The sequence below is a fragment of the Anoplolepis gracilipes genome, chromosome 6, assembly GCF_047496725.1.
Source record: "Anoplolepis gracilipes chromosome 6, ASM4749672v1, whole genome shotgun sequence".
In the NCBI taxonomy this organism is placed as follows: domain Eukaryota; kingdom Metazoa; phylum Arthropoda; class Insecta; order Hymenoptera; family Formicidae; genus Anoplolepis; species Anoplolepis gracilipes.
The window spans coordinates 4,668,204-4,740,292 of record NC_132975.1 but is presented as its reverse complement, the minus strand read 5'-3'; the positions used below and the strand labels follow the sequence as shown (position 1 = coordinate 4,740,292).

The following is a 72,089-nucleotide window of genomic DNA, read 5'->3' as shown; positions in this document are numbered from 1 at the left end:
TTAATGATATTTTATCTATATAATAAATTAAATATTTTCATTAACATTTCAATGTAAATCCCTCTCCCTTTCTCTCATCATCTTCCCTCCATGTATAAGTATATATGTACGTATTTGTATGTATATATATGTGTGTGTGTGTGTATATATATATATATATATATATATATATATATACACACACACACACATATATATACATATATATATGTGGCTTTTGACAAATTTATCGCTTATCATTATGAATATACATGTATGTAAACAGAAGAATAAAAATATCCGACCTTTATACAAGAGTATTTTTCTGATAAAAATGAAAACTAGATCAATGTCCATATTTCAATGCAGCTATCCCTAGATAATTCAAGCTGGACGTTTGTTGGACGGAAGCAGTCTAAACTAATATCTTGATATAACTATCCTTTATGTTTACAAAATATATTGCATATAAATAACTTTGTTCAAATAGACATAACAACAATCAAATATATGGTATGTTACTTTTAAATTGAGATAGAGAGAGATATAAAAAAAATCGCAATCAGTCGTGAGTAGTAAAAGTTCGAAAATTTCTTGAAATCGAAACCAAGAATGCTTACGCTTGTATCGTTTATGATAAACTTTGTCCATATGCAAACGTTTTTTTTGCATATATTACTGTATACGTTCATCTGGACTACCATGGGTTCTATCGACCCACTGTATCGGATTTACTCTTCACAGATTCGAAGAAATCATTGAAAAGACACAAATGTATAATTAGAAATTTCTGTATTTTTCATGTAATTTTATACTTGTTCTAAATGACAAATTCCAGAAATTATAATCTACATATTTATTCAGACCTAATTGAGAGGAGTTAATGCAAATATTGTGACAGATTTACGCAAACTAGAAGTCACAACTCTCTCCAAAGTTGAAAACATGAATTATCATTATTCCTATCATTATCCCTTTTTATATCTGCGAATCTTGCTACATTTTAAAATAATCATAAGGATGCAACTTTTCCAAGCACAATTGTCCCTGTCTGAATCATAACTTGAAGTTCTCGATCAGTTTACTATGAACCATACAGATTCATATCGACAAAGAATGGTTTATTTTCATACAGGTTTATTAAATTAATTATAATTAATTAGAGAATTATCAAAAGAATATAAATATATAAGAAAATTTTTTCTTCTTTCTTAAAAAAACAAGATCAAGCTTGCCAAACTGTTAAAAGAAATTAACTTTTTTATCTTTAAAGGTTCTAATTAAAAGTTATTTTATTAGAATATATCATTATCTCTTTATTATGTATATACATATAAATTATTGTCTCTCTAGAGTGTCACATACAAAATAAATTTCAATAAAAGATATAAGCGTGTAGAATAAAGATATTTACTCATGACCCTTATTAAGTTGGACCTTCTATCAATGCCTATCATTGCCAAAAAAGATCGCACCTATCAATTTAGTGCTAATTATGTGCTAATTTGTTGCCGCAGTCTAGATTTTGTTGCTCCTACCGTTTAGATATTCATATTCAAAATGGGGACAACCAGCTTGAAATTAAGCTAATCCCTCTTATAATGAAAAAAATATATAGTGCTCGAATAAAAAAATCATTTATTTATACTAGAATTTGTTTCTATTTGGTTGCTTTCAAACAATATATTATTGTTTTGGTACCAATAATATACGAGCAACAAATTTTTTTAATTAACTTATGCTATAATAATATGTTCCGTATAGTTCCACGACAACAAAGTGTCAATTTTCGAAACTTTAAAACGAGCAACAAATTCATTCATACATACATATATATATATATATATATATATATATATCGATAGTATATTGTCCACAGATTATTTTAATACCATGTACATACGAGCAACAAATTTTTTTACCTAACTATAACGATTTTAGTCCGCAGCATACCGACTTCGTGACGACAAAATATCGAGTTTTCATATTTTTTTCAAATTTATTCAAAATTTTCTATTATTATATTATTAATGTAGAGATTATATATTATTATATTATTAACATAGAATTATCAAATTTGTTCAAAATTTTTTCACGCTGTCTTAGAACAACAAAATAGAAACAAATTCTAATATAAATGATTTTTTTATTCGAGTACTCTATATATTTTTTTTATTATAAGGGAGCAAGCTTAATGTCAAGTTTCCTCCCCTCCCACTTTATACGCGATTCCTGCTAAACCGTAAGAGCAACAAAATCCAGCAATAAATTAGCACATAATTAGCACTAAATTAATTGATGGATGCGATCTTATTTGACGATAGTGAAAAATTTAATAGAGGTTTATTCGTGAATTGAAACAAATTCAAAGCTTGCTGAAAACCATCTGATTTTATGAGTTGTACAAAATATATAATTTATAAAAGATAAGTAATTCATATTCGTCACTGGCAAATTGCTGTTAAAATGAATATTATAGACAATGTAAACATGAAGACAACGTACACGTCAAGAATAAGAGAGAATTGATTAAAATTACATTCCATGTTTATATACACACATATAAATATATATATACACATTGTAAACACGATTCTCTATATAAAACCGGAAATAAACTTCCATGACTGATGTATGCACAAGACCAACATGTTATGATCGACAACACAACAAAAGTACACACTTACCTTTTCGAGACACTCTTGGCCGATGGCTTTTGGATCGACCTGCACCTCGAGGATGACGGAATTGGCTTGACTGACGAGACACCACATCTTCGCGATCACTCTTTTCCCGATGACCCTTTGAATTCTTGTACTAATCCCTTGCCGGCAACTCCTTATCAAGAGAACAAAGAAACTAAACACTTTACACGCGACGCGCACAATACTTAAAACAGCAACGACCAAGACAACGGTGACGATGACAACAATCTTTCGGCCGGATACGCGGTTGGTCGGCGACCGGTCGTGCCCGGTGATACCTTCTTTGTCATAACAAAAGCTTCAAAAAACAATTACGTAAACAGCTGTCACTGCGACGGACTCATGCGCGATTACATGTAATATCGGCAACGTGCTCACTCTTATATCGGAGGCCAAACACGTCTCGTCAACTTCCATTTCTCGGCGCGGAATGACACACGCACTGATACTGCTCTTCGCTGTCGCGGCTTAGTTCACGAAATCGAATCGCAATTCTGGCCGCTCTCTATCGGGTGGCGCTAGCGCCGAGTGGTTAACACATACAAGACACACGAAACGAAATGCGTACTATCGCACTGTCGTTCGGGAGCGTGGCGCGCCGAGTGATAAGTGAGAGCAGGTTAGGTGTGCACAGCTGATTGCAATGTCGACGGTGGCGACGACGCGTAGCACGTAGTTCACAGCGCGCCGGCTTCGCCAGTAACGTACGCGCACATGATTGGATGCAGTTTAAAGGCCTTTGCACGTAAAAAGTTTTAGGGTGATTCCACAATAGCTGTCGTAAGTCGGATATCGGAAGAATTGACCAATCATATTCGATTATTCTTCTCTAAAGTCAACCGTGATTGATCAACTCTTCCGACATCTGACTTACGACAGCTATTATAGAACCGGCCTTAGGGTGATTCCACAATAGCTGTCGTAAGTCGGATGTCAGAAGAATTGACCAATCACAGTTGACTTTAGAGAAGAATAATCGAATATAATTGGTCAACTCTTCCGACATCCGACTTACGACAGCTATTGTGGAATCACCCTAAAGGCTGTGGCACATAAAAAAATTTAAGCAGTAAGATGTAAAGCAGTAGAGTTCTATATAAACAGAAGCGACATCGGAGTCGTGATTTCTGATTGATAATACCCCCACCTAATTGAAGCAGCCATATTGAGCCCCAAAGTGGAGATAAACATATGCAGCATGCAGCATGTGTTTAGCTATAATGTTTAGGTTAGATTATAATATTGTAAAAAAATTAATATAATAATAATATAAAAAGAGATGGTACGAGTGTGCGAAGTTTTTGGCTGTCCTGTTCGGAAAGATCAAGGATTACGATTATTTTGTTTTCTAAAAAATCAAGAACATTTAGCTTGGTTATCTTACATAAGAATTAATCGACCCAAATGGATTTTAATGGATTTGTTATTTTTTATATATATATATTTTATTATTGTAAAACTGTAACACGTTTATAACCTCATATAAATGAAGTATGGCGGTGCTAGAAGTGGTGATGGGGGATCGATGTCGCTTCTCTGTTTATACAGAGTGTCCCCGAATTGGCGGATCAACTCTCGTCGGTAGATAGAGCGTGTTAAACTAAAGAAAAAAATCTCATCATTTTGCTAAATTCGCAATAATTAATAAGATATAAATTAATAAAGATCGGCCAATCTGTGCCAGTATAAGCGTGCGGCGCGAAGAAACCTCCCAGTTGTTACTTGATACTAGGCGCGCGGCAAGACGTAAACGCAGAACGCACTGTACGTGTCTCTTTAAGTACACCCTTTGTACTTCCTTTGTATGTCCTTTGTAGAGCGCTCCGCTTACTATCTCGCCGCGCGCCTAGTATCAAGTAACAAGTAGGAGGCTTCTTCGTGCCGCGCGCTTATCCTGGCACGTATTGGCCGATCTTTATTAATTTATATCTCATTAATTATTGCGAATTTAGCAAAATGATATAAGATTTTTCTCTTCAGTTTAACACGTTCTATCTACCCACGAGAGTTGATCCGCCAATTCGGGGACACCCTGTATAGGACTCTAATGTTTACTAGAGTTCTGGAGCGGGCACAATATAGCGGAACTGGAGCGGGCACAATATGGCGGTGCTGGTGGTGGTGGGGGATTGATGTCGCTTCTCTGTTATATAGGACTCTAGTAAGCAGTAGCTAAATCACAGACTTCTATATAATACTAGACTACTAATTCTCTAGATTTTGCTTATATAAAGTGTCCTTGAATTTTATGTACTAAGAGCGCGGTCGGGGAAATACTATTAGTGCTAATAGTGTCGTTCTGTTTTTGTTACTCATTAAAAGTTGAACAAAGATAGAACAATGCTGTTAGCACTAATAGCGTCTCCCCGAACGCGCCCTAAGGTGACTCTTTTTGCGCATGCGCTGACATGTGCCGACGCCATTATGATCAATACATGTACTTCTAACCTGCTTTCGGTCTCTAATTCTTGTCAGAACACATGTCGTGTTAGTAAAAAAAGTAAGAAATATAAATATTAAATTATGGGATACAAATGTGCAGTTATTTTATATAAGCTTGTCTATCATACTTAAGGTGCGTTCCATATGAACGCTCACGCGCTGTAAGCGCTCACGCTTATAAGCGCTATTTTCAATCGTTCCGTTTGCTGCTTAAACGCTTAAAACTGCAAACGGAAAGTTGTTCCTTTTGGGTGCATGAGCATCGTGAGCATGTCAAAATGGCGGAAAAACAGACTGTTCTTTTGTGTTCGCTAATTGTAATAATGTTCAAAATATTATTTGATGACGATGGAGATTCTTTAAAACTTAATACAGAAGTAGAAAACATTCTTTTAATTTTTAATAAGTATCGCGAGAAAACTGCAATATTACCCTTAAAGAATTATGTAGAAAAGATTTTACCATCATATACCGATGTACAATTTAAATCACATTTCAATTATTAATCATATATTAATCACATTACAATTTAAATCCATTTTTCTATTCATCATGCGATACTACAGGTGTGTTCCATATGAACGCTCACGCGCTGTAAGTGCTCACGCTTTTGCTGCCCTACCTCGATGAAATAAGTATTTGTGAGCACAAGTTATGACATCACAGTGACGTCATTAATGCGTTTATAAGCGCTTATAACTCCAAATGGAACAGTGTAAGTAATGCTTATAAGCGCTTTAAGCGTGTAAGCGTCCAAAAGGAACGCACCCTTAGTATGTATATACATGCGTGCAACACGCGCCTTCACAACGCATGCGCAGAAAGGGATGTCATACATACTTGTTTGTACATAAAATTAGAGCTGCCTTATACATAAGGAGTTAGCAGTCTATTATATAGGGCGCGTTCGGGGGGATACTATTAGCGCTAACAGTGTCGTTCTGTCTTTGTTACTCATTAAAAGTTGAACAAAGATAGAACGACGCTGTTAGCGCTAATAACGTCTCCCTGAACGCGCCCATAGAAGTCTGTAAGCTAAATCGACCAATCATAGTCGAGAATCATAGCAGCCATTTTAAAACGTAAGCAGAGCATAGATATCGGAAGTTAGAGATGGAGCATGAACCCAGTATTTAGACAAGGGGGGGTGAAGCCACTGAGGGAGAGATATACTGACATCTCTATTTTTATAAATAATTGAAAAAAAAAAATAAGATAATACATTTTTTCCGGCATAATGCGTAATAAAGAAAAATTCAGTGATATATATACATTAATATTTAGATAAATATGACAATATTGACAATATTTATAAAATATTTATGATATTTATAATAATTATTTAAATATTTTATAAATATTTATATCAAAATATAACTTTTTTTCTTCCAAAAAGAAAAATCATTAATATTAGTAAATCATACGTAAAATGTGAAATAGTATTTAGTTAGGTTTGAAATTGGTAATATGCTACGCTATTGCTGTTCATAGAGTTTGCTACCGCTATCACGCCATTGGCTCAGCGAACATTTTTGGTAACGTTTGCGTTGGTAGTGTGATAGCGAGTTCCCCGAACGCACCCATAGAGTCGCGTCCATGGTCGCGCCAAGCTCTTGGTCGCTTCTTATTGGTTGAAATCTTTGCTGTAATAATGGCAACATCGCCACTTTCGAGAATCGACCGCCAGATACATAACAACATAACTCCACGTGCTATTAAAGAGAGATCTGCAAAACTTGTAAAAAAATAATTAATAATTTATATATTATAAAAAATGCCGAAGCGGTGTATTGTGCTAAATTGTCCAAATGCAACGAGTGAAAAGAAGAACAAGACACATTTTTTCAAGTAAGTAAGAAAAATAAATATACTAATATATATGTATAATAATAAATATTAATTTTTAAATTAATATATTGCATTAAGATAAATATGATAATTTTAATATAAAAAATTTAGATTTCCACAAAAAAAGAAGCCATTATAGCAAAATGGATCGAAGCAACGGGGAGGAATAATTGGATACCTACTGAAGCTAGTGTAATATGTGATTTACATTTTAGAAAGGAAGATTACACGGCATCTGAAATAAAAAAAAGATTGAAAGCAGATGTTATACCTACGCTATATATACATTCTACGACAGACACGCGTAAGTATAGAAAGTAATGTTACTCAGGGTGGTGATTTTGTTAACATATGTCAAGGTCATTTACCTTTGAAGAAGCCGATGTTATGTAAATATTTACCGAAAGTAATAATAAGTATAATAAACAGTATAATAAATTTTCATTTTAAATTTTGTAAATTCTATTTTATTTTTTGAAAAATTAATTGTGTAATATATTTCTTGAGTATTTATAAATATTTACTTTTATGATTCCTTTCATATATTTTCTTATTTTATTTTTATAATTTAATCCAAAATTCATAAATTAAGTTAGAACGTTTAACTCTGAAGTAATTGTATGTATATGCGTAACAGATAAATCAGTTTATGTAAATGTTAATTATTTTTATACATAAAGAAAATACAAGTGTCTCTATATAAAAATAGCGTTATTAATATAGATTTGTATAATACAGATTTGTATAATACAGATATAATACAGTTTTAAATAAGCATTTATATATATACACAGACTTCTATTTTTTACAGAAAAAGAAAAGTAAGATATTTTTAACAAAGAATATGATCTTATTCAAGAAACTTACAAACACAATTTAGAACAACGATAGATGTCGGTATGTACAGTCAGACCTCTTATCCTACGACCCTCTTATGCTACGAAACGTCTTATCCTCCGACAAAAAATTCTCATTCATGCTATGACTGCAAAAGGGGAATTATACCCCCACTCTCAAATTTTTGTCGTAGGGTCAGAGATTTAAGGGGAAGATTCCGGACCGAAAATGTCATAAGATAACACAGGTCTACAAATTAAAGGGTATTTAATATCACATGAAATTTTATATTGATTTCCGAAGGAATTTGGTGCGCTGAATCCAAATCTGGCCTCAGAATGGCACCATCACGTCAGGATTTTGAGATATTCTAACCTAAAAGTGTAAAAATAGCTGTTTTAGCATTATTGGAGTTCACTCCTGGTTGCAGAGAATTTTACCGACAAAAACTAAACAAAGTACCGTAAAGTACAAGTCTTGCCCTTTAATTTCCATTTTGAACCATCCAAATAGGATTTTTTTTCACCGAGATACAGCAGATTTAAGTTTTTACTGCATACAGAAAATCAAATAAAGCGATGATGTTGGTTCATTTAAAATACCTTAACCCTTTGTAAACCTGTGTAAGAGGTCCGACTGTATATCATTCATCTGTCTTTTAATTTGACTTTTGATTGTACATTGATTGAAAATTATTATTTATGTTACACACACAGAAGAGGCAGGTATTAGTTGCGAACAACAAGGTACTAGTTGCGAACAACAAGGTACTAGTTGCGAACAACAAGGTACTAGTTGCGAACAACATTTAGATATGCAAGAGGATAACAATACTAGTATGCATATATATCTAAATATTCTTTCTTTTGCTTTCTTATTACTTTTACATTTAACAATAACTATATTTTATTTTACAGATGTTTCGACAGAAGATATGAATCGATCAAGAAAGAGAAAAGTTTCAGATCTATTACAAGAAGCACAATTAAAAATTGAGGAATTAGAAAAAGAAAATAATCAATTGAAAGATATAATACGATATTGGGAAAAAAAATATGAAGAAAAATGTAAAATTCGAGGGAATGAATTAAAATGTCTCTTTCAACAACAGCAAAAAGAATCCCAAGAGAAATTGGCGATAAAAAATAAACAATTAAAAGTATTACAAGTTCAAGTTAAAAGGAAAGATAGTAAAATCAAGGAATTGCTAACAAAATCATTATATATGAATTTATTAAGTAATACATCATATGATATTTTGTTGAACAAATTCGGAAATGTAAAAAAAAAACTAAAACTAAAGAAAACTAAAGCTTTAGTTTTTTTATTAGTAAGTTTAAATGGAAAATGGAAATGGACTATCGCCTATTTTTTTAAACATTCAATAACCGCTATTGTGTTAAAAGAATTAATAACAACAGCCTTAATCTTAACTGCAGAAGTACAATTAAATGTACATGCAATAATATGTGATGAAGAAACTGTCAATTGTTCTACATTAAAAGAATTTGGTTGTAATATTTTTGTCGATAAGTTCGAAGATATTGAAAACTCTTTTCCACATCCAGTATTAAATTACAATGTAAGAGTATTATTAGATCTGTGCCACATGTTAAAATTAGTCAGAAATACATTAGCAGAATACAAAGTTTTATGTAGCAATGAGGGAAATATTAAGTGGGAACATATTCTACATTTGCACACAATTCAACAACAGTTAACATTAAAATTAAAAAATAAATTAAGTTCACAATGTGTTAACTGGCAGCAAAATAAGATGAAAGTCAAATTTGCTGCGCATACTTTAAGTGCTTCAGTGGTAAACGCAATGAAGTACTTGAAAGATGCAAATGTAGAAGATTTCCAAGACTGTGAAAGTACTGTAAAATTTATTGAAACAATTGATTATTTATTCGATTTCTTAAATAGTAGGAACCCGTTTTTAAAGGGTTTTAAACAGCCTATCACAAGAAATAGATTACAGTACGTAAAACCAATAATTGTTGAAAAAATGAGTTATTTATATGAGTTAAAAACGATGGACGGCAAATTTTTGAAACATACAGGAAGAAAAACATTTATTGGCGGTTTAGCATTGGCAGTAAAATCCATTATAGAAATATTATTTGCTAAAATCAGAAGTAGACATGGATACAATAATAATCCAAATGTTCTGCAATTTAAATATACAATGAGGCAGATTCTAATGCGTAATAGTATAAAATGTAGTAAGTCTATGAATTGTATTGAAATGGATAATGATCCCGTTGGTGCTATTTTTGATATTGTATGGAAGGATAAAAGTAAAGAAAATATATTATCATGTGTAAATATTGATGAATCCGAAAATGTTGAAGATTTTTCTACAAAATTATTGTTGCCAACAAATTTACAAATAATAAGTGAAAATATACTATATTATATTGCTGGATATATTGTAAAAAACCTAAGAGTTGACTATTTAACTTATTATAATAGTTTATTGCGAGAACAAAATGATCATAATTATAATTATTACGGTCTTTTTTCAAAATTTGTTGATCATGTGTGTAGAGGTGGATTACTTTATGCATCATAAAGTGTTTAAAAAATAGTAACTGCTACAGAGAAAGAAATACAAATTCAAACTTGTGGCTTAACAGAATGGTCACAAAATAATTTAGATTTAAAAATATTATGTGCGATTAGGCGTAAGTTAGCCTTTGATAATACGATCTTTCCTAATTTATCATGTGATAATGTCGAATTTTTAGAGACACCGCATAAAATAAAATTAATTAATGTCGTATCTCATAGATATATAAAAATAAGATTATATTTTTATACAAAATTTTATGTACAGGAGGTTCTGCAACCACAAAGAAAATTTCATCGTTTAACAAAACAAATACTTTTTTATAACGAATAAGGTTTATTATACATATATAAATATTATATGTATAAGTATAAATATTTGCATAAATAATATTTATATATATATTAAAGTTTATTCGTTAAAAACAAAATATAACTTTTCTATTTTTTCTACAGTATTATATATTTTTTCTATTTTTTTGTAACATATTGTAAAATATATATATATATATATACATACATACATATATGTATTTGCATATTTTTGTTCCGCGTATTGTATGTCTCGAAAAAAGTGAATCGAATAACTTCTGCCATGTTGTACAATGCCAAAAAAATAAGTACAAAATAGGAAAAAAATAAAAATGAAATGTTTATATATTTAACATATGTATTATATATTTGTATACCAATCACACTTATTACATTATATTTATTTTAAAATATCTGATTTCAATTTTACACATTACTTCTGGAAAAAGATAAATCTCTGAAATTTGTTTCTGAAATTTTGTGAAAGGATTGAGTAAGTTAACATTTTTTTAACTTAAAGTTTTGTTTAAATTCATAACTGTTAAGAAATAATATATTTAAAAAATATAGTTTCTTATAAATTTTAGGAAATTAATGTAATCTTGGTTTGATCTTCATAACATATCCTGTATGTACTGTTTAAAATAAAGTTTTTTTCAATCTCTTTTGGAAAAATATATATTTCTTTTTGCGATGCGAAAAGGAGAATAAAAGAATACAAAAAAATTACAAAAATTTTAAATACATTGTTATTAGTCACTTGAGCATATTAAACTTATGTATAATAAAATTGATAATTTTTACACACCCGGTATATATCTCAAGTATATAAAACATTGTAGATTGCGCATGCTTGATCTTTCGACTGCGCATGTGCGAGAAATGTACATATTTACTGGCAACAGTTAAAAAAACGAGTTATATTAGCGATCTAGCCTATATAATAGAAGTCTGTGATAATAACCGATTGGAATGCAACCTAACGCAATCTTAACTGATCGGTCTCTTGCAAAACTGATTATTAATATTTAATAATTGATGTTAAGAGCTAATAATAATTGCTAATTAATATTTTTATTGATTTATTTATATTTTATTAGTATTTTTATAATAAAATACATAGCCGTCGTTTATATAATCACTGTACACATAGTTACCCATAGGCGGAGGACATGAAATTTTAAAAAACCCAAATAACATAAATTTTTCTTCTTTTATATTAATTGATGAATACGCCAATACGCTACAATAATGAACTCGGCGGAACGACGGCGTATCAAAAACAGCGGAACGTTCGCGATTGGTTAGATTTTCGATACGCGCAATCCGCGATACGCGTATCGAAAATCTGACCAATCGCGGACGTTCCGCTGTTTTTGACTAATAACAATGTATTTAAAATATGCAAATACATATATGTATATATATTTTTGATACGCCGTCGTTCCGCCGAGTTTATTATTGTAGCGTATTGGCGTATTCATCAGTTAATATAAAAGAAAAATTTATTTCGAAGCAGTTTTTTGTAAAATTAATAATAAACAAAGAAAGTATAAGTCTTGTGAGTATATAGCATTTTGAAATATTATTTTTGTAATATTTAGAATTATTGCTCGCTCCTTGTGTTAAACGTCGTTCAATGGAAAATATTGGTCTGACCCAATATTTCTGTTTTCCTTTATTCATAACTTTTCTCTCGTTGTTCAATGGTAAATAATAATAAAGCGCATAAAATTTTATAATTTTACGATGTATTTCCTGCTTCGTAAAAACATCGTAACTTATCCGCTTTAAACGCTTTATTAATAACAAAATTGAAAGCAATATTGTTTTCGATTTCATTCTGCACTTGGTAAAAGCCAAATGTTTTATTTACTAATATTAAATAAATTAAATAAAACTCACTTTATATACATACTGTGGATATTCTTCGATTTTTCCGCCTGCTCTTTGTTCCTACAGTTCCATGAAGCGGAATTCGCGTAAGCGAATCAGTGGTTCACCAATCACAAGACTGTCTAGATGAAGGAAATAACGAAAATCGTTTTGTGATTGAGCATCCGCTTAATTTACTTACGCGAATTCCTTCATGGGACCGTAGGAACGAAACTTTCACATACCGAAAACAGTGGAACGTCCGCGATTGGTCAGATTTTCGATACGCGCAATCCGCGATACGCGTGATACGCTCCATGGGACTGCATCCTAACACCGCACAGATTACATATACATTATATGACGTCATCACTAAATCAACCGTTTTTGTCACGTGAAAAATTTGAAAAATTGAAGCATTTTATTAATTAATTTTAATAATTTACCAATGTAAAAAATGTTAACTTTCAGTGTTTATATTATTAAAATAACATATACAGGGTGTCCCAGAACCTTCCGTCCATAAAATGACGTATTTCTGACACAATTCTAAGACAATTTTTCCTTTACCAAAATTTGATTTGAAGCGTAGTTTTTGTGTTATAAGCAAAAATAGTTAGCAAATCACGCGTCGAGTATAGAAGGCAGGCATGTTATTTTAAGGAACACTTATTCCTGACGTAATTATAAGACATTTTCTTCTTTACCAAAATTTTATTTACAGCATAATTTTATGTTATAAGATAAAATAGTTAGCGACTCATGCGGCGGTAATCACTCGTCGAACGGTCAGCTGCGCCCGCGCTCGCGGTGCGTCGCGTGGCTCCTGCCTGCATTCTGTACTTGACGTGTGATTTGCTAACTATTTTTGCTTATAACTCAAAAACTACGCTTTAAATCAAATTTGGGTAAAGGAAAAATTGTCTTAAAATTGTGTCAGGAATACGTCATTTTACGGACGGAAGGTTGTTCTGGGACACCCTGTATATTAATTTAAAAAATATATGCATATAGTCTATCATTTTGTATACTTCCCTATTGCTTTTTTCAGCATATAAGTCCGCTGTCTCACCTTTAATTTTTTATATTATTTGATCTTTATTTACATCTCTAATTTGATATTTTTCAACTTTTATTAATTTTAACTTTCGACCGGCATATTATTATACATATATATTAACAATTTAATTTAATTATTTTGTCTGCATGAAGAGAACAACTGAAGAGGATCCTAAAAGAGAAAGATTGAACCGTCTCGTATTGTAATTATATATTTGTTTTTAATTTTAATTTCAAATATATACTCGCTCTCTTACACCTGCAGGTGTATTTGGTTCTGATTTTGGCTTATGATTATGTATTCCTTTAGATTTAAATGCAAATTATGAAAGAAAGCGACCAAATCATCAAACTTTTACACTTACATGATTATATTTCATCGAGAAAAGAAGAGCGATAACATGATCATAATTAATAACAAAATTTTTAAAATCGATAAATATAAGAATTTTCATTATATTATATGCAAGATTCGTCTTTGCGTACAATATGTATAAAAAGTATTTTAAAATCAATATTTAAATGTCTTATATTTATATATTCTTAAATTTATAAATTTCCCTTTTTTTCGTGTTTATTTGTATTAAATTATATTCAACTATATTAAATTATATAATAAATTATATATTATATTAATATCTTAGCTCCCTAATATACATATATACATACAGGTCTCTATTTAAAAATAGTAATTTTTAAAAGAATGGAAAGAGAATATAAGAATTTTAGAATTTTACTTTTTTCTTTTCTTGTTTTATTTTTTATTTTTGAATATTATATAATACTGTACAGACAATCAAGTTACATAGACAAGGTGTGTGTGTGTATAAAATATATGAAACAAAGTTACTCATTTTATAAACTCAACAGACTTTAAAAGATAAAATAAGTTTAAATATTGCTACAACATTACGTGGTTTACTATCGACTGGGAGCGCGTCTGTAAACCGCGGAAAGATGTAGAGAAAAATCTTGTCGTTTCCTCGATGTCCAAGTGTCCTCAATGCAACAGAAATTATGGAATGACACCTAATAATATATATTTATAATATCATAGAATTCTTTACCATCACCCTAGATCACTTTAGTCTATCTATCTTAATGACAATATATCTTTCCGATGTGTCTAGGCCATGGCACATCGGATGATACTCTACATTTTATATATATATATATATATATATATATATATATATATCTATATATACATATAAATGTATGTATGTGTATATATATACATATATATATATTTTTTTTTTAATGCAAATACATTATAGCAATTCTCAAACTACCCAAACATGTGCTGACAAAAAAGCTCAACAATAATAACAATATGGACACATTTATTGTCATATAACAATTGTGAGAAAAAGGATTTTAGTAGTAGTTTGAGTATCACTACATAAAGCTATACTGTATACATTTACTGCAGTAAAATATAATGTTACATCTAATATAACAGTGATAAATACATTATTAAGATTTGATGTAAGTAAACAGTAATATTCAATGTGTACATTTATATATAGTATTAATATATATTATATTATTTATAATTATTAGATGCAATTTCTACAGTTTAGATCTCAATGCGATAATTGCTGTGCAATTCTGGCTTGATATCATAAACCAAGTCCAAAATCTTAAGCATGACCTAAATTAGAAAAGAAGAAAAGGAAATATTATAATTTTTCACTATCAATTACAAATAATTGTCTTTATTAATTATATATTATGGACTCTTACCGCGTTTTTGTGTACAGCAACGGTCTGATTCATTTCTTCTATCTTGATTCGTGTATCTGCCTCAATGCGTGCAGCAACATCTTCTTTTGAACCCATATGCTATAATACAAGTAACATCATGATAAAATTTGTAATTAAATTGATATTATGATATAAATTTAACAACAATATAATTATAGACTAATGAGAAATAATGCTTACTTTGGCTTCAAACTCACGAAATTGTTTCTCACGTTCCTGCCGATATTTCTCAACTTCATCCTGAGCTTCTTCTTTAGCTTGCTTCAGACGGCGTGCTTTACCTATAAAGATACAAAAAAGATTACAATTACAAGTATATTCGGAATTTTTCCCAAAACTATACAAAATACATTCTGACTTATAATAATATTTTAACACTATTTAATTAATATTCCTACATTCAGATCTTAATTTCTAAAGAAATTCAACAATTATTAAAACAAAATCAATGTACAGCAAATAAGTAAAGCAAATGTCTTTGAAAAGAAATTGTAAAACTTCATAAAATAAAGTTGTGTATTCAATAGACTGAAAATTTAAGCAACTTCGCGAAAAAAATTACTCCAATAACACAAACAGATACACAATTAAAATTCAATCTCTATACTTTACAGTATTATCTTGAGTGAATGATCAAAAATTTGTAACGGTTATCACTTTTAAAAAGGTTTAATATCATGACGTAAGGTTACAGATCTGATGATTGAACGATCAAATGTCGCATTCACATTGTGGATATTTTCTCGCACGGATTATTTCGCCGAAGGTGTACTCACGTTTTCTAGCATCCGAGACCTTCTCCGCAGCGCGTTTCTCGGCGGTTAAAAGTTGTTGAATACCCTGTGTCTGGCTAGCCATTTTTGCGAAAAGTAACGAAAAACGAACGACAAGAATTGGCGAGAGCGAGAACTATCTCCTGTCACGACTCGATCATATGACTTTGGATTGGAGATGGAGCCCTCTGCCCCGCCTTATAAAGGGGGAACCTCTGTCTCGTGGTCTTTCACGTGGTTGCTCCAGTTTTCCTAGAGGGCCTCTAGAGGAACGCAAAAATTATTCTGCGCACTGATTGGCTCACACAGTTTGCATACTTTAGGCCCTGCGCACAATAGGAAAAATATTAAATATTAAATATTAAATATTATATTATTTTAAAACGAGAAAATAAATGAACTAACGCACAATGCATTGAGAATTAGGAATAAAGAATTAAAATAATGGAATATAAATATTAAATATTAAACTCGTACTATCATGGCGGCATATTCCAAATCTTACTAAATCCCTCAGAAATACGAAGCCAATCTCTTTCATTAGGTTGTTTTAAATAAATAGGTGAGAATCTATCAATAATAACTGAGCATGTTTCAACAATTAAAGCACGAACAGTTGATTCACCCACACGATGATGTAATATGTAATGCAATGGAAAAAATTGATTCTCCACTAGCTATAAATCTAATAATAAATAAAATAAATATATATTAGTCAAACATGATTTTATTTTTACAAAGTATATGCATTAAGTTTACAAAAAAATAGAACATTCTCAAAAGAAAATTTTAAAATATTAATTTTAAACATCTTAAAAGTGTATCTATTTTTTTTGTAAACTATTATTGTAGTAATACCAAATTTTAAAAAATTAAATAAATATACCTTAGTGTAATTATTAAACACTGTTCTGGAGTTAAAGCTTTCCTTAAACTGGTTTTCTTTAGAAAGGGAGAAATTTTTTACATATTTCTAACGTCATTCTGGTATAACGGAAAAAGTGATCAGTATCATTTTTAAACTCTTCCATGAAAGGGATGAAATTATTTAGATTATCTCTTTGTAAATTAATAGGACGGACTCAGCTTATTTTTCCAAAGTTTATGTTTATTATTTTTTCTTTTTCTAATAGCATAATTCCCATTAATTTAAAAACAAAACGGGAAAATAAAAATATTGCTCTAGGATTAAAAACGACTCCCTGGTTAACAATGTCTAAATCCATATTTAAATTTATAAGCTATGAATTTTTTATTTTGTTATGGTTATGTCTGCATGACACAATTTTTATATTTTATATTTTATTCTTTTTTAATTGTGCGTTACATTTAATCTCTATTCCTAATTCTTATTCTTAATATTTAATATTTAATATTTAATATTTAATAATTAAGGGTCGGCAGGGCCGATTAGAAAATTCCAGCGTCACTGTCACCAACATTGAGAAATGAATTCTTATTTAATGTATTGGTGTATGTCTGTATACGTACATCATTGCATTTCAAGAGAGACGAAGACGACATTATTATTGTCTTTCATTGTCTCTCCTTAGCAAGCTGTGCTGCCAACTCAATTTCTTACAATTAGCTGCACTTGCACTTTAGGTACAGATACAATATTCTATTCGGTAATATTTTGCCTCGAAGAAGTTATATTTCTTTATAAAACTTTTTTTGCTACATTCCTTGCAAAGTTTATTACCCCGCTAAAGAGCCGGATTTTGCATTTTGGCTTTTAAAAAATTTATAATAATTACAATAGGTGCACCTGGTCTATATACTTCATTCACGATCAGTATACCTTATTTATGTCAACTTTATGAAATTTTATTTTAAGCCTTTTTTTCAAAAAATCGCTCTTTAGCGGGCTGCGAGCAATCCTTCTAAATAAGAATATCATTGACTGCGTTTAGCAGAGAAAGCAAATCAGTGAGCGCTTAGTGATTCTTTATTGTGATTGGTTTCTGCACTTAAATCCATCGAAGGTCTAAATGCAAGAACCAATCACAATAAAGAATCACTAAGCGCTTATTTATTTGCTTTCTTTGCTGAACGCAGCCATTGTTAAATATGATTCTTTCTTAATTTATAGCCGAAATATCGTCGAAAAGAATTTGTAGTTCCGAAGTCTCCGCATGAGGTCTCCACCGTGTCGCCTGTCGACCCTTAATATTTTTCAGCTTCGTAAAATTAGCCGAACCACTTTGATTTTTTTATAATTAAAATTAACTAATCGTTTGGTCATCGTTTGTTCATAATTGGTCATCCAATTAAAACGTTTGGTCATTTATCGTTTTCATGTGCGGTAAAATGACGACGAGCGACGTATAATGATATGGACGTGCGCTGCGGTCACGCGCGCATGCGTTTTAGTAACTTATACAAAAATTTAAATAAATCTTTTTTAATTTTAAATAAATCTTTTTTAATTTTAAATAAATTCTTTTTAATAATGTAGCTATGCAAGTTGCAAACCCATGTGGAATTGTATATGCATTGCGAAGTACATGCTTAGACGGGAGTGCATAGGGGGACGGGGCTTCGCCCTATATAAAACCAAAGAGTAAAAAGAAACAGGAGGGAGCATATGGCTCGAGCTAAACGGACGGAAATGCCCACAGACTTCTTTATATAACTAGACTGCTAACTCCGGCAAAATACATAACACCGAAAAGTATGTACAAAACTTATGTGTATGCGTCGTCATTAGTAGGATGACAGTCACGCTGATTGGTTGAATTTAAAGCAATGTCACTCACACACGAGTTTTCTATAGTAACCATATTATATATCTATCCCCTCCTTTTCTCTATTCTATTAAGGGTGCATTCGGGGAGACACTGCTTAGCGCTATTTAATGCTATAACTGTTCGGGGAGTTAGCTAGTAACACTACCAAATACTACCGTGACGTCACTGATGATAGTGTTTTACGTCATCATTTTGCACAACCAACGCTATTCCTTCCGAGGTAGTGTGTCGATAGCGTTTGTGTTGGTAGTGCGATAACGAGTTCTCCGAACGCACCAGTAGTGTTCAGCATAACCAATTATTATAACTGACCGGCATAATGCGTAATAAAGAAAAATTCAGCGATATATATACATCAATATTTAGATAAATATGACAATATTGACAATATTTATAAAATATTTACAAAATATTTATAATAATTATTTAAATATTTTATAAATATTTATATCAAAATATAACTTTTTTTCTTCCAAAAAGAAAAATTATTAATATTAGTAAATTATACCTAAAATGTGAAGCTACCGCTATCACGCTATTGGCTCCGCGAACATTTTTGGTAGCGCTTGCGTTGGTAGTGTGATAGCGAGTTCCCCGAACGCACCCTAATGTTGTAGATATTTTTCGGGGTCACTTTTTAGGTCTAATATATAAGGAAGTTAGCGGTCTAGTTATAGTATAGAAGTCTGTGGAAATGCCTATTATACCAACATAAAAGTGGACACTCAAAATGGCTGCTTATGGGCGTCAAAATTGAATGGCTTTTCGGAGATGCTGGAAGAACAATGTTTTAAATATAAGTATGGAATATACTTTATATTTTTAATAAAATCAACTCAATAAGATTAAATTGAAATATATAATTTTAATATGCAACAAATAAAATAAAATATATTAATAATATTGAAATTTTAACACATTGTTTACTGTCCTTTAAATAGTATATCTAAATAAAATATTAAATTCTTGTTATTATATTGACAATTATTAACCGATGAAATGTTATCCCATAATTTCGCACTGTTGTTATGCCACAGACCTGATAATGCACCATAATTTTATTTCACTATTTTTTTTTAGAATTAATAATTATGCAAAATAATACGCGCATGCGTGTCTCTCTAACAACAGCAGCAGACGATGCTAATAAGCGTCAAAAAAGTGGACACTCAAGATGGCGGCTTCCGTCAGCGATTTGGCTAGCCCCCACCACCGATACATTTCCTCCTGTTTCTTTTTACTCTTTGGTCCTGCCTAGAGACCCTCTAATAAGAGTCTCGCCATAAGGCAATCTGGGCAAAATTCTGCGAGAGAGAAAGATATATATTCACTATTCTTCTCTCTCTTAACTAACCTAATCCTAACCTCTTTTAACGCGCTGACCGCTGATGTTATAATGTTTGTGATAGTAGTTTATGTTTTCTCATTAGATACACAAATATTATATATTTTAGGTTTTTATAATGCTTATGATAACAGTTAGTTTTCTCATGAAAATAAAGCAATTTATTATTTCATGTTTTATGTGTTTATTTTTTTATTTTTATTTTATTTTGTTAATTTTTATGCAATTAATAAGGATTAAATTTAATTAAGGATTTTATTTAATTACTAAAAATTAAATATAAACAGTTTTTTATTATATATATTATTTTGATGTTTAACATAAAAAAATTATAATATTTAGTTCTAAAACGTTTATTTTTTATTTATGTTACTGAAATATAATGTTTATGCTAATAGTAAGATTAATATGATTCAAATATGAGCGGGAATTGCCCAGATATAGAGGACCAATCAAAAGTGGATATCTTATGGCGAGACTCTTATTAGAGGGTCTCTAGTCCTACCGACCCTTAAGGTGTACAAACTTTAGAAAGAGAAAGATGCTGTAAGCTCCTTTTTATCCTCGTTTAACAACGCGTTGATTGGTGATCATAGGTAATAGAAGGGATGAAAGGGAGACAATAAATTATAAGGAGTGGTAAATGGCGAGACTTAAATATATATCTGTCTTTATTCATTTAGAAAGAAAGATAAAGATAGACACATGTTTAAATCTCACTTAAATTCAAAAGAAGCCTATAAGCGCATAATATCACGTGATAATTATTAATATTATATAATATTTAAGGTATATTCTTATATTATATCCTCTAAAAATATACCTTAAATATATCTTAAATATTATATAAAATTATGCGCTTATAGGGAATGTTGGTGCAATCAGACCTAAGTCAACCATTCTGCTAATTGTAAGGATTTCAGCCATTCTGCTAAAACCCTTGTTATTATATGTATGTATTTCAATTTGTAATTATTTTTGGTGTTGCGCTTTAATTGAAAGTATACATATAATGAACAACAAATTTTTAAATAATTCTGACGAAAGATTGGAGGACGAAAATGCATCGGATTTCTTAAAAGTACGAAACATGGATTTATGAATATGTTTTATTACATATTATTATTAATTGCACGTAATCTTTTATTTTATAATTAGTATATATTATGAAGTAAATATACATATATGTTTTAAAATATTTTTATTGAAGTTATTGAAAAATTATATTTTATGTGTGTATATATGGAGCATTCCATACGAAATCGACTACTTTTTTCCGCAAATATTTTTTATTTGCTTCATATTTTTTATGTTTTTGCACTTATTGAAAGTAGTTTGCATGATTTTTTTTAGATTTTTATCTCCATTCATAATCGAGTTATTATAAATTAAGAAAAGAAATTAATAAAAAAAAATTCAAATAGTTATACTTTAAGAAGAATAAAGATATTGGCATTTATCAGGTGGTTATTTTTTTTGCTTTTGAATGTAGTTTTCGAAAAAAAATATTGAAAAAATTTTTAAAAATAATTTGATATCGTTTTAGTCAATTTTAATCAAAATTATTTTTTTTCCTTATGAGACCCCTTCGATTTTTTTCTAAAAAATTGATGACATTTTAGACTTAAATACAAAATTTTTGAGCCATGAGCAAAGAGGGGATTCAAATAACTTTGATTTTTTAAGACCATTTTGTGCAATTTTTTTTTTCGAAAATTACATTTTTTAGTTTTTTACATTACTCTGATAAGAAAAAGAGTTTACAGACATAATAAATACTCATTCTAAAATATTAATAATAGAGAAAAAAATTTTAATACTTTTTAAAACTATTTTTTCGCTGTTTTTCTCAAAAATGTTTATTCATTTCTTAGACGACTCTTATCGAAAAAGAAGCTTTGCAAATAAAAGATTAATTAAATAACATTAATTAAATAAAACATATTTTATTAGAAATTATAACACAATAACATTTATTTTTTAATAATTTAAATAATTTATTAAAATAATTAATTTATTTTTTTTTCCCTTTTTCTTTGTTTTCCTGTGTTTTTAAATATTTCATAAGATTTTACATTAGTAGATTGAGAAAATCTTTTAACATTAATAATTCCATTAATAATAAATAATTAATTATTCAAATTATTAAAAAATAAATGTTATTGTGTTATAATTTCTAATAAAATATGTTTTATTGCGTCCAAAAGGAACGCACCCTTAGTATGTATATACAGGATGGATCATTTTAATCCATCCAGTCGAATATCTCGAAAACCAAGCCCGGGAAAGAAAAATGTTTCAGACAAAAGTTGTATGATTTCGAAGGGGCCATAAGATGGTACCGTTGGTTTGACCTTGAAAAGTCATTTGAAAGTCACGTGAAGGTCACTTCAAGTTTTTTAAATGGAATACCCTATATATTTTTACATATTCTTGTAGCTCATCTCGAGAGCTTTCCAAAACACTCATAACAAAGTAGTTTTCATTAAGTATTTTTTGAGTTATAAGGCTTCAAAGTTGCAGTATTTTGACATAAAATACAAGATATCTCATAAAATATTCATTTTTTGATTATCTTACTCTAATACTTTTATGCACAGAATAACGAGACAAATCAATTGGCATAATTAAAACACATAATTATGTTAAAGTAAAAATGTGTTACTGTTGGTTGCAAATTCAGATTTTTACTTTAACATAATTATGTGTTTTAATTATGCCAATTGATTCGTCTCGTTATTCTGTGCATAAAAGTATTAGAGTAAGATAATCAAAAAATGAATATTTTATGAGATATCTTGTATTTTATGTCAAAATACTACAACTTTGAAGCCTTATAACTCAAAAAATACTTAATAAAAAATACTTTGTCATAAGTGTTTTGGAAAGCTCTCGAGATGAATTACAATATGTAAAAATATATAGAGTGTTCCATTTAAAAAACTTGAAGTGACTTTCACGTGACCTTGAAATAACTTTTTAAGGTCAAACCAATGGTACCATCTTATGGCCCCCTCGAGACCATACAACTTTTGTCTGAAACATTTTTCTTTCCCGGGCTTGGTTTTCGAGATATTCGACTGGATGGATTAAAATTGTTTACCCTGTATATGCGTGCAACACGCGCCTTCACAGCGCATGCGCAGAAAGGAATGTCATACATACTTGTTTGTACATAAAATTAGAGCTGCCTTATACGTAAGGCGTTAAGGCTGTGGCACATAAAAAAATTTAAGCAGTAAGATGTAAGCAAGAGCTAAATCGATCAATCATAGTCGAGAATCATAGAAGCCATTTTAAAACGTAAGCAGAGCTGAAAATTCCGTATGGTTGAAATTGTTACGTCTTAAGTCTTACGACTTAAGTTTTTTTATGTGCCACAGCCTTTAGCAGTCTGTGGAACCCACAGACTTCTATATAATACTAGACTGCTAACTCCTTATGTATAAGGCAGCTCTAATTTTATGTACAAACAAGTATGTATGACATCTCTTTCTGCACATGCACTGTGAAGGCGCGTGTTGCACGCATGTATATACATACTAAGTATGATAAACAAACTTATATAAAAGTATAAAATAACTGCTATACAAAATTTTAAATAAATCTTTTTTAATTTTAAATAAATCCTTTTTAATAATGTAGCTATGTAAGTTGCAAACCCATGTGAAATCGTATATGCATTGCAAAGTACATGCTTAGATGGGACTGCATAGGGAGACGGGGCCTCGCCCCGTCCTCATAAAAAAATATAACAAAACTTGAGAGCGTAGAAACTATCAAGGCTGACAGTACTGTGTGGAAGTTTCAATGTAAAATTTTAATTCAACCTATGTCTGAACTCTTACACTATATTTATAATTTTTTATTCATAATCTTACAAAATAAATACTGAATGCATCGATGCACGATTCATGAGCCATTTGCCTAACAGCGCTTCAGTCAAATAGCATTTGCTTAGGAAAATAGCATTGAAACTTCCGGGTGGGAGTCTATTGACCACGTCGCCAATTGGCCAGTTTAAAATGAGACTCTCTGATTGGTTAATCGTTGCTGATGACCCTAGGCATCGGTCGATATAAGTTGCTGTGGTCAATCGTGACGTGGTCAAACGGGACGCTCCCAAACTTCCATACAGTACTGTCAGCCTTGGTAGTTTCTACGCTCTCAAGTTTTATTATATTTTTTTATGGGGACGGGGCGAAGCTTCATCCCCCTATGCATTCCCATTTAAGCATGTACTTTGCAATGCATATACGATTCCACATGGGTTTGCAACTTGCATAGCAACATAAAAAGTATTTATTAAAATTAAAAAGGATTTATTTAAAATTTTGTGTAAGTTACTAAAACGCATGCGCGCGTGACCGCAGCGCACGTCCATGTCACTATACGTCGCCCGTCGTCATTTTACCGCACATGATTTTTTTCATTTTTCGGATAAACTATGGATGACCAAACGTTGTAAAGAATTTATTCGTGATGACCTAACGATTTTGCATCGAATAAGCTCTTGTTTAACTCGATTGGACGAAAAATAAAAATGTTCGGCTAACTTTAATTCGAAATTTTAATTATTTAATTAAAAAAAAACGATAAATGACCAAACGTTTTAATTGGATGACCAATCATGAACAAACGATGACCAAACAATTAGTTAATTTTTATTATAAAAAAATCAAAGTGGTTCGGCTAACTTTACGGAGCTTTGTTAGATCTATAAATCTAGGTCAATTATGTTGAGAAATTTTTTAACCGTTGTGTTTTCTGAACCAGAGAAGAGGCTTCTCTGTTCTTTGCCTGGACGTCTCCAATAATAATTTGATGGATCAAATGAAATTTTAAATAAGATATGAGAAAGGGCAATGTTTTTAAATTTTTTTTGTTACTGTATAATGTAACAAAATGTCCGCATTATGTATTTGTAAGAAATAACGAACATTAAGTAACGATATTCGATATATCGAATATCGAACGCGCGGCACCAGCCAATTGGTAAAAGATAACAGGGAAACAAAAAATAAAAGAAATTCGGTAAACAGGTAGCTCGAGTAGGCTACGGATGCGAAGACCGAGGGGGATTGAGTCCCGAGAGTCAGTCGCGAGCAGAACCACACTCGGAAAGATATATTCACAGATTAGGGAATTTCTAGATTATTGAACATTGCCGTCGCCGATTAGAAAGAAAACGAGCTCGATCAATCGCGAACTTGTGATTTCGAAATGTACGCGACTTATTACTTTCCTTTGTATTATTCGTAAGAATAAAGTTAGTGAGTGTGTGTTAAATTAAAAACACATTATTAATTAATAAACCTACCTTGTGCTCCAAACTGTTGTCCTTTCCATCCGGTCCAGTATGCGATCCTAAACTGATAAATAAAAAGACGACATGCATAATGATTAATACTTACCGGTCAAAGGGGCTAGCCGTCGGCAGTCGCCCAGTGCTCCGAAATAGTTAACCCAAAATACTCTTAATGTGAAAAAAACCGCTAATTTCTTATGTTAATTTACTGTCTTACATATTAGAATAATTTGTAAAAAAATTAATAAAGAAATAGAAAAATTATAGTTCTATATAATAAAATATTATATATTATATAATACATAGGTTTAAAATTGTTTTAAATGTATTATAAAGCATATATTTCTGTAAAGTTCTATAGCATGCGATTTCTATGAATGTTTTGTCTGTTGTTCAACCTAACTTTTTCTTGACATTTCTTTTCCTCTTTAAATGCCTCAGTGTTTGCTTTTCGTTCTATCCTTCTTTCCTAAAATTATAAACATGTTAAAATTACAAACATTATGTAAATTAAACTTAGATTACTCATTCTCTATATGTTTACATGTCACCTTTAATCAAGTTTAATAACATCAATCTATTGTTCTAAAACTGGTCAATCACTATTCCTCTAAAAAATGGAATAATTGATCAAAACTTGGCTAAACCTTGGTTTAAAACTAAGGATGTTATTAAATCCGATTAAGGGTTACATGTAAAATGTAAACATTAAGAAAATGTTTAACAATATATTACATACTTTTCTATATTCTTTGAGTAATTTTTTTCTTTCTTTTCTTGCGTCAGGAGTTTCTCCTTTAGGTCTTATGCTTAAAATGCTTAAGGTAGATTTTCTACTTTCTGCTATGGATTGTGAACCTTTTAATGTATCATCTGTTACATCAAATTGTGCTAATGCCTCAGCTGTTAATTTTCCAGTGTTGTTTAATACATTTTTTGGAACACCAGTTTTTCGATCAATTTCAATCTTTTTTGAATACTATTAAAACATATAAGCACACAAAAATATATAAAACTTTAAGTTAAAAATTATATACATTTTTATATGCAAATATCTTACAATTAGTAATATAAATATGAGTTTATAGGCATATATATAACAGATGATCATTAAAGTATGTTGAAAGTAAACTGTTATATTTTTCTTCCTCGATTTCAGCAGTCATTTAATCAATTAGAATTCCATACTTGAGACTTGTCACTTTCATTTAATCCTTTGCACAAATCAGTTTACAAGTTTCAGGATGAACATGTTAAGCTAAAGAAAAAATGTTTCTTATCGAGTGTTTCTAAACAATAAAAACTAAGATGTATCATGGATTTCATAGTAGCTATTGATCTAAACAAATTTCAAATAAAACTATATTTAGAAGTACATTTTTGACACTTTCTACTTTTCTTTTCTGAAATCATACCATAATCTCTATACATTATGTTGAATATTTTATTTATTTTTCAAATAAAAAAGTAAAATAAAAATAAATAAAAATAATTTTTTTGTAACAAAAATTTTTTTAATTAAAAATTATTTATTTTTATTTTAGTTTTAAAGTTTTTGCAAACAGTGAGTTTTGTGCAGACACTGATGGATGAATACATGCCTAACATGCAGTTCATGTGCACAAATAAATTTTTGCTCCTTTTTTGTGTATTTAAAAATTATTAAAATTTTATAGATTTTTTTCATAATGACAATAATAAAACTGACAAGTTACCTCTATAAAATGATGTTTTCATTTATTTTGTTTGGTCTATTTTTGAGTGTAATAATTATTTACTTTCAATACAATGTTAATGATCACATTTTATATATATATATATATAATATAAAATAATTTACCTTGGGAGGATCCGGAATTAATTTGGGGTGATTGTAAATGTTACTATATGTGCTAAGAATACTTTCGCAATCCCATTTATCCTTTTCACGAGCATCGACAACGAGTTGTTCTAAATTATCATCTTCTGAACTTGAATATTCTCTTTCCACAATTTTCATTCTGTCTTTCATAAGCTTCGCAATATTTTCCGTCTGTAAATACAAGAAAAGTTAATATATTTTTTACTATATTCTCATATTTTATACTTACATCTTCTTTCTGTTTTTTTTTAAACTCAGCAGCATATTGCAGAATAAGATTTGAATCATGCGCTACATATCCTTCTATTTCATCACAATCTAAAGCACCAATTTCATTTTCATCATATGCAGCATACATCTATATATAAATTATAAATAAAAAAATTAATACATATAATAACATTGTAAAACTAAGAAAGATAAAAATTGAAACCTGTTCAAATTTATCATCCAACAGTGTAAGTTGTTCATTTCTTTTTATTACACTACTACTCATAGAATATTCTGTAAATCTTGATTTTGTTTCTTCTTCTTTGAAAGTATATTGAGGTCCATTTAAGCTATGTACTTCATCTATCTCTTCATCAGCTAAATTCATGTTATCAGAAGAGATATCAGATTTATTATATTCATTTTCTGATTCGTTTAATTCATATTCTAAAAGTATAAGACTGTAAACATCAAATAAGTTCAAAAGACATTCTACTATTCAATTATAAGAAAATTTACCATATTCTCTGTCGGAACTCTCGCTATCACTATTTCCAGCATTAGCCAGTTCTATAAAATTATCTTCTAACTGATTTTCAAGATTATCAAAATCAAAATCATCATCCATGGCAGCAACCACATCTGGATCAAGATCCAATTGTGGTCCGGAGATTGGTGCCGCTTTATTAAGCATACCAACTTTTTCCTCGACATTTGATGCAAAAACAGAGGATGGTAAGTTAATTTTTGGAGCATCTTTGTCAGATTTGATATGATTAGTATTCTCGACGCGTTGCCATTCGACCGACAATCTGTTGACATCTCTTAGATGTTGTAAATAATTGTAGTCATCATCAAAGTAAATTCCGTATTTTTGTTGTTCCTTTTTGCGATTTTCACGGTCTATTGTATTTTTTTCTGTTTTTGTCGTATGTGTTTCATCAACTGGTACGAGAACTCTTTGCGGTGCGGTTTCATCTGCCACCAACGGATCTTTCTGTGATCGATGGACCAGATGGAACGTAACAGAATTCTTCTTGTCGATAAATCTCTTTGTCTTTCCTTTCGGCTGCAAGTACATTATTACCATATAGATCTCTACAGATCTTCTATTCTAACCTACGAGTCTAATAAAAACAAATTTTTAGGTACACATTAAGACTTACCATTTTAATTTAGCTTTACTTGAATATGCTTGAATTAAAATGAGTGTTGTATTTTTATCAATAAATTCAATGAGAGAAAGTTATTTTAGGAATTAAACGTACCGTAGCACACTCTTATGACTACGTTCGAGAACTACGTCAAACCATGGTGTAAGAATACATGCGTCAAACTACGTTCTACCATGGTGTAAAGCCAATTCTACAACAGACGCAAGTTGTATGTCGTATGTCGCAACGTAAGCGATGGTCCAATAAGGAAATTTCGTTTTCGAAAAAGAAATTTTTTCATTGGACTATCGCTTACGTTGTGACATACAACATACGACTTGCGTCTATTGTAGAAGGGCTTAAAGATACAAGGTGTAACATTGCGCATAAAGGTAAATTTTCACGAGCCGCTGAAACCGATTGTTTGAGCGACAAAAAGGATCACGTGATTAACAATGACGAATTGATATCTTTATTTTTAGTCACGTGATTTTTTTTGTTGCTCAAACAATCGGTTTTAGCGACTCATGAAAATTTACCTTAATGGCGGCAGCATAATGGAATTAGCCAATCAAAAGTCGGCTCAAAATGTACTCGCGAAATAGAGCACACGAACGAGATATCCAATCAGCATCGCGGAAAAGAGACTTCAACATTTCAATATACATATTCGTGTTCGAGGTTTCACGGATTTTTAGAAAGGGAAACACCTTCGTAAGTTAGTCGAACCACTTTGATTTTTTTATAATTAAAAAATATAACAAATCTTGAGAACGTAGAAACCACTCTTCTATATACAACTAGACTGCTAACTCCGGCAAAGTACATAACCGAAAAGTATGTATGTACAAACTTATCCGCATGCGTCATTATTAGTAGGATGACAGTCACGCTGATTGGTTGAATTTAAAGCAATGTCACTCATACACGAGTTTTCTATAGTAGCCATATTATATATCTATCCCCTCCTTTTCTCTATCCTACTAATGTTGTACATATTTTTCGGGGTCACTTTTTAGGTCTAATATATAAGGAAGTTAGCGGTCTAGTTATAGTATAGAAGTCTGTGGTAGAAACCAAGGCTGACAGTACTGTGTGGAAGTTTCAATGCTATTTTTCTAAGCAAATGCTATTTGACTGAAGCGCTGCTAGGCAAATGGCTCAATGAATCGTGCATCGATGCATTCAGTATTTATTTTGTAAGATTATGAATAAAAAATTATAAATGTAGTGTAAGAGTTCGGACATAGGTTGAATTAAGATTTTATATTGAAACTTCCACACAGTACTGTCAGCCTTGGTAGTTTCTACGCTCTCAAGTTTTGTTACATTTTTTTATGGGGCGAAGCTCCGTCCCCCTATGCACTCCTATCTAAAGGCACAATTTCACGCAGCGAGTAAAAGCTGGCGTTTTACCCCCACTCCATCAATTTTCGCCAGAATGGCGAATCCAGTGAATGAACGCTCAAAGTTCGACACAGTCCAACTTTCAGCGAATTGAAGCAACGCTGAAGTTTAAATTATTTTAATTAAAAGTGTATAAAAGAAGAAATTATGGCTGAAGGGTTTAATCAATTGACAGCACCGAAAATATGGACGAAGTTAGTATATATTTTATATACATATAGTATATATATTATATACATACAGTATTTTTTAATTTATATACATACAGTAAATTTTAAAAATTTAAAAATTTTTTTAAATCGGAGCTACCCAAAACCTTTTTTTCTTATATTTATTTTTTTTTTTTTTTAATAAACACATCGCAGCAACTGCAGCAGCTATACGCCGTCTTCTAATTTTAGTTATAACCGCTACTGTATGTCTATATTTTACGTACTCGACGTATTGATTATATTCTAATTCCATTTTTGCGGTTATGTCAGCAATTGTCGCTTTTTAAACGCTGCTTTGCGTTGTGATGAAATGGGGGTAAAACGTCAGCTTTTATTCGCTCCATGAAAAGGACAGAGGCAATAGCGAACAGCTTTTTAACGCTGCTTTGCGTGGCGGTGGAGTGGGGGTAAAACGCCAGCTTTTACTCGCTGCGTGAAATTGTGCCTTAAGAAATTCGATTGGTTGAATTCCTTATACATGTGTTTATAGACCAATCAGTTTCCTTATGTATATGCATTATGTGTTATGTAATACCCATATTCATAGTCCGTCCTTATCTCAAGGGTGGAGGAAACCTTAATGAAGAATTCTTTGAATCTCCAAGGCTGTTTTATTTCATAGATGAATCTCGAGTCTTCCTTCCAAAAGGAAAGAATATTTTAGGGATTTACTAGAGACAACATTGTTTTACGCGCCTGCAACTAATTTCACATATAAACTTTCAAGTGATTGAGTTACAAATAAGTTAAGTTAAAAGTATATTTATTTATTATTTTTTGTGCAAGTTGTGATCGCATTGCAAATATAATGGATAATAAAAATGTTCATTATATGGAACGGGAGAGAATGCTTTTGGCGCAGCTTGTTTCAGAAGAAAAAACTATCGAAAATAAAAAGACAGGTGCTTCAGATCTAAAAGATAAGGTGGATGCATGGGAAAGAATCACAAAAAAATTTGCTAGCGAAGAATGTACGCCTCGCTCTAGCAAACAGCTGAAAAAATGCTGGGATAATATGAAACAAAGGTAAAAATAATGATTTTACTAATAATTTTATTAATGATGAGGTTATATAATTATTTTAAGTGCAGTATATAAAAGTGTATACAGGAAGAAGAATATGTCACATATTCTTCTTCCTATATACACTTTTATATACTTGGCTTGTTATATAATATTTTAATAATAATTATATTATTAACTAATTATTTTAGAAAACGAAAATTAAATACGACAATGCGGCACGAACGGCTTATGACAGGTGGAGGTGCTGCATCAGTACAACCGAATGATCCAGTGATGGCATTCATGGATGCAACAAATGCAAATTTAGATGTCGAAATTGATTGCCCATTCGACAGCACAGCAGTATTTGAGAAAGAATGTATAAGCACTACATATAATTCTTATTTTTTTATTATTCTATTATTATACATATATGGTAATAATAATTTATTCTTTATTTTTTGCTTTTCAGATAATGTAAAGATGGATTGTGCGTCTGAAAGAATAGTCATCGAAGATGAAAGTGAGAAAGAGAATGAGAACATTGATGATATCTGTCATGAAGATTATATCCATCAAAATATTTTATCTACATCATTTAGCACACCAAAAGAAAAAATAGCTACTTCAAGGAACACATCAGTAGAAAAAAGGGCCACATCAAGCATAAACAATGCATCAGAAAAAAAAGTCACTGCAAGTGTTAACGCATTAAAAGGAAAAAAAGCTACTTCAAATATTAAAAACATAGAGGTAAATTTTATGAATTAGGTTATATTAATTTTTTAACAGATTATATAAATAATTATTATTATTATTAATATGAATAAGATTTTATTGTCATTTTTTAAAATTAAGGTAGAAAAAAGTACGTAATAATCTTTATTGCAATAAATTAATGATAATGAAATACTAATAATAAAATAATTTCGATTTTCAGAATATCCGTGACGAAAAAGAGTTACAATTAATAAAAATACGCGAAGCAATTAAGCAACAGCGCGAGTTTCATCGTAAAAAAATAAAGATTGCTGAAACAGAGGAGCAGATTGTTCTTGTAAAACTTTTGAAGGAGGAAGAAGAGTAATACATGTAAATAATATATCTATAAATATGATAAAATGACTTTTGTTAATAATATGCTATAGATACAAGTTATGTTTTTTATTATATATTTCTATATGTTTATATGTATTTCAGTTTATACAAAGTTATGTAAAATATTTAATTATTTTTATAAGTGACTAAATAACTATAAGTGTTCTTATAAATAAATGTTATTCTTGATAATTAATATAAAATTCTATGTTTGTTATCAATTTAATGGAAATATATATATTTCTTACAAACAATGAAATATTGTCTGTTTATATTTTTAAACGTCACTTTGAGGACTGTGTTTTGTTGATAATCATTGTCAGTATTGAAAATCTAAAGTGTATGTGACAAATTAAATAGATTTGCAGTACTATCAGTGAATACCAAAATGCGGTTTATATAAAAGAATAGTTTATAGAGAGAAAGAGAGAGAGAGAAAGATTTGTTATAAATAAATATAACATTCTTTAAGTTAAAATTTATACTTAATATATTATATATTTGTTTTATTTACAATTTGATCTTGTATGTACAAATCTAAATTTATTTATACAAATTAATCTTAAATTTACATGATGACAACATTATTGTTAAATCACTCATTGCAGATATAAAATGAATATAAAAATATAATTATAATTCGCTATTATGTTTTACGAAAAATGTGTTAAAATGAAAACATTTCTGTGTGCAAGTCCTACTCCATTTTGTTCTTGATTTATAATGTCTTCAAATTGTATATTCTCATACAACTCCTCTTCGATTACTTCCTCCAGATTATGCTGAATAGATATATTATGTAAAACTGCAGTGGCACAAATAATTGCCACCGATGTGCTCAACTTTGTTCTTAAACCATAATGCAGACATGGAAATCGACGTTTCCAAACTCCAAACAGTTGTTCAACGATAACTCGTATTTGTTTATGTGCAGTATTATACCGAACTTCTGCATCTGTCTCAGGTTTTAAAACAGGCGTCAGTAGATAACTGCGGCATGCATATCCACTATCACCAAGTAAAATTCCGTTTAGGTGTTCCAACTCGAAACGACAACGCAAACCGCTTCTATCAAATATTACAGCATCATGAGTTGAACCTGGATGTCTAACAACTATATCGAGAATTTCTCGTTGAGGACCAGCTACAGCCTATAAAACAAATATATCATAAAAATTAACTTCATATAAACTTCATGATTATTTAGCAAAATAAAACCGTTGAAAAAACCTGTACATACCTGTACATTTAAAGAAAACTATTCTTTTCGATTTCGGAATATCTCTCCATTATTTCCTCCAGGATTCGCAATACGTATATGGGTACAATCGATACATCCTATTATGGATGGAAAGTTGGCCATTTCATAAAATTGATTTTTATTCCTTCGACGTTTTTCTTCGGTGGAAAAATTAATATATACACTTAAGTGTGACGCTAAAATTCTGGAAACTCGTGCAACAATTCTCGATACTGATGCTTGACTGTATCCTCGTAAATCTCCATTAACAATCTGCAATTAAAACAGCATATAAATAAAATAAAAATAAATTATCTATTTTAATTTATATATATATATATATATATCATAGTGTCGGAACAAAATTTACAAACCTGAAAGCTACTTGTTGCATAAAAACGCAGTGTTATTAAGAGCTGTATTAACGGAGAAATCGGCAGGCCTCGATTATTGAACCGTCTTAACTTATCATTCACTAAAGGTAATAGGATCTCGATTATGGCTCCTTTGTTGAATCTATATCTTTTTCGAAAAGAAACATCTTCGAAAAATTCCATGGGATTTTCCCAATCACGAATATATCTTTTCGCAAGTCGCAACAATATCCGATCCTCTACATTTTCATCTTCAAATCCTTCGTCAGAATCGTTAAAAAATTCGTTGTCCATCATGCACTTTTAATGTGAATGCGTAACATTACAAATAATAACAAATTGAAATGTGACAGCTAACTTGAAAAGGTTATGTTTGCGCATCATCCGCTAAAAAAGGTTAAAATCTCCTCCTTAAGGAAGCTCGTGACCTTCCTTAAAATAAGGGAGCTAATAAAGTTCCTTGTTTGGTCAAGAAAGGTTTATGAAACGTCGAATGAGAAATAAGGAATCCTTATTCCTCAAGGAAGGACTATGAATACAGGTATAAGACATGTTTTTAGTCGACTTAAGACTACGTTCAGCCAATCAGATGGCCGAATAGAATTTCAAGACTTTACTTAAGGCTTGAATATAAGAACGGACTATAAATACCGGCCGTAGTGTGATACGGAATGCCGTACCGTCCTACCTTACCGATTAAAACAATTGCTTCATTAGACATCAAAATTATTATTTTAAAAGTTTTGCAATTTGCACGTACAAAATGAGATACGTTTCCGCTTGGAAATGCATGAAAGAATATATGTAAACTCTTAGAAATGAATTCGAAGTCTTAGTAAAGCGTAGTCTATAATGAAACTTTAAGACGTAAGACTTAAAAAGTTAACTAATCATAAACAAATTGATTATGAGCTCCTTAATAATAAATAAAGAGGTAATAGAAAGGCACTAGGAGCAAAAGGATAAGTTTAGATATGTGGGTAAATTCAAATATCTGTTAGTGTGTGAGAAATTTATATATTGATACATGAATGGAAATTAAATTGATACATTAATACAACAACTAATCCCTTGAAATTATTAAATAACTACGCGAACGTTTCGATCTGTGTTCGGATCCTCTTCAGCACAAAGTATGACAGAATGATAAACGTAATTATTAAGTATTACATCTTAAATTGGTCAAAAACGCAAAGTCAAATCATAACGTAATAATAATATGCCGTCGGTTTATAAATAACGGTAGGAACGCATTAGATTGGTCGCTATGATGTGGAATTGAAAAGTAGACGTTTATTACGCGAATGCATGATGTCAATGTTCTAAGTATGGTAATAGTGATGTTTTTAAATTAAATTTTATATATAAAACATGTAGAAATAGAAGTTTATTACGCGAATGCATGATGTCAATGTTCTAAGTATGGTAATAGTGATGTTTTTAAATTAAATTTTATATATGACCTAATGACTCTTTCAAATGCTCTCATTTTTTCTCAAGACTTCTTAGAGGTTTCCAAGCCACGAGGTATGCAATGTGTAGATGAGGTAAAGAGATTCTAGTATGATAAATTTAACTAAATCAGTAACTGACAGCGAGTTAATGCTTTGTTGATAAATATGTAAATTAGTAAAAGAAAAAGAAAGAACTAAATTAAATAAATAGATTAAATAAATGATAATAAGTTAAATAAATAAATTAAATATAAATTAATTGCTAAAATTGCTTACTGAAAGAAGATTCTTTGGCTAACTATCTACTAAACTTGTTCTTAATGTCGTAATAATATTATATGTGTAACTGAGATGAAGGATTGAGTAGTACTGTGACTAAGTGGGAAAACATTTGAAGAAAGGTCGTTTTTTAGTTGGCATCATGTCTTCGGCAGTTTATTTATATTTTCATAAATAGCTGGTAAACATTCTGTGTCTGTTTGTAGATTAATGCTGTTTTTCTGCCGTTTTATATGTAACATTTCCGATATTAGTCTTTTAGCGTAATAGGGCTCATTGTCAAGAATTTGTACTTTGTCCCAGTCAAATTCATGATTTTGCGTCAAGCGATGGTCCGTAACGACAGAATGATTGGTACTAATTTTCTTGATATTGGTCTTATGTTTGTTTATCTGGTTTTAAGTTTTCTGCCCGTTTGACCCACATATGACGCATTACAATTTGAGCAATTAATTTTATAAACTACATTTGTTTTTGTGTAATTTGAGATCGGATCTTTATCGGAGTTTTAATAAATTTGTTATTTTTGTTTAAACTGTAATAGGCTAGTCTAATATCAACTCCTTTAAGAACATTTTTTATTTGTTCCGTTAACGATGGTAAATACGGAATAGTAAAATACGAAGTACTTTTTGTGGACACAGAGTCTCTATGTTTTGATCTTTTTTTAATTAAGTGCTTAATACGTTCGTTCATTATTGTAAAAATCATGTCAGTTGGATAAGAATTCTCCTTTAAGATCTGTACTACATGCTTCAAATTTATGTCATGAAATATGGGGTTTGATAATAAAAAAGCTTTGTCTATTAAGCCTATTACAGTGCCACGCTTATGACTCAACGAATGTTGGGAATGGAAATTCAGGTATCTGCCCGAGAAAGTATTCTTATGGTACCAGTAAAAAATTAAGTAGTTATTTTTTAAAATGAGTGTCAAGTCTAGAAAGTTTATTTTATTTTGGTCACTAATTTCCACTGTGACTTGTATTCTATTGTGGAAGGAATTAAAAATGGTCACTGTCTGGTCAATTGAATTGAAAGGTACTGATATTAATATGTCGTCAACATATCTAACATATATGGGGGGGGGGGATAAAATTCAATAAAGCTAAAGCTTGTTCTTCTATGTCTTGGAGAACTATATTAGCGATAATTGGAGAAAGTGGGGAGCCCATTGGGGTACCATACGTTTGCCATAATTATTAACTAATTATATTCATTATTCTTTTCTAAACTCAATTGTGGTTGATTAATTTCTTAAGTCTTACTTCTTAAAGTCTCATTGTAGACTACGCTTAAAAGAGACTTCGGTGCACAACACTTATGTACAACCAAAATAATAATTTTGATGTCTAAGGGTGCAGTCCCATGAAGCGTATCACGCATATCGCGAATTACGCGTATCGAAAATCTGACCAATTGCGGACGTTCCGCTGTTTTCGATACGTGAAAATTTCGTTCCTATAGTCCCATAAAGCGGAATTCGTGTAAGGCCGGTTCTACAATAGCTGTTGTAAGTCGGATGTCAGAAGAGTTGACCAATCACAGTTGACTTTAGAGAAGAATAATCGAATATGATTGGGCAACTTTTACGACATCCGGCTTATGACAGCTATTGTAGAACCGGCCTAAGCGAATCAAGCGGATGCTCAATCACGAAACGATTTTCATTATCTCCTTCATCTAAACAGTCTTGTGATTGGTGAACCACTGATCCGCTTACACGAATACCGCTTCATGGAACCGTAGAAACAAAGAGCAGACGGAAAAATCGAAGAATATCCACAGTATATATATAAAGTGAGTTTTATTTAATTTATTAATTTATTTAATATTAGTAAATAAAACATTTGGCTTTTACCAGGTGCAGAATGAAATCGATAACAATTTTGCTTTCAATTTTGTTATTAATAAAGCTTTTAAAGCGAATAAGATACGATGTTTTTACGAGGCAGAAAATTATTATTATTAATTATATCAATGCAAATAATTACAAATATTACAAAAATAATAAGACAGTAATAGCGTGACATTAAAAAGCAGCGCCATGGCCCGTCATCTAATTAATGATATTATCGTCGGACAATTTAACATTGATTCAACCGGCATGAAAATCAAGTCACGATCACAGTATAAGGGTGATTCCACAATAGCTGTCGTAAGTCGGATGTTGGAAGAGTTGACCAATCACAGTTGACTTTAAAGAAGAATAATCGAATATGATTGGTCAACTCTTGCCAATAATATCCTGCTAGTTCTAAAAAAGCAGTATGTAAATGATTGGTCGCCGGGCCGACTTCTGTCACACATACTGCGCCGACGCGCTCTCTGTGAAGCGTTAAATACATTTCGCGCATGCGCAGTAAAATTATAGAAAAAAACTTATTTTGCAAAAAACGAAGAAATTCTTTGATTCACAAACGTAACATTGGTATATTCGTAAATCACAAACAATTTCCTATCAAATACAATTGTTAGTTATCACAAAATTTGTTTATTACAAAAAGTGTCGGCTGACATTATGACAAAAATAAAATTGTTAATTACAAAAAAACTAATTTGTCACAAACGTTAAAATAGACTCATAATTAATCACAAACAATTTACAAACAAAATACGCTAGAGAAAATTAAAAATAATTAAGTTTAATCATTTCTTCCGGCTAGCTTCATAGTAATACATTTACGTGAATATTGTAGCTTCGTAAAGTTAGCCGAACTATTTTGATTTTTTTATAATTAAAATTAATTAATCGTTTAGTGGTGATTGGTAGTCCAATTAAAACGTTTGATGGTTAATTATTAGCATGTACATAAAGTACATCTTGGAAAAGAACGCTTAAATAGGAGTGCATAGGGGGACGGGGCTTCGTCCCGTCCCCATAAAAAAATATAACAAAACTTGAGAGCGTAGAAACTACTAAGGCTGACAGTACTGTGTGGAAGTTTCAATGTAAAATCTTTATTCAACCTATGTCCGAACTCTTACACTATTTATAATTTTTTTATTCATAATTTTACAAAATAAATACTGAATGCATTGATGCACGATTCGTTGAGCCATTTGCCTAACAGCGCTTCAGTCAAATAGCATTTGCTTAGAAAAATAGCATTGAAACTTCCACACAGTACTGTCAGCCTTGATAGTTTCTACACTCTCAAGTTTTGTTATATTTTTTTATGGAATTTGCAGACGGATGCGAGTACGGTAGGAATAGACGCGGTCTTAGCCCAAGAAATAGACGGAGTAGAATATGTCATTGCGTTCACGAGCAGGGCGAAGCCCCGTCTCCTTATGCACTTCCATTTAAGCATGTACTTTGCAATGCATATACGATTCCACATGGGTTTGCAACTTGCATAGCAACATAAAAAAGATTTATTAAAATTAAAAAGGATTTATTTAAAATTTTGTGTAGATTTAATATTTAATATTAATATTTAATAAAATGTAAATTTAATGAAATTAATTTTATATAAATTATTTAAAAACAAAACAAGGATATTTTAATAATATATAAAAGTATATTTAACATAAAATATATAATACATAATATATTAAATTAAACAAATGTATATATATATAAAATATTGCACATATTCCAAAGAAAGATTAAGATTTTTTAATCAAACATGGTATTCTAGCAAACACAATTACGTGTGATAAGTGTGGAAGTGATTTAAATATTGATAAAGAAACATTAACATATCGTTGTCGAAATCGATATTTTATAAAAAATGTGCATAAAAAACGTGTCTTTAAGCAGTGCTTGTACTCGGTATTGGTTCGTCACAGGATGAATCTGGCTGGTCTTGAAAAGTCTGTCCTGAAGGGTACATCTCAGCAATGATATCAAAGAAGGCTTCAATGCGTTCCAGACGGCTATAGGCGCATTTGAAAAGAAATTCGGACAAATATCCAAGAACATGGTCAGATTTTCGACCATATCTTGAAATATTTCCCTGAACCTCTTTCCAACGCGCTCTATATTTTGTGTATGTGCGCCTGTAAATTTTAAAAATATATTTAAACATATAATAAAACGTATAAAATTGTTTAGAAAATGTTAAACATTTCTTACCTGTTTGAGAATCGACGAAGTTGTACGAATGGTTTACTGTCAGATGTTGGAAATCTTCATTGTCTAGACAATTATACGATTTCCAACAATCTGACATAATAGTCGTTCTTGGCATGATCCATTCTTTGATGCATGCCAGGAGCGTTTTTTCCATACGATCCTCAACTGGAATGATGACCTTCTTAGAATTTGGCTCGTACTCTCCAAAAATCCACTGACCTTTTAGCAGACGACCACGATTATATTTTCGGTAGCCAATTTTTGCCTCGTCTATTTCTACTATACGTCCTGGGCCACCAAGTTTCTCACTATGCCTGTCGGCCCAGAATACACAGACTTGTAATTAGAAACATTGATATTTTAATTATATTACTCTGTAATATTCAAAGTATTTTCAGATATTTATTATAAAATATTAAAATAATTACCTCCCGGCAAAAATTGAACCAGTCAACAATCGTGGTCTGTGATGCACCAGTTTCATCTTGCGTGTCATTTTGACGTGGATGTCGTAGCATTAAAAAGCATGCTATGATTTTGCAAATGACATCCACGTCAAGATGACTTTTATTGAACCAAGTACCTTTCTTGGCACTTTTATAAAAGTTACATTGTTTCGAGACACGTTTTTTATTCACATTTATTAAAAATATCGATTTCGACAACGATATGTTAATGTTTTTTTATCAATATTTAAATCACTTCCACACTTATCACACGTAATTGTGTTTGCTAGAATACCATGTTCGATTAAAAAATCTATTAACTTTTCTTTGGAATATGTTATGTGCACAAAGTCGAACAGTCGAAGCATTGTTATAACGTACTGTCATACATTGTTATAACATGTAGTTATGTTTGTGCACTTTATTTCTTTGAATTTTGTACGCAGTGCTGCTAAGTTACTAAAATGTATGCGCGCGTGACCGCAGTGCATGTTCATATCGGTAGATTCAGTCAATATGACAGATTTCCTAACCGTGAAATCTGTCATTTTTAACAATTAATATCTCGGTTCGCGAGGCAGAGTGACGATTATCTCTGCCAGATTCGTTCGTTTCGAGCCAAAAAATGCGTCGAACAAGCCTATTTTCATCAAAATCTGAGGTGAGGCAGCTCTTCTGGATAATTACCGAAAAAAATATACAAATAATGTACATATACATATACAATCGGACCTCTTATCTACGACATTTTCGATCCGGAATCTTTCCCTTAAACCTCTGATTATACGACAAAAATTTGAGATTGGAGGTATAATTCCCCTTTCGCGGTCGTAGCATGAGAGGATTTTTTGTTGTAGGATAAGAGGTTTTGTAGCATAAGAGGGTCGTAAGATAAGAGGTCCGACTGTAACTCGTACATATCACTTATTGTATCTTTTTGTATTTATTATTGCACTAATGTCAAATATCACAAATTTTTACGTGTTGCGCTCACTGAGCGCACTTGAAAATCGTTCAGAAAAATGGCGTCCGCTCATCAAACATGTTAAGTGACGTCCATTGATCAAAGTGCGTTCAAAGAACATTCACTCAACGGTTGTGCAACGGTTGTGTCTCCTGAACGCACCCATATTTGAGAGGGCACTTTTATCGGGGTAAACATTTTTAGATTGAATTTATTGTATCTAGGTATTTATATATATTACGGTGTTCATCATGTATGACATAAATTGACGTATTTGTATACATAGATACGTATTTATGTATAACTGATTTATTTATAAATAAGTTTATATGTCACATATTTACAACAGAAATTTATTCATTTTTCTGACAAAATAATGTAACAAAGTATTGAATATACAGAAATAAATTTTTTTATAACGTAAACTGTATGCGTTATAACTTATGTATGTCATATATCTTTTTCGAAAATGATTTTAAATGTATTAAGTATAATTGTGTGCGCTTCAAGTTTTGTGTATACTTGTTATATTTTATGTAATCTAACCTATTTCTTATCAAGTCATAGTAATAAAGATGAAAATCTTCATATTGTATCAGGTAAAATCTTGTTTTTTAAGATCTTATATGTATTTTTATGATTTGTTTTTTTTATTGTTGATATATAAATAAAATTACTGTAAACTAAAAACAACTGAAAAATATTCTATTATATATTATAAATACACATGTTATTTTTAGAATTACACTTTTTGCTATTGATAATTTTTGCAAAATTAAATATATATGATTATAATTTTATTTCTTTTCTAGATAATAATGCAATACAGTCTGTTCTGTGGTCTCTTCTAATAGACATGTCACTTCTTACAATTTTCATCTTTCAACACTCCATTATGGCCAATGATCGTACTAAACATATTTTCTTTAAGCTGAACATCGAATATCTCAGCAGAAGTATTTACAATGCCTGCAGTTCTGCAAGCCTTCATTTTCTGATTAATAAATGGCAGCAATCTCCAGTTTTAACAGTCTGGAAGGTTAAAACTTCCAATGATACAATCTGGATGCTATTTTCTGGTCTCCATATATTTTTTTGGTGTATCATTTATAGTGAATGTATCATGATGGACATTGCAGAGCTTTGTGGACTCAAACAGGTTTGGTACAAAGTAACTGGAAAGAACAGTCCATTCGATTCAAAATCTAAGGAGCTGCGCAGATACATGAGACATATGAGGCATCCTAGTTTAATTGGATTTCTTGCTGTTTTATGGATCTATCCTTTCATGAGGTAAAATTCTATGAAGTTTCTTCCTTTGTACTTCTGATTTTTTTAAATTCTATTATAGGAGAAAGCTATACATATATAATATATTAAATAAATCAAATTTAAGATATTTATAAAATACAAAAACAAAATAGTGAAAAAAAAGAATCTGAATAAATATAAGAGATTAAAAATTTTATTGTGTAAAATTTTACAATATATTTGTGTGTGTATATATAAGAATATATCACAACATATCCACAAAATTAGCATATACAAATTTGAAATAAAATATAAAAAATTTGAAATAAAAAAAAATAGAAAAGAAAGAAAGAGCATATTTTTACTTTTTTTTTGCAATTTTATATATATGTATACATATATTTTTAATACAGCAAAAATAATTACAATTTTTTTATTGAAATTTGTATTGCAATTTATTAATAATTTATTACACTATAATTTATTAGACTAATTATATTATTATTCAGATATATTATAACTGTTATAATTGTCTTTCAAATATATGTTAAGGAGGTTCATTAGTTCAAAATAGTAAAAATTATATGCAATTTGTGTATGGCAGAATAATGCATTGACTGTTTAAATTTCAAGTGATCACTTAAACTCAAAAGATACAATAAAAGATGATTTTTCAGTAAAATATTAAATATTATATTTTGTGTATAAATGTTTCACAAACTTATACATCTGACAATTAAATATTGTATATATATAAATTTAATTTTTTTATTGAAAATTTTTGACTATTTCCAATATTGACTTTCCAATTTGTAACACAAAAAATTTACATGTTCCTAACTAATCTAAGAATAGGCATTCCCTCTTTCCATTCTCGCAAAGTGACTAACCAATCTCCTTAAGTATACTAATTATTTATTACTTGTTTGCTTGAAAGTGTAATGGATTAATGGTTGAGAATTAAATAATATTATATTAATGAATATAATTTTTTTTTTTCACAGTATGGATCGATTATTATTGGCCATCATATTAACGATATATATGGTGTTAATGTGGACTATAGATTCTGAAGATTATAATTATCATATCAGATACTTCAGACGGAAGCAAATAGAACTTTCTTAATCAAATATTTACTATTTTTCCTTATTTTCACTCCTGATCTTTTTGACATTTCATGTATCAGTCTCATGAATTTGATATAAGTTATATAACAAATTAAATGTACAATGTAAATTAATAGTGAATTATTACGTAAATAAATAACATATAAATCCAATAATTACAATCTTTATTTATCATCAGATTATTTCTATATTTCTATATTTGATAGGGCAATTTTTGAGATAATATACATATGAATTCTCAATTCTCTCTCCCAGGAATCCTTTCGACGATTGTATCTATTTTTACACTCGAATTCTCTCACGCCGATGCTGAGATCTTTTTGTAATTCTTTCAGAGAAGCAGTTTTTTTTGACTTCGCTAAAGGTAGAACTATTAAACTAAATAATCATAAAGAATGAAAGAAGAAAATGTTAATTATTTTTATATGTATAATCCTAAAAAATTTTTATTTCTCTTTGGATATTTTTCCCTCTATATACACACATATATATATATATATATATATATATATATATATATATATATATGTATGTATGTATATAGAGGGTGTTCCCGGATTAAACGGCCAAACTTGAAATATGAATTTAGGACCTCAAAACAAAACAAAAATTTTGGAAGTATGCTCATAAGTGCTTCGTTCAAGAGATATTGACTTCTTAAGTTACAGAACTATAGGAATGAATAATGTCGAAATGTCTTTATTTTTGTTTTGAAGATGGAAGATAGCAGACTTTTGTTTTCTCTCTTGCAAAGAAAACTCCTTCCATTCGTACCAAATAATTGTTAGTTCACTGAATACTTTCGTGGAATAAAGTAGTATATACAATTATGCCTCGTACGTATTCTAACAATGAATATATTTTTTATATGGGGTACTCTCAAACAAAAAGTATATGAAGTGCCTGTTAATGACCTCCAATCATTACAATGGAGGATAGTGCAAGCGTGCGAAGAAATTACAGACGTACAATATCAGTTAATCACTCGTTCCATCATCGATAGGTGCAATGATTGTCTCGAGCTAGAGACTATTATTTTGAACAAAATATTTAATAAATTATGATAAAGCAACAAAGAGAATAAATTTACATTATTTCGACATTATTCATTCCTATAATAATTATATATAATATAGTATTCTGTAACTTAAGAAGTTAATATCTCTTGAACGAATAAGAATTTGAGAGAATACTTTCAGAAGAAAATTTTTTTGTTTTAAAGTTCTAAATGCATATTTCAAGTTTGACCATTCAACTCGGGAACTCCCTGTGTGTGTGTGTGTGTGTGTGTGTGTGTGTGTGTGTGTGTGTGTGTGTGTGTGTGTGTGTGTGTAATCTTCAATATTTTATATTAGATATTAGGAATAATGAATAGGAATAGGCATAATTTTTACAATTCTAATCCATAATATTTACTTATAAGAAATTTATTTATGCACAATTATATATCAAAAAGTATTATACAGATGTTAATAAAAAAGACAAATTAAAAAATTATATCGCAAAATTTGTTGCTTTATACTTATGATACTATACGTCGTATCATGTATCGATCATACAATAATCTATGTATCATGAAGTTTATTCCATTTGATAATGAATCCGTTTTCATCGTTGTCTTCGGAATCCTGACGACATCTTTACCTGACAGTATTAGAAGTTTTAACTTCAATCTAATGCTGCCCGGTAAGATGTGAACAGATACTCCGTTCACCGGCAGCCATCTTACGACCACGTGGAGCGTGGAGCGCGAGCTTTGCTCTCTACGTAACTTCTCTTTTTTTAACTATATTTTCTTGTACTCTGCTTGCTTCTCCTAATTTTTTGAATGTCTGGTCCTGGTTTGACAATTTAAACCTTATTAAAATTACTAGGATAAACAAAAATTAATAAGTAAATATTTTATAAATAAAAAAGACATTTTTGTAATTATTAAACATTTTTCTCAATTAATATATTTATATATTGATAAAATATATAATTATATTTATATATATTAATAAATAATACAGAATCTATAGTAATATGTATATAAAAAAAAGAAATTTAGATATTAAAATGAGATTAAATAAAACAAAGTCAGAGAGGTATCTCATTTACTTTTTTCATTCTGTTCCGGCAGCCACGCTTAAATATTACACAAAAATTCGAACAAGTAATGAACGATGCCTGCATTTATATGCAGGTGTCGTCGTCATGGTGATATTCGTGAAAGTGAGTCCCGAACTAGTCGTCGGATCAGAATGACTTTTAAGATATATATACATATACCTATGGCATGAAAATAACATGTGATAATATTACATTTGTAATTTCTTTAGTTTTTTTTATATATTTGTTATAATTTTTAGACACTATATTGTATACTATTTTTTTATTTACAAAAATCAGTAAATTTTAATACAGATATTAATCAACATTAATGTGTGTGTGTGTGTGTATGTACACAGACACACACACACACACATATACGTTGTAGTTCTCTGTTTATTTTTTGTAATATAAAAAACGATATATGGAAAGAGTAATTTCTATTCAATAAAAAAGAATAATAAACTAAGTTAAAAATACTTAATAAACTAAATTAAAAAATTGTTTTGATAATCCGTGAGTTAAATAAAGCTAAGTAATAGCAACTAAACATTATTTAAATATACAAATTATACATTAGGTGGTATCAAACAATTAACAATCGCATCTCTTTAAATTGGTAATTGGCTGATAATACGTACCTTAAAAGAATGGTTGCATTTGTTAAATATATTTATGAATAAATTTTATTTGCGCTGTTATTCTTCAAAATAATTGTCCAAAATTTTTGCCCAAAGAAAGATACATGTTAGCATAAATACATTTTTTTTCTCATTCACCTTACAATTATAATTCTTTGTGTCTGTAAAAAAAAATTAAAATTTTTTAGTTGCAGACAGAATTAATAAATATAGAAAGTTATAGACAAATAAACGTGAATACAATGGCGTACATTAATATATTGATCTTAGGGTTTTTCTCATTTTCAATGAGATATTTAATAAGCTATTAAAAAACACTTGTTCAAGCCAACATCAATCTGTATCAATATATCGATAATTTTAGCACTGCTGTCGATTTCAAATGTAACCTGCTTGAAATTTTCTTTGATGTTAAACAAAATAATTCATATTTCTTTTCTATGCATGATTATATATATAAAATGTAAAACAATTATATAAAGAAAAATAAAAATTTTATCAATTTCTGTATACATTCTATTTAAAATTCGTATATATTTTATTTAAAAAAAGGATTGAATTATTTTTTCGTATATATAAAAATACATAATTATTTTGAATGAGTAATGATATATTTAAATCGTTACACGCATGTTTCCTCTTACTTTAAAAAATTATATATATATATATATATAATTTATAACTAACAAATTATTTAGAATGTATATCGTTGTATATTGTTATAGTATATCGTTTTTATAGTTTTGCCATTTTACGTTATTTACATTTTATTACGCTTTTTTATTTTATTTAATATATTTTTATTATAAATTTCTTTATTTTTTGTATATACATACAAAATATTTCTCAAAAATACGAAATACGAGTGGTGTTTTTTTCAACTACAAGTTTTTTTATTAAAAAATTGAATACGAATTTCTGAAAAAATTAATTATTGTGTGTGTGTGTGTGTGTGTGTGTGTGTGTAACATTGTATATATATATATATATATATATATATATATATATATATATATAATAAATTTTATACGTATATATACTTACACACATTTTAGATGTAATGTGTATAATACTGATTATGTACAATAATTAGTCACATTAAAATATTTATTATTGATTGATTATAGATTATATATATATACATATATATAAGCAGATTTTCTGACCAATTTGGAGATGATTTTTTCTGAGCGAAAATGAGCAACAATAATTTTTTAGTTATAAATGATTAAAAAAAAGGGTTTCACAAACTAAATTTTGTGGAGTTAAAAGATTAACATATCACATTATTCTTCAGTTAATTTCAGGCACAGTTTACTTTAATAAAATTTTAATTTAAAGCTTAGAAAGATATATTATAGCGAAAATTTTAAGTTTGCAAAAGACGATCTTCCTTGATATTTTCGTTGAATAAAAATTGTCTTTGAATTGGTCAAAAAATCCGCACTTAAGGGGATACTGAACTACCGACCGAGTTCTAGCCTAACAAAACAATATATTTGCTTAAATATAAAAGTTGTAATTTATACACATAAAGTAAAAATAGGTTTTCCCCTGTCAGAATTGCATGAAAGAATATTTGTGAATTTTTAAAAATGAGCTTAGAAGCCTAGATAAAAAATATTTGCTTAAAAAAAAATGTTGTGCAGCACAACATTTTTTTTAGCTATTTTACTTTATGTGTAGAAATTACAACTTTTATATTAAGCAAATATATTGTTTTGTTAGGCTAGAACTCGGTCGGTAGTTCGGCATCCCTTTAAAAGATTGTGCGGTGGTTAGCATATCTTGTGTACAATCAGAAATATTATAATTTTAAATAATGAAAGACAAACGTATGTTTTTAAAAAGAGATATTCCCAAAAAGATTTTTAAAAACCATCCAATGCATAATTTCTAAGTCTTTTTTAAGTATAATATTATGTCGAAGAAAAATGTTTTCTGGTATAAGTTAAGAATTATTCTGTCTATAGAATACCGTTTGATAACGGTAGCATCTGAAACTAAATTCTTGAAATTCTTTAAGCAAGCATGCATTTCTCATCAAGATATTATTAATTGAAACTGAAAATATTGAAATAATAGAACGACTCGTCACAAAAATAGTTTTAGCATGTTAAATAGCAAATTTTTCAAGTTTTCAGTCATTTCTAATTAAAAAAATATTACGTAGAGAAATTCATTAAAGAAACTATAATTAGAAATAGAATAATAATAAAATAATATAAAAACATCTGTTGCGCTTCAAAGAATATACATATTGTAAAAAATCTATAAACTATTAGAAGACTCAAAATAAACAATGTCAATAATTAATTTTTTAACAGATTTATGTTCAATTTTTTAATAAAAAAATTGTAGTTAAAAAAGTACTCGCATTTCGTATTTTTGAGAAATATTTTGTATGCATAAAATATATAAAATATGTATAAAATATATAAAAAAAAATATATAAAAATAAAATAATTAAAAAAGAAATTTATAAAAACATATTAAATAAATAAAACCCAAAAAGCGCAATAAAGAATTTTTTATAAAATTTTTTTTCTAAAGAAAGAATTAATCAAAAAAGCTATACTTGAAATATTTCCTCTCTTCCCTTCTATTGGACATATGATGTATAAAAGATAATAAAACAAGTAGTAAAAAAGTAATAATACCTTATATTATTTCATAATTTTTTGACAGTTGCTAAAAAGAAAAAATTCTTAAAAGTTATTGGAAAAATTATCGAAAAAATTTCGACACATTGTATATATTGCGTCGATCGAGTCTGCCTGCAACCAGCCTAGCTCACGATTAACTGCCGAGACCTTTGATTTTATAGAAATACGAAATAAAATGGATGCTAAATGAATGGAAATGTCGGGTTATAAAACACAAGATACGCGACTGAAGCTTCATGTTTGTTGGACATGCAAATGAAGTGTGTTGGTCAATATGTCATATCATATGAATGACGTATATTAAAATAGGCAAATGAGTCGGCGGATTTATAAAATCATAAGCTTAGGTATAGTAATAAAAAGATAAAAGAATTACAATTTTTACTTATATTAAAAGTAATAGTTACGCAGTTTATTATTTGTTATATTTACAGAAAAGTTAGATATCGAATCGTGCGGCTTTCTTTTTTTGACTTACTTTATACCCATATATGTATGTAATATAAATATAAATAAAAAAATAAACAAATATATATATATATATATATGTATGAAATAATTATGATACGACACAATATAATTATTGTACTAATTAACAATTTTATTATATATTATTATCTTCAATTTATATATATATATAATGAAAAGATTTTATTCTAAATATGTCTGTGAAAATTGCCAAGGACATCATTTCTTCTGAAGCTAGACAACATTTTGGAAAATAATTAATCCTATCCTTTTATAAATAGGATGTTGTATTTATTTATTTAATATATTTATTTTTTACATTTATTTATGTAAAACACCAAAAAAATAAGATATATTTTTGCGAATATATTAGTGCCAAATAATATCGATATAAAGAACATGTTTTTTGTTAAGGTTAGATTAGATTAAGTTAGGTTAGGTGAAGGTCAGATTGGGTTAGGTTGGAAAATAACTATCTCAATCATTCTATAGAATAAGTTAATATGCAACAAACTAATGAACTGTCTAGCAAAGTCCAAAAATTTTATAAAATACATTTATGCATTATGTTCTGTATATTAATCATGTTTTTTTTTAACCAGAGAGAAAGAAACAGAAAAAGGTAGAGGGAATCAAGCGACTAAGCGGGGAAAGATACCGTTGCATAAGCTATATTTAGCCGCACCTGCTGGCGCCAGACTATCCGCACTCGCGCATGCGTTATACGTGGCAGTGGCTCTCGACGTGTTTCAAGCAAACAAGCCGATAGCTCGTCTATCCGGCGTAGGATAAGAGCATGTTACCATTCATCGTTCGCACTCCAACAAGTCACACTAAAAGTCATACCTTTACATATGCAGTTAAGCATTTTCAAGTCGAATGCAGTATGTCATACGCAGATATTCACACATCATATATGCGTTAAGAGATGGTAAAGAAAAAGAATCGAGATTTTAATGTAATATTACATATCTATTATTTATTTTTTTAATCTTATATATTTAATATTTTATATTTATCAAACATTTGATATAACATTCATCTATAATTGAACAAAGATTAAATGAAGAGATCTTGTATAATTGTATAATTATATGTATTTGCTGAAATGTTTTTTAATGTAACTAATATCTTAATGATTATATGATTAGATTGTACTTTAAAAAAAGAGAAAACACATGCTTACATTGTATGCTTTGCTTATCGAGGAATGAATTATTTGACTATTTCGATAAGATAGGTGGGTGGCTTTAATTTTCTATATTAAAAATTGATTTTCAGTTTGTAAATAAATATATCAGTATAGCGAAAATGTAATAAAATATGTGACAAATATTAACGTGTATAAATAATATTTTATTGGAACTAGAAAAACTCTATTTGTTTTATTTATGATTAAATTGGAATAAAAGAATTCCAATTTATGCTTGAGAAAGAAAAAGGAAAAGAAAAGAAGGAAAAGAAAGAGAGCCTTTTTACATATACGCATAAAAGCACATAAAATTAATTTTTTTTAAAACAAAAATTTATTAAAAAAATTTAAAGTGACACACACACACACACACACACACACACACACACACACACACACACACACACACACACACACACACAACACAACACGCACACGCACCCGCGCGCGCGCACACGCACACGCACACGCACACACGCACGCACGCACGCACGCACACGCGCGCGCATACACACTATATATATATATATATATATATATATGTATATATATTGTATATATGAGAATTGAAATAAATAAAGTAAAAATAAATCCAAGTTATGTAAATTATCATATATAATTTATCACATAAAATTATTTTTTTTCAAAATTTTATATTCACGATTAATAATTATAATTTAATTAAATAATCGTAAATTTAATTAATTATTAAGTTTTACTTTTTTAAATCTTCTGTTATACGCATAAGAAATATATTAATAATTCTATTGTTACAATTATTAGTTAGCATTATTATCTATTATTGTCTATAATTTAATGTTATTATTAACTGTAACTGTAATTGACAAAAAATGATTTAAGAGTGCATTGAGAAACATAATAAAGTAGAAATGCTCGTAAAAAGTTAACGAATCAGGGTGATGCGAAGGAATATATATATATGTCACAGGAATGACTCACGGAATACTGCTCTGTAACGCGTGGTTAATATAATTAAACATAACGCCACTACTACTGGGTGTGTCGTTTATTTCAGTGAAATTCGTTCAATGCGGGAGGTTTCAAAGGGGATTGAAAGATATTCTATTTTTGATTACATTTCTCTGCATTTTTGTTCTTTGATATTAATTAGTTTTATTTAAGATTAAATGCACACGCGTATTATCTCTATTCTTGAATTTATTTACTTTAACAATTTCTTCAATTTTTTAAAATTATATTTAATAGCTACTTTAATTTTTAAATATTTGTAAACTCTAAATTTAAAAAATTTTAGAAAATTAGAAAATTTAATAATTATATATATATATATATATATATATATATATATAAAATATATTATAAAATAAATATATATTAAATATATATATATATTATTTTTAATAAAAATTTTATTTAAGCTTGTTCCGTTTATCAACATTTAATATCATTTATATAATTGTGTAGTTTTCATTTAGTATATTTAGTGTATATATATATATATATATATATATATATATATATATATATATATAAGCTACAAATATAGAGAGTGAAAGATACACTAAATATACTAAATGAAAACTACACAATTACACAAATGATATTAAATGTTGATAAACGGACAAGCTTAAATAAAATTTTTATTTTAAAAAATAAATAGAAAGATCATGTAAAAGAACAATAAATTTATACAAGATAACGTTATAAAAAAATACAAATTGAGATAAACGATAAGTTAAAGAAAAATTGAAATTTTACTTAAAAAGAAAATAAAAATAAAAATGCATGCAATAAAAATGACAATTAAAAAAAAATTATCAAATTTATTATGAATTATTAAATTATTTATTAAAATTATTATAAATTAAATAGTACTGTACGATTGACAAAATTGAATTACATTTTTAAGGAAAAAAAGTGCTAAATTAAAATGGATAATAATTAAATTTCTACAAGTTTCCTACAAAATTAGTATTGCAAAATTATACATGTATTTCTCATTCGCAAAATTATAAATTTTAAGTAGATATTTTTTAATAGCATATTTTTTATAACTTTTTGTTAAATTTCACATTAATTTTGTAAAACTTTTTAAAAATTAAGTTTAATTTAATACGAAATAATGCAAATTCAATGTAGATATCAACTTATTTTTCGTACATCTGACCTACAATCTGATATCTAACTCTTTGATTTCCTTTAGAAAACTTTGTTAAAACCGCGTGGCGACCGCATTATCTTGCCATTATGTAATTGATAACGAGTTACACTTCGAACCGGTGTTCGTGCCAAAAATACTTATTTTTTTAAAATCATTACATATACTTCACACGTTTCACACTTTTATATATTAGGCTATAAAGAAAGGAAATTAATATGTACAGCATTATAAAATCGCATCATAACAGCATAAGTAAATAAATTACAAATAAATAAATTAATTAAATTAGATCAACATTAAGAATATTGATTTTGCAAAGTATGATGACGATAAAATATTTACGATAAAAAAACATAAATCTAAAGTATTATATAATAAATAAACGATATAATTATATGGCAAAATTCTTAAGATTATATATTATATGATAACAAAATAATATTAAAGAAAGCAATAATATTAAAATACTGCAATGTTAAAAATACTATTTAAAGATGTTATTTATTAATGTTATTTATAAATACGTAAAACAATATTTTTAATTTGATATTACGCAAAAATATTAATTTTATGGACTTCTTGTTAAATTTCGCAATTTTTATGATTTATATTTATTTTTTAAAGAAACTCAAATATAATATAAATAAATGGTTGTGTAATTAAAATTACAGTCAATAAAAATTTATCGTAAATGAAAAACGTAAAAAAATAAAAAATTATCAGATGATATATGTGAGTATATGTGTATATATCGAAGCACGAAAAACCTATTTTGTTTTATAACAATTCTATATTACATTATATATATATATATATATATATATATATATATATAATATAGAATTGTTATAGAATAAAATAGCTTTTTCGTGCTTCAATAAGTACAAAAATATTTCAGAAGCAATTTTCAGACATATTAATTTATCGTCGTTTATGGTATGCATTATAAACGATAAATGAAAAGTCGTACATGAAGGAAATAATGTACTTTTAATAATTTGAAAAAAATGTTTAAAAAATTTTAACAATGTGCCAATTATATATTTTTACAGCAAGATATTTAAAAAAAACTTAAAAAAACAATTTAGTATAACCGAAAGCACAGTTAGCAGAATAAAAAAGTTTCATAAGATTATAAAATATTAAGATGTAAAAGAAATTGTTTATATAAATATGCATATATGTATGTGTTTAAAGTATTTGTGTGTTAAATTTCATAAAAACAGCCTTTTTATAAAAGACTTCTTATAAAATCTTTGTAGCCGGTGTTTTATATAAATGCTTAGAGTTTTCGTAAATTAGAGTAATATTTTTTGGAGCACGTACTATATGTGTATATATATATATATATATATATATATATATATATATATATATATATATATAAGAGCTAAACTTAATTACAAACTTATAAAGATCAATAATCAAGAACAAACAATATTTAGTAAGAAAAAAAGATAAAACATAAAATAGTGAAACTTAAAACTGTGTTAAAAAGAAGAATCAAGACTAAAGAAAAACGTGCAGTATATACGAGAGTTCCTGTATAGTGACCAAAAAAACTATCTTCGAGGAGAGATTAATTAAAAGAAAATACTTAGTAAAAGTTATAAATTTAGTTTGATCACAATTAATAACAAATAAAAACTGTGGAAAACATATTTTATTGTAATCGTAGATCGTATAAATGCGATTGAGAATACTTTTTTGCGTTTACGAGGTTATTTTTATGATGGGAAAATTAAGAAAAACTGCTAAAAAAATTCAATTATAAAAAAGTTAAAAATACAGGTTTTAAAATTAACAAAAATTTAAACTAGAAAAGATGGATGTATAAACACACACACACACACACACACACACACACACACACACACACACACACACACACACACACACACACACACACACACACACACACACACACACACACACACACACACACACACACACACACACACACACACGCACACACACGCACACACACGCACACACACACATATATATATATATATATATAATGTGAGCTATTTCTACACATCAGCAGATAAAGAATACATATTTTTATGTATGGTAAAATATTGGACGAAATTGAAGTAAATCACTTAGATCAAGTGTCTTGATTTCAGTTTAGCTCGATCTTCACTTACTTGCTGCCGAGGAGATGTTTATACCAGCTGCGCGCACATTGCGCCGCTGAGGAAGATCGATCGGCTTGAAGAGGAAAACGACGACATGGCGCCTGTCCCTTAGCGCATAGGATCTGATACTCGAAATACTCTTCTCGTTCTCGTTTTCGTTTTCGTTCTCCTCATCTTTATCATCGTCATCGTCATCGTCATCGTCATCGTTATCGTCATCGTCGTTGTCGTTGCCATCCTTGTATCGTAAACGCCTCACGATCTCGTATGAAACGTCCGTGACGGACTCCACCCTCTTCGCTCGTCGGGGAGATCTGCAGTTCATCGAGAGAATCGTCTTTGGAAGAGGGGGAAGGAAAGGAGGGAAGGGACTGCGACGTCCATCGCGCGAGCCGCACGCGCAGGCCTAAAAAGCGCACTGTCAGCCGGAAGCATGTAGCACACGATATCGAGGAAGAGAAGGAGAAGAAGGTGGTGGAATTGAAAGATAGCGAGAAACAGAGAGAAGGGAGGAGCGAGTAGAGAAGGCAGGAGTAGAAACGAATAGAACGACAGGAGAGGAGAGGAGATAAAGGCCTTGGCACCGGATATACGATCAGTTTAAATTTGTAGGAACGCGTGAAGAGAAAATGTGTCTAGAAATATCACGTCTCTTTAATCGCGAAGGAATCATCTTTCCTGTGAACGAAACGAATTATCAATTTATTTCTTTTATTCTTTCTTCAATTCAAATACATTACGTCGTAAGTAAAAGCACGAGCAAACGTAAAACGGGAAGAGAAAGAACAAACTACACAAACAACATCGATACACTTTGACCGATCGAAGCGAACTGAACTGTAAGCGGCAGCGTTGCGCGTTGACCGGCTGGCAACGTATCATCAACTTCTCCTTCCTCCATGTTTCTGTACCAGTGCGCCGTCGCAACTACTACTACCTACCTACTTACTACGTACTACCTACCTACCTACCTACCTACCACTTCCACTATTACTCTTCACTACTGCGCTGTTACTGCGCTCTCCTACTATCTACTATCGTGTCGTGCAGTGCGCACACGCACTGCCATCGTCACTGTCGCTATGTGGGGAGGAGGGGGTTTTCTGGAAGCTGGGGGAAGTGCGCACGGGAGCACACGTTGACGTTGAGTTCAGAAGCCATCGAGTTGTGCGGTATCTGGTGGTGCCCAGCCTCGGTCCCTGCCGCGTTGGCATGGTATGTTACGAGTATGGTAAGAAGAGGTACGGGGAAGAACGATGGTTTCACGCGGTTTCGGCGACACAGGGATTGGTTGATCGTGAATGGCGCAGGTGGCGGTGGACCGGCCGGCCGGCCGGTCGGGTCGGTTCGGTTTGGTTCGGTTAGGGCAATGACTGCATTTAACGTGCCATCATGCACACGCGTTAAGAGAATCAAAGTCACGACGCTTTATGTTATCGATACATTTCGTTAGATATTCTAATTAAATATACGAATTACGAATGTAATGTGTTTTTCGTATTGATATGATTTTGAATCAAAACTTATAATTTTGCGATTAAAGTATTTAGTTAAATTAATTCTACTATTTTTAAATCTTATATTTTTAAAAACTTTGAACAAATTTCATAAAATTGTACTAACAAATTTTTTAAATGTTATCATAGACTATATATATATTTCCTCTAGGAAAATATTAGCAATATGTTTGCAAATATATGTAAGTTTATTGAAAAAAAGTTCGCAAGTTTTCTATAAAACTGATTATTATGCACAAAGCGTCAATATTTTTGGTCTTTATATCAAAATTAAATAAATCTCAATTTGAAATTTTGTAATTATTTTTTGGTAATTATTTAGCTTAATGGGCCATTTCCCGATTTGAATAAATTTGGTATTAATGTTATCAAGATCATCATTCTGAGTAATGTTGTGAAAGTACAGTCGGACCTCTTATCCTACGACCCTCTTATGCTACGAAACCTCTTATTCTACGACAAAAAATCCTCTCGTGCTACAACCGCGAAAAAATGATACCCCCACTCTCAAATTTTTGTCGTAGGATCAGAGGTTTAAGGGGAAGATTCCGGACCGAAAATGTCGTAGGATAAGAAGTCCGACTGTATTAGATGTTCGTTATTTATTAAAAAGTTATTAACAAAGAAGTTTAAAAAGTGAAATGTAATTATTCGTCCTTAGGGTAAATTAAGTAATATTTTATAATGTATAATATATTTTATAATGTGTAATACATTTTATAATGTATAAATAATCTTACAAGAAAGACGGGGGAGAGCCGGAGCCCCACAAAAAAGTTATTAATAAAAAAGTTTAAAAAATGAAATGTTATTATTCGTCCTTAGGGAAAATTAAGTAATATTTTATAATGTATAATATATTTTATAATGTGTAATACATTTTATAATGTATAAATAATCCTACAAGAAAGACGGGGGAGAGGCGGAGCCCCACAAAAAATTAACCTCATACTGGAATACGTTGATAATTTTGATCTCGCTTTGCGTGGAAAGTTGAAAACCTACGTGGACATATAGGTACTCATTGACTTTATCGTACAGTTCTTTATGAGTTTTCAACTTTTCACGAAGCGAAGTCTAAACTACTCCTGTTTTCAGTCGAAGCAAGATTTATCATTGTACGGTTTCATATGAGTTTTTAACTTTCCACGCGAAGCGAGATCAAAATTATTCACTAATATGAGAGTAATATGGGTTGGGTTAGATTTTTGTCGGGATAGGGGTGCAGAGGAAGAGTGGGAGTTCCTCCCGCCGATACTTATCCTATTCTACGCGAAGAAAGATCAAAATTATTAATGTATTCCAATATAAGAGTAATATTGTTTATTATACCTTTTTTGTTAATAACTTTTTAATAAACAATGAGCGCTAGTTAAAATCTTGCAAACATTACTTAGGGTAATGATTTTTTTGGGGGGGAGAGAGGGGATAATTACCAAAATTATTGAAATCGGGAAATAGTCCATTAAGTTAAATAATAATTTAAATAAATTATCATTTTTTTCTAAAAAATTTATTTTCCTCTAACATTATAAATAAACATGATGAAGTATCTGAGTTATATATGTATCACTAAAGAATGATTTTTTCGGTATTTTTAGATTCGCATATAATTTTATATTTCTTCAAACAAAAGATATATAGATGGAAAATAATTTTTATAGTTCGTTGTTTCCCAAATAATTTTGTTTTTGGGGAAAGAATTTTCGAGAGAGAGAGAGAGAGAGAGAGAGAGAGAGAGAGAGAGAGAGAGAGGGGAGAGAGAAAATAAGAAATAAACAGCGCAGCATACTTGGAATATCAGTTTTATTTTATAATTTTGGAACTAAATTTGTACTTTTTCATGAAATTTAAAATACTCTTTTCACAAACAAATCATTTCTTATAAAAAAACAGAAACAACAGATTTCTTATTCTTTAGGACTTTAGGAAATCAGAATCAAAAACTTAAACTAACATTTGAATAGGTAAGCAAAATTTAAAAAAAATGTTGATAATTTTTAAAATATTGTATTTTAAATTATAATAATATTTTTTATTTACAGTAAATCACACATATAAATGTTTCTGTCAAAACCAGCACATTCATTCAGTTTGCATCTATGGCTACACAGCATCCATAATTTACTTCTACGTCATCACTAAAGCATATTTCACCAAAGAAACACGTAACACCTTGATTATTAAAGTGAAAAGTTCTAATGTGACTGAATTCTCACAAGATATGTTATATACATTACGTACATTACATTAGCATAGGGCTGCCATACGTACACCGGGACATGTCCCGGTTTAAAGAACAAGTCTTAGTCGTTCCGGTCGAGCCACTAAATGTCCCGGTCAATCCGCTAAACTATTAAATTATATCTTATTTTAACCACAAAAATAAAATAATAATAAAAAAATAGACATTGCTCTATAATATAGAATAATAAAATATATATAGAGTCTATATATTTTGAAAAAAGTAAATATTGTAATGTAAAAGTAAAATTTTTTTGTTTTTTTATTTTGTTTGCTTACTTATCGACGATTATAAATATTCGAAATATTAAGAATACATTTTTATGTTAAAAAGAGTATATTTATGTTCATATTGAGAAAAAAGTAAAGAATATATTTTTGTTTATATTGAGAAAAAGAAGTAAAGAATATATATATATATATGTTTATATTGAGAAAAAAAATGAAGAATAAATTTTTGTTTTTACCTTGACACGATATAACCTATTGACTTCCCCCTCTCTCCCCCCGGTCTTCATCCTTGTTTGGTCGCCTTGTGGCTCGATATGGCAGCCCTACATTAGCATCATTTTAAATATTTCAAATTAGAAATATACCATTTTACATCAAATTCAAATAGAAAAAAATACATTAATAAATCACAAAAATTAAAAACAATTGTCAAAAGTAATCTATACACGAACTAATTAATATAAACATTATAAAAATTACTTACAATTAGTAGTAAAACAATAATAGGGATTTAAAAAAGTTCATCAAAAAGGTTTTAATTTTCGAATTTGCACAAACTTACTTGCTATAGTTATAATAAAATATTAGCACTCCGGGCAGCATTTTTAGATATTTCGTTATATGAATTTCTGTTTAATTCGAATATTTGTTAATAAATGGTACTATAATAATTTTTCGTGGTACTCCAAATTACCAACAATATCTTAAATATGCTACACTTTCTATATATATTATGTACATTATTTATTATATAAGGTGTTCTCTGTAACTAGAGCACTTATAATTTACAATAACTCTGTTTCTTTTGACGATAAAAAAAAAGTCAAATGCGAAAATTAATTAATTCAAAGGGACTATTATTTTGACAAGCAAAAGTTTTTTTTAATATCATCTTTTACAAGATTTCAAGATCATCGCTCGAAAAATATATCTTTTTTTTAAAAAGTACATCTTTGTACTAAAACATGATGTATTGATCATACAATAAATTTTATTACAGTTTTTTTTTTCAAAAAAAAGATTAAAAAAAGATTTTTGCTTATCAAGATATTAATATGTCCCTTTGAATCGAATAATTTTCGCCTTTGATTTTTTTTTGTATCATCAAAAGAAACAGAGATATTCTAACAATAAGTACTCTAGTGAGAGACGATACTTTGTATATAAAAGAAAAAAGAGAGACAGAATATGTGTGCGAATATTTTGTTAATTTTTAGTTTTATGCTGTTCTTCTTTAGTCTACTACTTGTATGTATACATGGTTTACTTCATACACCTATGCCCTTTAATCAGTAGGTTAAACACACTTTTTTGCAAGATTGCTAATGTAAATACATATTGTAATAATTAATTATGCACGAACACGCAGAATTGTTTAGATCTGTAGGTGTGTCTCGCCATATGGTCTCAATTATTACTACTCGTATAAGTGCCAGTTTCTCCAACATCAGTTAACTTTAACCTCGGTTTAAACTATTATCGTCTCTTGTCTATTTCTACCAACATAGTTTAATCGTTACTTAACTTAAAATTTCTAACGATACAATTATTCTATACACTATACAATATAATAGAAATGTCGATGTTATCATCCTGCAAGTTAACCAATAACTAAATTTAAATTGCGTTGGTAGAAATGAGCATCTTTCAGATAAGTTCTGAAAAATAGATGAAGATATAATTTAAACCGACGTTAAAGTTAACTGGACGATAAAAAAACCGAAATCATTCAAATTTTGCACTGAAAATTTAGATTGAATTTTAATAATAAGAACGAAATAATCGAAAGTTGAAGTTATAGATCGGAATTCGAAGTTTAACTCCCTGCTTTTTGATAGCGCAGTATCGGCCAATGACTAATCACTTTATATTATATTCATTAATCACGTCTTTTGATCATCAATAAACGCGAAGAAACAGTCAAAATGAAAGATAGATCTTAGATTTTGCATTTTGACGCAATTCTTATGTTAATAGACTTAATAATTGCCATATTAATATATCACTATGTCGTCCAAGAATTCATCTTGGTTTCATCGTATCGTTTTACATAACCGATGCACTTATAACCATTCGACGTCAATAATCTTATCGACGTTGAGACCTCGATGACCCTGTAATGTTTTTGTTTTGTAGCCCAAAAAATTTTATCGGGACATTCGTCATTCGTCTTACGAAATAGGTTTCCTTGATAACGATATTACAAAATAAATTCGATATGTATAGAGAGAATAATAGATATATATATATATATATATATATATATGTATATATATATGTATATATATAATTACATAAAAAATTCTTTTTAAATTTTATATCTTTTATTATATTTTATTTCTTTATCTACTATAGTTATATTTATATTACTTTAAATCTATTTCATACTTGTACACATACACACATATGTATATGCAGATTCTGTTCCATTTTATTCTCTTTCATTTCGTTTTATTTTATTTTATTTTATCTGTTTTAAATATTCTCTTTTTGATAAAATTCTATCAAGTTTTATCGATATTATTATAAAGTAAAATTTATTTTAAAAATATGATATAATATTTAAACATTAGCCGGTATTTATAGTTCGTTCTTATATTAAAAATTGTTTTAAGGAAGACTAAGATTTCATTTGGCCACCTAATTGGCTGAACGGAGTCTTAAAATGACTTAAAACTATTGTAAGATCTGAAGTATAAGAACACGGATTATGAATACCGACAATTAAGTTTATTTTTTTTTATTCAAAGCTGCAGTTTTTGAGATATAAGAATTTATGGGGAATTAGCCGGTCAATATACATTTATATAGTTACTTGTTTATGAATCATATGTGCGTCTATGACACGTTGCTTTATTTTTTAATAGCACTTGAATATATTACAAAGCGCGCGCTATGCGCGCGCCAATATAATTTAAGAAAAATCTTTCTATAATATATATATTATATATTATATATATATATATATACATATATATATATACATATACATATTTAGAATGTTTATTTTTAATTTTCTCAGACAAATATCTCGAAAAATATGACAGATACGGAAAAATGATTTAGAAAAAAGTTGTTTGGTTCAAAGGGGAATATAAGATGATACTATTGATTTGATCTTGGATAGTCATTTAAAGGTTACCTTGAATTTCTTAAATCGAACTCCCCCTTTTTCATTGCATATTCTTGTAACTTACTTCAAGAATTTTTTAAAACACTATAACTAAGTATTTTTTTATTAAGAACTTTTTGAATTATAAAGTTTCAAAGTTTTTAGTATTTTAACATAAAAAAAAATCTTGTAAAACATTCAATTTTTGATAATTTTATTTTAATACGGTTATGTACAGAATAATGAGACGTATCGGTTGGTTAAAACACATAGTTGCCATTAAAAAAAAATTTGTAATTTGCAACAACTATATGTAACATACTTTTTCTTAAAAGGAACTATGTATTTTACTTACACTAATTAATTATTATTATTCTGTGCCTAAAAGTATTAAGATAAGATTACTACGACCTAAATGTTTTGTAAGATATTTTGTATTTTATATCGAAATATTAGAATTTTCAAGTCTTATAATTCAAAAAGTATTTAATAGAAACGTAAAAACCACAAAAAATGTAATATGTATAATATATAAAATATATATGTAATATATATATGTATAAGTAATTCACTTATAGCTTACATACATATATGTATATACATACAGACCTTTTTCCGTTTGTCTCGGTCTCTCTTTTCTTTCTTCTTTAATTTTTTTCTTCAATTTTATTTTATTTTTGCAAGTTCACACAAACTGCCAAAATTGATAGTTTGATAGACACGAATGACACGAGTGAAACAAATCAGAACACATTTGACAACGAGACAATCAATTAATTTCGCGGAAAAAAGGCAACAATTGTAAATAACAAGCCTTTTTTTAGAGAAGAAAACATTTAAAGTATAAAACTAAAAATAACTAAAAATAAGTAAAAAGCTAACAATTTTTGGTTTAAAATAAATAAAGAAATTATTTGGAAATATTATTATTATGTACAGACATAAGAAAACTATTTAAAATTATATTGAAAGTAAATTTTATCCTAAAAGTATAGGCGAATAGAAGTTTTACGGCATTATTATTATATGCTGATTGAAATATAATTTATTTCTATTATATATTGGCAAAATATTAAAGATTTAAATAATTTTTTAATACATACAATTAAAAATGTACATTATCAAATGTTGCAAATAAATCTGATTTTTATATTTTGTAATTTATATTATGTTGTAATTTAAAATTTGTAAATTTTTATTAAGATTTAAAGTAATATATAAATTATTTTTTGTTAATATCCAGAATTATTTGTATTGTAAATTATTATGTTGTAATATATAAAATTACTTTTATGCAAAAAAAAATTAACACATTTTTATATATTCTAATTTTTTTATTTTTATTATTCAAGATGAAGGCTTATATAATTATATAAATGTTAATTTATGAAAATAAAATTATGTTCGGACATAAAAATAATTTAAAAAAATTTTTATTATATCCCGACATAATTTTAATTCATTAATAAGAATCGTATTTTTCTTAAGACAAATATTTTTTAAAACTTTTGTATTGAATGAAATATTTTTTATGTCATTAAAAATTAAACAACGTGTTATGTGCGTCATATATAATACATACGCAAATTATAAACAGACAATTATAAAAAAAAGCTTCAAGGTCTTATATCTCATAAACTATTGTAAAATCATATATACTTTTATTACTTAAGTTTCCAAGAACTTTCCTGTATAGTAATATTTTGATGCGCGAATTTCTAGAAACTTTATATATATCATATATAAAATATCACATATATACAATGTATATATATATATATATATATATATATATATATATATACAGGATACATTTTATACATAATATGTATGTGTGTATGTAATGGAATGTTTTAAAATTACACAGAAAAAATACACTTCAAGTTTAAAATTAATTATTCCGTGGATAAAGTCACATATTTACCGACCTGAAGAGACCCATACTCGTTCACATGCAAATGCATTTTTTCTATGCATACGACTATGTTCATGAATATATGGAAACATGTATAATTCCGTCATCTTCAGCTATTGTCATATCATAGAGGCCGTTTCGAAACTTCGTTGATAAACTGTCACGATGTAGGACTAAAATGAGAATACGTCTTTATAAAAATAATATTTGAGACATTTTATACGATTACGATGTCATTGATTACGTAATATATCAAATATTCTATAAATAAAGCATATATGATATTAACGTTAATAATAGATATTCTGATCACAATTTGAAGTCGATTTCTATTTAAACAAATTTTTACTGAAATATTAGTAGCTTTTTTTGTTGTTACACTTTTCTGATTAGTAGATATAAGATCATAAAATCAACAAAGTTTTATCTTAATTATTATTCTTTGACCAAAATTGTTTTCTTAGTGGAAATGAGAGATTGGAGAATTTTCTTTATGGCCAATTTATTTATATATTTATATATTTATACATTTATTTAAATATTTATTATATATAATATATTTTATATATTATTATACATAATATATTTATTATATATAATATTATAAACATACATATATTTATAAAAATTTATTATATATTTATATGTATACTTATTTATATATTGTGCGCGCAAATTCAAGTAGTAACATTATATACAAGAAGATTATTTGCAGGTGATTATTTTAAATGGAGAAGATACATGAAAAGCGATATCAGATATATACAGAAACGAATTTATATATATCTAGAAGTTTGAAATAAAACATTGTTATTTAATATTTACTTAGTTAATTAACAATTAAATTAATTAACTATCGTTTATCATTTATGATACTAACTGTACTGTCTTAAAATAAGCGATATAATTCTTTTGGAATATTAATAACACTTTAAAAAATGTTACCAATAATATTCTATACTATCGAAACCCCTAGAGGAATGATCCAAGCCGAGATTTATGAAATAAAGTATATCAATAAATCAATAACGAAAATATACAGTTTCGATTAATAATATATATATATATATATATATATATGATGGTATTAATTGCACATCACAGCAATAAAATAGAATTTATATTAAAAGACATAGTTTATTTTTATAACCTTTTCATTTCTTTATTCCTCTCTTTTGTTTTTTTCTTATTATTCTATCTCATTTTTTTTCTTTTCTTTTTTCCATAATTATTGATGATACATTTGAAAACATTTAAACATTTAACATTTAAGAATTTTGTGTGTTTCGTGCGTGCGTGCGTGCGTGCGTGCGCGCGCGCGCGCGCGCGTATCCCCTGCCCCATATGTATGCACGCACACGCACACGCACACGCACACGATATATATATATATATTTATATATATAGACGTATATAGACGTTATTTTATATTATTATTCCTATTAAGTATGTTTTAATAACATAATAAAATTATTTCTATGTGTACGGGTACCGGCAGAAATGGTGTTCGTCGACAACTTCAGCGTTACACACATACAACAGAAATCATACGTATACATATGTACTAACTTCATGTGTATGCATGTGATCCTGAAGTTGCCGACGGACACCATTTCTGTCGGTGCGTGTACATACATGAATACAAAAAAAAAACGATTTATTTTATAAATTGTTTAAAAATAATTTTTAATGGCATATTACACGTCTACACGTATATAACACATTTTTAATAGCTGTTAATAGTAAACGTTTTCTCTTATAATGATATTCATATTAATTCTTATTTATGTATATTTTGAATAAATGGTGTTTAAAAAGCGGTCAATTCGATTAATCGTAAATCTATCTCTCGCCCGATGACCTGTGGTCCAACCGCACTAATCTTTCGCGTAGTTAACATTTTCCGCGCGCTCCTTTGGTCCTCATTACTGTCACCAAAAAAAGCAGATAACCCGAGATAAGCTCACCCGGGTATACGTTATCATTCGCTCCTGTGACTCGATTTCAAATCGTGTTGCTAGGCAAAAGTAAAATTGTATAATTTTATGGCCAGAATCTCGTATTAATTCTCCCATTGTCTCAAATAATCGATCAACACATTAATGTTTAATGATCAGAATCTTTAAATATTTTTTTTCTTGCGTTCCACTCTTGAGATGTACATATATAAGTAAAATAAACTTCGTTCGATTCGTACAAAAATACTAACATAAGTTCAAACGTTCTTTGAATTTTAATTAGATTTCTTTGCTTTTAGAATGTAAAAATATTTATTTAACTTTTACAAAAGATTATTTTGACATAATGCAAATACAGATGATTGAATTTAATAGAAATTGTAACGGCTTTAGAGAGTTGACTTTGACAATATAGTTTGAAAAAACTATATGATGATGGAGGCGTAGGTTGTTCACAAACATGGGAGTGTCGTAGAGGAGTGATGGCAAAAAGAGAGAAAGATAGTAAAAAAATGAATCTTCCTATATCCATTTAGCCATCCCTTTTATAAACGGGCGTAGCTCTTATAATTGTATGCCTTAGATTACTATATGTAATTTTTGTTTCTCTGGAAAATTTTAAGAGAGAAAGACTTTTAATTGGCGCGCTGAAGATTTATAAGTAAAACTCAATAATTTTAAAGAAAAGTTTTGTAATACTAAATAATATATTTTTTGTCATTTTATGAGCTCATAATTAAATAGTTAGTTCATTTACATATTGTCATTTGTCGCCCGAAATATCGTTTTAAACTATATTTGATATTAATTCTAAGAAAATAAAATAGTATATATAATAAAAAATTTAGTAACATATTTCTTTTTCTTCGCATTTTTAGATTAAAAAGCTTATTTTTAAAATTAATAAATTTTTTTAATTTAAAAAATATTTATTTCTAAAATTATTAAAAATATGTTAAATATTTGAAAAAATCGTAATATTAAAGTTAAGTACCATATATATATTTTTAGAAATTTATAATGAGATTTTTAGGAATATTTTTAAAATTTTGAGACATTTGTATAAAAATTTTATAAGAACATTCTATAAAACAAAATATCAAAATGCGTTTTATGTATGTATGTACAATGACCTGACTATTATATAGTTTATAATTTACTTGCATACTGTAGATTGTTTTAAGATGACCTTAATAGCAAATTATTAAAACGAATGAAACGGATACGCAAAAAGAAAGTCAATGAGCGGAAACCAACCGATTGTGCGTGCATATAAGCAATTGTAAATCGTTATGTTAATTTCGTTGCCGGGGTTTGCCGGGGTCGCGACGGGTCACCATGACGTCAGCGGATGCAGCGACTCTACGTTGTGCGACGAACTGATATATGTACGCACATATCGACAGTATCAATAAAAAAAGTATTATAGTAGAATTTTTTTAGTTATAACTATTTTTTCAAATGTTATTTATTTAATATACATATACGCACCGCACCGCACCGCACCGCACCGCACCGCACCGCACCGCACCGCACCGCACCGCACCGCACCGCACCGCACCGCACCGCACCGCACCGCACCGCACCGCATTCGGGGTGGGGAAAAAGACCCTGAAATATCTCGAAAAATGTAAGTTTTATGAAAAAATGTTTCAGACAAAAGTTGTAAGATTTCAAAAGATCTATTTACTGAATCTGTCAAATCGATCTTGGGTGGCGTCGCCAAGGTCAGACCAAGGTTTCTCTCTATAATTTTTTCTTTTTCTTTTTCTTTATGTATATAAATATATATACAGATGTGTTTCTCTCTCTCTCTTTCTCTCTCTCTCTCTCTCTTTCTATATATATATATATATATATATATATATATATATATATATATATATATATATATATATATATATAATAGTACACAATACGCACGCGTGCATGTACATATACATACGCCTGCATATTATTCAGTTTTTGTATAATGTAAAAGAAAAACAGTATATTTTTTATATTATTTTTATAATATCAACCAAATATATTGTATAGATTTATATATTTATAGAAAACTAAATAAATGTACATTAGTGCGAACTGAATCTAATAGAATTTGTTGTATCTTTAAGGCAGCGAGTACAGGGGCGATTTATTGTACAATTAGTCGCGTCACTTACAATCGAACAGCATACTCCGAGTTTTCATGTATTACGATATTTCATTATTATATTTCATATGTACTGATTATATTTCATTATTATTATATTATATTTGATATTAATTTTATTTTTATATTTATTATATATTCATTACATACAGATCGACGACTTATTGTTAGTTGTACCGCTCATAGTCAGTAGCGCGAATAAGTCACTCGTCTACTCGCAGCTCGCAGCCTTATTATAAAGTATCTGTTCAAGTGTCGCCCTCTGTCCTTCACATTTCTCATTACAAATTACTTTAAAGAACTTATCAAGTTTTTGTATCATTAGTCGATAAAATAGATCTCTTATTTTTTGTGACAATTAGAATTTTTAGAAATCTAACAAGGGGAGGACTAAGAAAGATCTTTTTCGATTTCGATACGTTTTAAATATGTTAGCGTTATCTTTTTAATAATTCTTGGCGAAAATATGACTCAACGCAAAATTCTCAAGCATTCAAGAAAACGGCGGAGTACAAGTATATATTATTAATTATATATTATTGCAGATTCAAATCTTACTTTTTCAACTTTTTCTTTTTTTAATATAAATAGTATTTTTATAGATGTGTGATTATACAACAAATGTTTTGACACGAAATTTATTATTTTCTATAATATATCTCTAATATATTTATTTATTAAAAATATGTTAAATATTTGAAAAAAATCGTAATATTAAAGTTTTTAAATTTTTAAGAACTTGATATATATTTTTAGAAATTTATAATGAAATTTTTAGAAATGCTTTTAAAATTTTGAGACATTTATATATAAATTTTAAAAATTTTATGAAAATATTCAACAAGATAATAAAAAAATGAATATTTTACGAGATAATTATGTAAAAGATAAATATCCTATTTAGGGGAGGATGCTCCGATGTCCTTGATCTTGACATATGTTGTCAAGGTCATCACCCTGAGTAACGCTTAAAAGGTTTTAGCCGTCGCTCATTGTTTACTAAAAAGTTACAAAAATTTTTTTAAATTGACGTTTTTTGCAATTATTTTATCAAATACGGAAAATTTAAAAAAATGTTTCAAATAAAAGGTATAAGGTTTTTATAGTCTTTATTGTTGTTTTTCTCGACAACTATATCACTCGTATAATAAAAATGGATAGGATATAAAGCGTGTATTTTGAAGAGACTTACAACTTTTATTTGAAACATTTTTTTAAATTTCTAGTATTTGATAAAATAATTGCAAAAAACGTCAATTTTTAACAGTTTTTGTATGTAACTTTTTAGTAAACAACGAGCAACGGCTAAAACCTTTTAAGCGTTACTGACGGTGATGACCTTGACAACATATATCAAGGTCAAGGACATCGGAACGTCCTCCCCTAAATAGAATATTTACTATGTAAAATTATGTTGAGTAAAATATAAAATATATCTGGTAAACTATTAAAATTTTGGACATTATATCCTTTTATAACGTCTTATGCACAGAATATTTTGAGGAATTTATTTATATAAAACCTTAAACCCATAAACTATTTTTAGTTCATTAAAATATTCATTTATTTTTAAAATGAGTAAAGGAAACATGTACAAAATATGTTTTGTACCTGTAATTAAATTAAATTTATTTATACAAAAATATATTACATATTCAAATTGTTAGAAGTATGTATTATCATATTATAAAGCTTTTACCCTGAATTTATTTTTATTTTATCTCTCTCTAAAAAAGGCATGTTATTGACATTGTCATCGCTTTTTCGCGATGCTGATTGGTTATCTCAATATCTCGTTGTCAAGTGCATTATTGTGCTTCGCGCGTGTCATCTGCAGTTGTCAAATTTTGACAGTTTGTATGACAATTTGTAGAAAATTTAAATTAAAGAAAAGTTACAGAAAATGAAGAAGAGAAAAAAAGAGACAAAAGAAATAAATTTGTTAAAAAAAAAAAATAAGCCTTTATATAGAAAAATAAGCGTCCATTTAACAAACTAGATTGACTTTTATATAACCTTGGAAAAAGTCAAACCAAAGTCAAACCAATGGCACCATCTTATGTCTTCTTACTTGTTCTACAACATAATTTAATAATAGATGTTTTCTTTTATCTCTAATCATTTTTGAAAAAAATTAGTGAATTTTTTATCAGACTCACTCTGTATATAAGGTAAGTATGATTGCATATAAAAGACATAAATATACTTAAATATGTATTCCTTCATAATGAGAGACACATATTAATATAATTTTCAATTATAAACGATTGAAAAAGAAGAGAGATTTTTGAAAAAATAAACTTTAATTTAGTCAAATAGTAAAATTATGTTATTTAGTTTTAAACATAGTTTGTATTTTATATTAAATTTATGGATTTTAATAAAACGTTTTACAGTTTTTTTAGAAAACTAATATGATATACAATATATATATATATATATATATATATATATATATATATATATATAAAATTAAGAGATTATATAAATAATATAATATGTATAAAATTAAGAGAAAAAGAGATGCAATAACTATAGTAATAATTTCCCTCAACATTACTGCCAAACAGCACCAAGTCGACTATCAGTTGACTGTCAGTCAACTAACAGCCGACAAATGACTCGACTATAGTCGGCCGTCAGTCAGCCAATAAGTCAACATTTTTGCCGACTATAAGTCAATATTATGGCAATTATAAGTCGACTTTCAGTCAATTTAACGTCATCTATATTAACTCCTAAATTTTTATTTTAATTAATAGTGACATTTTTCAAAAACTTGATCAATTTAATTTTATTATATTTTAATTGTATAATATTTGTTACATATAATACAATTAAAGAGTAATAAAATTAGATTAATCAAGTCTTTGAAAATGTCAAATTTAGTTGAATAATATAATTAATATATAATATATTAGGTATTCATAATGTAACAGGCAGCATTTCACTAGTGCAATAAATTAATTTTTTTATAATTACATTATTATATTATATTATAAAGATAGAAGCTATTACAGAATAAATTTTATTTTTTTATTTGTCGTATTTAAATATATCAATAAAATAAAGTAAAAACATTATTTATTTATTCAATTGTAGTATTAATGAAAAATATAATATAAATATATATTTCCCAAATTTAGTTACAAGTTTATTTTAGATTAGATCTAAAATTGCATAAAATAAAAATGTAAAATTAAATTAAATTTAAAGTACTACAATTGAATAAATAAATAATGTTTTTACTTTATTTTACTGATATATTTATTTTATTAGTAACGCTCTCATCCTGTCACAAAATTTAAGGTAATTATTTTTCTTTATAATATACTAGCTTAATTTCAACAAAATTTATTTGCCTGTTTTATTGCAATATTTTACATTATAGGTCTTTCGCTGTCTATATTTATATTTATTAGAGATCTTTCGCTGCTTATATTTTCCTCTTACTTTGGACAAGAATAGCGAAAGAAATGACATAGTTATTTAAGGTAATTATTTTCTAATATGTTCTCTCTCACACTAGTGGACACTGTGTTAAGTTTGCTTGCTTTTAAAAAATACAGTGGATAATTTATATAATTTAAAAACATATATATAATATATATATATACAGGGTGTCCGGTAATAATCGCCCAACCTTTCATGGGCAGATAGAGCAAGTCAAACCGAATAGTAAAGTCCTATACCATTTTGCGATTTTCAGAATAATTATTGAGAAATTAATTTACAAAGATCGGCAAATCCGGCGCGAGTATCAGCCGGCTGCAAAAAAGATGGCGAGAAGGACGGCCCTAAGGACGGTCGCTAAGCGCGTGCGGCGTAAATAGGCGCCATTGCCTCGCGGTTACCAGGGGCATAGATGAGAAGCGTTGA

At 28.9% G+C, this 72,089-nt stretch overlaps 6 protein-coding genes and 2 long non-coding RNA genes across 12 annotated transcripts in view; 2 read left to right on the top strand and 6 right to left on the bottom strand.

Moving 5' to 3' along the window:
• Dnr1 (E3 ubiquitin-protein ligase defense repressor 1) overlaps nucleotides 1–3,299 on the bottom strand; it is a 216,704-nt gene extending 213,405 nt beyond the window's left edge. The window contains exon 1 of the mRNA XM_072893949.1: nucleotides 2,667–3,299. Coding sequence (XP_072750050.1) covers nucleotides 2,667–2,753 — 87 coding nt within the window. The 5' untranslated portion in view covers nucleotides 2,754–3,299. The remainder of the gene's footprint in view (nucleotides 1–2,666) is intronic.
• An 11,063-nt stretch (nucleotides 3,300–14,362) lies between these two features.
• On the bottom strand, nucleotides 14,363–16,389 carry Vha13 (V-type proton ATPase subunit Vha13). The gene is made up of 4 exons (XM_072894716.1): nucleotides 16,175–16,389; nucleotides 15,579–15,679; nucleotides 15,378–15,476; nucleotides 14,363–15,285 (listed from the first exon to the last, which is right to left on the bottom strand). Exons 1-4 carry the CDS (start codon nucleotides 16,254–16,256, stop codon nucleotides 15,211–15,213), a joined length of 357 nt encoding a protein of 118 aa, XP_072750817.1. The 5' UTR covers nucleotides 16,257–16,389; the 3' UTR covers nucleotides 14,363–15,210.
• Nucleotides 16,390–25,902: 9,513 nt separating this feature from the next.
• On the bottom strand, nucleotides 25,903–29,107 carry Ltv1 (LTV1 ribosome biogenesis factor). Of its 3 annotated transcripts, XM_072894647.1 has the most exons (7): nucleotides 28,812–29,107; nucleotides 28,165–28,714; nucleotides 27,869–28,092; nucleotides 27,665–27,793; nucleotides 27,415–27,606; nucleotides 26,314–26,553; nucleotides 25,904–26,043 (listed from the first exon to the last, which is right to left on the bottom strand). In XM_072894647.1, the coding sequence occupies exons 1-7, from the start codon at nucleotides 28,812–28,814 to the stop codon at nucleotides 25,930–25,932; spliced, it is 1,452 nt and encodes a 483-aa protein (XP_072750748.1). In that variant the 5' UTR covers nucleotides 28,815–29,107; the 3' UTR covers nucleotides 25,904–25,929. The 3 variants fall into 3 exon arrangements, with proteins under 3 accessions (XP_072750747.1, XP_072750749.1, XP_072750748.1); XM_072894646.1 differs by lacking the exon at nucleotides 28,812–29,107 and having other exon boundaries at nucleotides 25,903–26,043; nucleotides 28,165–28,741; XM_072894648.1 differs by lacking the exon at nucleotides 28,812–29,107 and having other exon boundaries at nucleotides 25,903–26,043; nucleotides 27,869–28,023; nucleotides 28,165–28,741.
• Nucleotides 29,108–29,979: 872 nt separating this feature from the next.
• On the top strand, nucleotides 29,980–32,530 carry LOC140666675 (uncharacterized). Its single transcript, XM_072894115.1, has 5 exons — nucleotides 29,980–29,998; nucleotides 31,041–31,444; nucleotides 31,633–31,802; nucleotides 31,896–32,176; nucleotides 32,364–32,530. The coding sequence occupies exons 2-5, from the start codon at nucleotides 31,227–31,229 to the stop codon at nucleotides 32,508–32,510; spliced, it is 816 nt and encodes a 271-aa protein (XP_072750216.1). The 5' UTR covers nucleotides 29,980–29,998; nucleotides 31,041–31,226; the 3' UTR covers nucleotides 32,511–32,530.
• A 458-nt stretch (nucleotides 32,531–32,988) lies between these two features.
• Nucleotides 32,989–34,684, bottom strand: LOC140667080 (uncharacterized). The gene is made up of 3 exons (XR_012046936.1): nucleotides 34,136–34,684; nucleotides 33,762–34,034; nucleotides 32,989–33,672 (listed from the first exon to the last, which is right to left on the bottom strand). It is a non-coding gene; the product is annotated as an uncharacterized lncRNA (long non-coding RNA).
• A 4,764-nt stretch (nucleotides 34,685–39,448) lies between these two features.
• On the bottom strand, nucleotides 39,449–41,571 carry LOC140666963 (uncharacterized). Of its 3 annotated transcripts, none has more exons than XM_072894519.1 (4): nucleotides 41,312–41,566; nucleotides 40,377–41,069; nucleotides 39,949–40,262; nucleotides 39,450–39,872 (listed from the first exon to the last, which is right to left on the bottom strand). In XM_072894519.1, exons 2-4 carry the CDS (start codon nucleotides 40,442–40,444, stop codon nucleotides 39,568–39,570), a joined length of 687 nt encoding a protein of 228 aa, XP_072750620.1. In that variant the 5' UTR covers nucleotides 40,445–41,069; nucleotides 41,312–41,566; the 3' UTR covers nucleotides 39,450–39,567. The 3 variants fall into 3 exon arrangements, 2 of the variants coding, with proteins under 2 accessions (XP_072750620.1, XP_072750621.1); XM_072894520.1 differs by having other exon boundaries at nucleotides 40,377–40,680; XR_012046881.1 differs by having other exon boundaries at nucleotides 39,449–39,872; nucleotides 39,949–40,284; nucleotides 40,377–41,571.
• A 59-nt stretch (nucleotides 41,572–41,630) lies between these two features.
• On the top strand, nucleotides 41,631–43,894 carry LOC140666962 (nurim homolog). Its single transcript, XM_072894518.1, has 3 exons — nucleotides 41,631–41,957; nucleotides 42,171–42,651; nucleotides 43,614–43,894. Exons 1-3 carry the CDS (start codon nucleotides 41,828–41,830, stop codon nucleotides 43,735–43,737), a joined length of 735 nt encoding a protein of 244 aa, XP_072750619.1. The 5' UTR covers nucleotides 41,631–41,827; the 3' UTR covers nucleotides 43,738–43,894.
• A 1,505-nt stretch (nucleotides 43,895–45,399) lies between these two features.
• On the bottom strand, nucleotides 45,400–55,400 carry LOC140666756 (uncharacterized). The gene is made up of 2 exons (XR_012046835.1): nucleotides 55,091–55,400; nucleotides 45,400–46,632 (listed from the first exon to the last, which is right to left on the bottom strand). It is a non-coding gene; the product is annotated as an uncharacterized lncRNA (long non-coding RNA).
• Between the last annotated feature and the right edge of the window lie 16,689 nt (nucleotides 55,401–72,089).

What these genes read in the sequence shown, in the direction of transcription:
- LOC140666962 (XM_072894518.1), top strand. Translation starts at nt 41,828, where the DNA reads ATGATTTTAAATGTATTAAGTATAATTGTGTGCGCTTCAAGTTTTGTG. An exon ending in AAATCTTCATATTGTATCAG is followed by an intron (nt 41,958 to 42,170) that starts GTAAAATCTTGT and finishes TTTCTTTTCTAG; the next exon opens with ATAATAATGCAATACAGTCT. An exon ending in TGGATCTATCCTTTCATGAG is followed by an intron (nt 42,652 to 43,613) that starts GTAAAATTCTAT and finishes TTTTTTTCACAG; the next exon opens with TATGGATCGATTATTATTGG.
- Ltv1 (XM_072894646.1), bottom strand. Translation starts at nt 28,735, where the DNA reads ATGGTAATAATGTACTTGCAGCCGAAAGGAAAGACAAAGAGATTTATC. An exon ending in GAGTTCCGACAGAGAATATG is followed by an intron (nt 28,093 to 28,164) that starts GTAAATTTTCTT and finishes TTATACTTTTAG; the next exon opens with AATATGAATTAAACGAATCA. An exon ending in TAATTCCGGATCCTCCCAAG is followed by an intron (nt 26,554 to 27,414) that starts GTAAATTATTTT and finishes ATGTTTTAATAG; the next exon opens with TATTCAAAAAAGATTGAAAT.
- LOC140666675 (XM_072894115.1), top strand. Translation starts at nt 31,227, where the DNA reads ATGGATAATAAAAATGTTCATTATATGGAACGGGAGAGAATGCTTTTG. An exon ending in TGGGATAATATGAAACAAAG is followed by an intron (nt 31,445 to 31,632) that starts GTAAAAATAATG and finishes TAATTATTTTAG; the next exon opens with AAAACGAAAATTAAATACGA. An exon ending in AGCAGTATTTGAGAAAGAAT is followed by an intron (nt 31,803 to 31,895) that starts GTATAAGCACTA and finishes TTTGCTTTTCAG; the next exon opens with ATAATGTAAAGATGGATTGT.
- Vha13 (XM_072894716.1), bottom strand. Translation starts at nt 16,256, where the DNA reads ATGGCTAGCCAGACACAGGGTATTCAACAACTTTTAACCGCCGAGAAA. An exon ending in TTCGTGAGTTTGAAGCCAAA is followed by an intron (nt 15,477 to 15,578) that starts GTAAGCATTATT and finishes CTTGTATTATAG; the next exon opens with CATATGGGTTCAAAAGAAGA. An exon ending in TTGCTGTACACAAAAACGCG is followed by an intron (nt 15,286 to 15,377) that starts GTAAGAGTCCAT and finishes TTTCTAATTTAG; the next exon opens with GTCATGCTTAAGATTTTGGA.
- LOC140666963 (XM_072894519.1), bottom strand. Translation starts at nt 40,444, where the DNA reads ATGACACGCAAGATGAAACTGGTGCATCACAGACCACGATTGTTGACT. An exon ending in GGTTCAATTTTTGCCGGGAG is followed by an intron (nt 40,263 to 40,376) that starts GTAATTATTTTA and finishes CTGGGCCGACAG; the next exon opens with GCATAGTGAGAAACTTGGTG. An exon ending in CTTCGTCGATTCTCAAACAG is followed by an intron (nt 39,873 to 39,948) that starts GTAAGAAATGTT and finishes TAAAATTTACAG; the next exon opens with GCGCACATACACAAAATATA.